A 72,089-nucleotide genomic window follows, 5' to 3' on the forward strand; every position below is an offset into this window, starting at 1 on the left:
TATACAAAGATAGGTTTAGAACAAATATAAGAACACATTATTAGTGTGTACAAATAAGACCAAGCACAAATAAGTGCTCGGTCTGCCACCATCAGCTGGCCTACTGTGCCAAGCATGTAGGCTTGCTGTCCCCTCTGGCAGCAGACTGACAATGAACCTTAGCAGTCATGGTATTCTGATCAACTATCACTCCTTCATTCATTCATGACTCACATCACTTGCAAGACACTGAAGCACATTTTGTTATGCTAACATTACAATATTTTCTTGTTTTAAAAGGACCATGAAGACGATCGATGGTGTTGAGCATCAGGAGAATCCAGAATAATGCTGACCAGACTTTCTTACTTAGACTTAGATCATCCCGCGCCGATCAGTGCATCGGGCGACAAGAGAATGCCATCGAACTTGGTCCATCGCAGCGGTTGCTGCTTCATCCCATGACAGTTCGACTGAGCATAAATCTTCAAGGAACGTAATCCCCCACATTATTTTGGGTCTTTCTCACCGTCTCTTTCCATTTCTCAGGTTCCACAGGACATGACGCAGGTGGGTCTCGGGTTCAGTAGCCGAAGGATGTGACCGGCAAATCTAAACCGACGCTTGGTGACTTGGACATGGAGCGGCTCTACTCCTCTACACGGTGATATACTTCCTTGTTGGTAACGCAATTCTGATATGTAATCTTGAGCATATTGGGCTGTTGGAAGACATTGAGATGGTGGTTGATCTTTGCAGTCGATTTCCAAGTCTCCGCTGTGTACCGTGCCGTCGGTATAACAATGGTCTTCAGGAGCCGCAACTTGGTTGGTAAGGGCAGTGCGGTGGTTGTCCATATAGGTCATAGTCGTTGAAAGGCAAATTGATTGAATTGAACTGAAAAGCTGCCCATGCTTTCCCAATTCATCACTTGACGTCATGCTCCATGTCCCCGTCACTGCTGAGAGTGCAACCCAGGTACACAAACCTGTCCATCTCTTCCAGCTGCTGCTGCTTATTCACAGTGACCGCTATGTTTGATGGTGCAGCGTAACCAACTCGCAGAATCTTCAACTTCTCACTGCTAGTGGCACTAGTGGCGCTAGTGCCGACCAGCACAAGAATATATTGACCCACATCTTAGACGATGTGGAGGAGAAAGAGCCAAGCTGGCTGGAGTGACAAGCAGGCAGGCTGTTAGACTAATGTTAGCTCAACAGTTAAGCTAGTACAGCTCACTGGGAAGTAGATCTCAGAGTGTATTTAGCTGGATTAGCAGATGTTAAGGTCAAACTTTATACAAATCAGCAGTTCTGAAGATTGGATCACAGTTGAAAATTCCAGCAGAGATGCTAGAGGGGGGACTGCAGTCCAACCTGTTAACCTGTGAATTTCTGGCTTTTCATCTGCATGTTTTTGCCATGTTAGATAGTTAATTAAGAAGGATTTTGGTTTGCATCATATTTCCACTGAATCCCCAACTGATTTCCTGTTGGGTGATTATCATTAACTCAGAGCAAGAGAATAAGTGCATCTTTGAATTCAGTTGTGGTCATCCATTCTCCAACCTTTCCTCACAACAGATAAAATCAAAATCAGCTTTTGCTCAGAGTGGGTTAGTTATAATTATAAGTATTGTTTAATTGATTTGATTATTGTTTTAATATTTGATGTTGCTTTTGCTCTTGCTAAATTGGTTTAATAAAATTTCCTGCAATTGAAGTACAAATTGTGGACATTCACTGTGTAACCTTTTGTGAATCAATAAAGGCAGAAGTCTGAATATTATTTTTTGTTAGTGCAAATAGCTCTTACATGTGTCCCTAGCAATAACATTAAAAATAATCTTTCCTTGGAGCCTGCTGTCCAGACTACTAAAATCATCCTGGAAGTAACAAGCAGTGTTGGTCAAGTTACTTGAAAAAAGTAATCAGTAACTAATTACTGATTACTTCCCCAAAAACGTAATCCCCTTACTTTAGTGATTACTTATTTTCAAAAGTAATAAGTTACTTAGTTACTTTTAAAAACACGATTTACAACCTGAAGAGGTGATAAAGTGATAGATCTTTCAGCCCAATTCTACTTTTTCTGCATAATCCATCATATAAAATGTAATCAAATGGAAAAGTCTCTTTTTAAAACTCGTTTTATCAGTTTTAATCTTTTAACTTTATGCATCAAGCAAAAATTTAATTATGTGCAACATTCTCTGACTGGAAGAAATTAGTTTAATATTTAAACCTATTTTCTGCACATTCCAGCACATAAAATAAAATATTTTGTGTGTTTACACTCACTCTTTCAAATAAATGCAAGTGAAACACAGCAGAAAATAAATAAATCAAAGACTCAGCGGTCATGTTGCTCTATTTTCACCTGTATAGCAGGTGGAGGTTTGCCCTGGTGCAGGTGTGTCGCAGCAGTCAGTGGAAGAATCCGTGAGTTTGTCTGTGAATTTCCCATTACGTGATAGCGTATTTGGTGCTTGCTCAGAAGTTTAGGGTTTTTTTCGCTGTAAAAAGAAGTTTTCTTCCCACGCACAGCGGACACTAATGTTTTTCTCACTTTTTACAAAATCAAACTCAAAGTAAGGTCAGTACTTCCACGCTTTAAACGCTACACGCTCATACTCTATCCGCACTCGATATATGATCCATTGATGATCTGCACACAGCTGTTGTCATGAACGTCGCACTCGCTTATGTCATTGTCATGAGACACTCACAAAAAAATCACGGTTTTAGTAACACAGTAACGCAGCATGCTTACGGGAAAGTAACGGTAATCTAATTACCTTTTTTACAATAGTAATCCCTTACTTTACTCGTTACTGAAAGAAGTAACCGGATTACAGTAACGCGTTACTGCCCATCTCTGGTGATGACACAGCCACTCCATCTCAAGTCACTGCTGCGCAGACTCTAGCTCCAGAAGTGCAACAACAGCACCACCTGGAGGAAGCTGGATATAAGTCCAGAATCAGCTGCAAGCAGAAGATCTTTGGTGATTTTTACTAGAGCTGTTTCTGTACTGTGACATGAACGAAAGCCGGACTGAAACTGTCCGTACAAGTTATTTCCAGTAAGATGATGATGAACCTGTGCAGCCACTATCTTTTCAAGAATTTTTGCTAGAAAAGGGAGATTTGAAATTGGCCTGAAATTATTTCGATTGAAGGGATCTGAACCATTCTTTTGCAGTATTGGGTTTATTATTGCAGTTCTAAGAGAAGATGGAACAGAACCAGATATAAGAGAGGAGTGTACGATATTAGCAATCAGTGGGGCAAGAGAGGGGAATGAGAGTTTAACAAGATTTGTCGGCAGTGGATCAAGTTTGCACGATGATGACTTTAAGTTAGTAATTATGGAAGATGGCTGAGTTATTGTGGGAAGTTCAAAATTGGATAGAGAGAATGACAGCTGAGAAGGACAAAAAATGCAGATGGAACAATTGACCACATCACAGCACGAGGGCAAGTGTTGGTAAAGATTCTCAATCTTGGTGTAAAAAAAGTCCATAAATTTGTTGCAAACTGCAGCAGAGTGTGTATGTATGGCAAAGGTATCTGGGGGTTTAACAATATTATGCAATGTAGAAAACAAAGTGCAAGTGTTTCCTTCAGCGGATTCAATAACAGAGGTGTAGTAAGCAGATTTAGCATGATGAATAGCTTCTTTATAATGTTGTATATGACTGAGATACATATCCTTGTGAATAGTAATAATAATAATAATGGATTGCATTTATATAGCACTTTTCTAGGCACCCAAAGCGCTTTACAATTCCACTATTTATTCACTCTCATATTCAAACACTGGTAGAGGCTACAGTTGTAGCCACAGCTGCCCTGGGGCAGACTGACAGAAGCAAGGCTGCCATATTTGTCTTGCCCAAAGACACAATGACAAGGACAGAGAGAGCTGGGGGATCGAACCGGCAACCTTCCGGTTACTGAGCCATGGTCGCCCCAAAGTAAGTCCTGTTTTCCTGGAGAGACATTCCAGGCGGCATCCAGTAGCTTTAAGGTGGCGAAGTTCAGATGAGTACCATGGCACAGAGCGAGATAAAGAAACAGTTCGAGTTTTTTGGGGAGCTAAGGTATCTAATAGGTTGATAAGTTCATTGTTATAGTGAGATACCAGGCCGTCTATGGAAGCTGAGGCATCAATGGAAGGTAAGTTATTAATGCCATGGGAAAGAGCTGATAGATCAATGCCCCTAATATTTCTAAAAGTAATTGAGCGGTTTTGTTTATTTTTGTATACTGGGAGACTAGCATTGAATAAAACTAATTTATGGTCTGAAAAAGGCATGTCCAATACAGCACAATTTTTAGGGGTGAAACCAATACAGCAAACAAGATCCAAAATGTGTCCTTTGGAGTGTGTGGGAATGTCCATATATTGGTGTAAGCCAAAATTTTCCAGACAGGATTTAAAATCTCTTGTGGCTGAATTTGATGTGTTGTCCATGTGGATGTTAAACTCGCCCAGCAGTAGTATATTTGGAGATAAGAGTAGGATTTCAGCAAGAAAGTTAGAAAAATCAGTTAAAAAGTCAGAGTTGATTTTAGGTCGTCGCCGGTTCGATATGAGGGGAAGGAGAGGGGTAGACAGGCTTTGACAAGGATAGTGGGGATAGGATCAAGCTGGCAGGTAGAAGGCTTTGATTTGGTGATGAGATCAGCAATATCAGTTAGAGACGGAAGTTGAAAAACAGAAAGGAAATGAGAAGGGGGGAATTAAGACGGAGGAACTACATTGAGCATTAGGGAGCAAGTCTGGGTGTATTTTATGAATTTTTTAAGTGAAGAATAGCATTAAAGAGTCGCAGAAGTTAGATGAATAGAGATGAGCGGGCAGAAAATCAGGTGGCCTGTAAAAGGGGTTGAATAGTGAGAACAGGGTCTTGGTGGAGTCCTCACTTGAACAGATAATGGTAGAGTAATAGGCAGATTTGGTTTGATTGATACATTCCTTATAAAACAAAACATGATTATTATATTTCCTTATGAATAGTAAGGCTGGTTTTCTTTTTTGTGGAGCAAGAGAATTCAAAATACTACTGAGACTATGCCTACGGTTAGGGCGACCACAGCTCAGGGGGTTGGGAAGTGCATCTGTAACCAGAAGGTTGCCGGTTCGATCCCTGGGCTCTCTGTCCTGGTTGTTGTGTCCTTGGGCAAGACACTTTACCCTACCGCCTACTGGTGTTAGTCAGAGGGGCCGATGGTGCGATATGGCAGCCTCGCTTCTGTCAATCTGTCCCAGGGCAGCTGTGGTTACAACCATAGCTGCCTCCACCAGTGTGTGAATGCGAGAGTAGCATTGTATAGCACTTTGGGTGCCTTGAAGAGCGCTATATAAATCCAATCCATTATTATAATATAATACTAGATCATCTTGAATAGATTGTTTAGAGACAAGCAGCTAGAGAGAGTAGAGACAGGCTATCAAGATTTATATTCTTGATATTCCGGAAAGAAATAACACGAGGATTGTTAATTATGGAGAAAGTCATGAGAACATTAAAGGAGAGAAATAGATGATCCGAGATTGGCAGCTCGTCAGCTGTGCAGTTGGAGGGGTTAAGTCCAGAACAACTTACGGTCTGTTATGAGATCCTGGATGAGATGTCCTTTGTTCGTAAGCAACGGATTCTAAGCAGGCCAAAGTTGACGAAAGTACTGTCAGACTGGATGAGAGTGTTAGCCGACCTAGGCAGGTTAGCCAAAACATTGTGGTCAACAGACCTGCCGGGGTTCCGTTGACAGCGACCATAGGTGGACTACTGGCTTGGAATTATGCTGATGGAAATACCGACGGGAGCCCCGATGTATGTACTTTCAGCAATGGAGGAAGGCAATGTCCGTGTGGAGATGAAGAACAGCCAGCGGTGGAGCAGCCAGGGAGAAGCGGAGCCAGAGGAGCTCATCAGCTGTATACTGATGGAGCCCAGTGCCGAGTCAGTAGATTGATGACATAAAGATCCAGACCCACACAGACTGTGCATAAATCCTGAGAGGCCACATCACGGACTAGAACAACTTGACAGAAACAGAGACACCGGTGGGCCGCAGAGACAGGAACAGGACAGGAATCCGGTAGCGACAGAGTTAGCGACAGAGTTAGCGACAGAGTTAGCGACAGAGTTAGCGGTGAGTAGCGGCAGCAAGTTGCGCCAGCGTTCACTCAACCGGAAGTATGTATTTATACTGAGATTCAGTATAAATATGTTATCTGTACATTGTTGTATGTATATGAATTTTTTTTTATCTGTTAAATTTACCAACATCAAGAAGTCACAAGGACAGGGAGACCATGCCATGGCACATGTTTAAACAAGGAAGGTTTATTGATATCCATCCATCCAGTCTCTTCCACTTATCATTATCAGCGCTGCGAGGAATTAAACAAATAGACACAACATTTTTTTAGCCCAAAAAAAAAACATATTCAAAGCACCACAATGGTAGCCCAATATCAGAAAGAATTGTGAACTCTTTAAAGTGGGGAGTCAAGCTTCTCTTCATATTTTTGGCCACCAGATGCCACCAAAGAGGACTGTGTTGAAAAGCTTCTGTCATGGACTGGGTCTTTTGACCCAGCATTTTGAGTTTGCTGCCTTTTAAAGGCATGAAACCAATTATGTTCTTGTTTAAAATACAAACAAGAACACAATAAGACAAAAAAGGTCATCTGTTGTATTTAACGCCATGTTTCCATGTTACTTGTGTCCAGATTTTTTAATGTCTAATTCTAGACATTATGATTATGCTCAGGATTTTCTATGAGTATGCTGTGGTCAGTGCTATCCTTTGTGCTGTTGCATGCTGGGGCAGCAGGTTGAGGGTTGCAGATGCCAATAGACTCAATAAACTGATCCGCAAGGACAGGAATGTTGTGGGGATGGAACTGGACTCCCTTAGGGTGGTGTCTGAGAGGCGGATGTTGTCCAAGATTGTCATAACCTGACGGTTTGCCCAGGGAAAGGACTCAAAAGCAGACTCACTGGTGAACAGCTCAGAAAAACTTTATTTAACCCGAGGAGCCACAACAAGAGCGGAAGGCTGGGATAGAAAATAGTGAGGGGCAAGATGTCGACAGGTGCGGGAAATAAAGAGGGGAACCAACAGGAACGGAGGAACCGTGGAGGGTCTGCAAGGAGACGGAGGAACAATAATTAACATGAGGGCAGGAATTATTGACTGGAGGGAATAGCTGAAGAGAGCAACTGTCCTTACTTAATAGGCCCGATACAGAGAGCTCTGAGGAGGGGCGGTCAGGGGGAGTTGAGGCAGGTAACCGGGCTGGAGAAGCATCCGAGGATCACCAGAACAGGTAGGTGAAAACACTCCAAGCGGTACAAGCCACGCCAACCTCTGTTTATAATTAATCGATTTGTATATATTAATGCTTATTTCTTAAATTTTGTAAACATCGTACATTAATATTATTTAATTAGTCTGTCACTGTTACTGTCTTGGAGAAGCTGTAGCCCCAATTCCTTAGGGATTAATAAAGTATTCTGATTGTGGTAGTTTACCCAGTTTAGGTTAGTCTTTAGTTTCATATAGGTTCGCTTTGCCCTTTGTTTTGTGCTTTTCCCACCAGCTATATTAAACTGCTCACTTTTTGTTAAAATCAAGTTACATTCCACGCTTTGTTTTCTCAACGTTTGGCTCCTCTGTGATCTGCCAGGGTAGATCATAACAGTAATGAATGCTTTTTCGATACAAGTTTCAGTGCTTTAGAAAGCTTCATTTGGCCGTGACTACCAAATATGATCTAAAATATGCATTTATGCTGAAAATGCTGTCATATGAAAAATTCTTGGCTAGGATTAATGATGATATGGAGGGTTTTGACAAATCATGGGGGTGTGTTTTTGGCTGAGATTGATTGATTTTATTTTGGCAGTGCAGTTATGTTATGTTTGTTGTGTTGTATGTTTATTTAGGCACTCAATAACGAAATTTGATTTGATTTCATTGTCCCTTTTTTGTGTGTGTTCGTATTTATATTTAGTAACTATGCAAATGTGAATTAACCATGGGATTGGAAGCTATCGTTTTTGTTTTGTTAAATCTTAAAAAGAAATAAAGACTTCAATTACAAAAAATATGCATTTAAACATAGCTAGAAAGTCAGTGGTTAACCTGAAACAATTAGAGGCAATTTGGACATTTCATAGGTTTTGTGTTAAAATAGTGAGCTAAAACATCACTTTAATGTTGAGAGAAAACACTGGCTTCTAGGTAACAAAAAGTAGCTATTATTAATGATAAATGATGTTGCAGTTCTGCTAAAGTTGGCAAGCAAGTAGCAATAGCAATTAGTTCTAATTAAAAACACATAACCCATAGCTAACAAACAACAAGCACGTTCTCATCTATTATGTCAAGCCAGCAGGTCAGGTTAAAGTTAACTGTTGGTATTTATCTTGGACTTAATTGCCAGCTCAAGATGTCTCTCCAGAGCCAGGGCAATTATAAAGGACCACCTCCATCCTAACCACGACCTCTTCAACATCCTGCCCTCTGGAAAAAAGCTCAGATCCATCAGGTGCAAAACCAACAGACTAAAGAACAGCTTCTTCCCGTGGGCTGTCAGAACTCTTAATGCAAACTAAGAGTGTGTAAAGTTCCCCAACACATCCACCCTGACACTGCTGTTGATCATCTATGTGCAACATCTCAGTCTTTCCATGTTCTGTGCAATATTTTTGGCTCATGTGCAATTATTTTGGTCCCAGTCTGTTTCAATGTTTCCTACACATACACCATGTATATAGTTCCACTCACATATGTATACATATACACTGCTTTTTATTTTATTCTATTTATTTATTATTATTATTTATTTCCACCTTCGTTGTATATTGGTTTCTCTTCTTCTTACTTTAGCAGCTTTGTGGTCCAGCTACCCAATTTCGCTGTGCAAGAAACTGCACAATGACAATAAAAAGCTCTAAGTCTAAGTCTCTAAATATGCTCAAACACAACTTTGATGTAAGAAACTGTCCACTTTATTCAGAATGATTCAATAAACTACACACACTTTTATCCTGTACACTTTTTCCATGTCCAGTTTTCTGTATTTTCATTTTGAGCACCACTCCTAGTATTCTTTAAGAGGCATTTATGCAACTTTAGGGTAATCAAAACATTGAGATGTTATGATGGCACTGTTTCAATCTTGCCCAACCTCTGTGTAGATTAACCAGAGGTTAGTTTTCCAACCCTCAGAAGTACTGCAAAGTCTGCAGATTCTTAGGATTTCAAATCTTCTCATGTGAAGAGGTTTATCTGACAAGGGCTTAAATGTAATGTTAATTTATATGTTCAAGTACTAAAACCACAGTGTGTTGAACACAGAAAGTCATGTTCCTGCTCCCCCCTCCCCCTGTGGTTGTGGCCCTTAGAAACTACACAGACTGGCCTGCAACCCAACAAAATGTCCAACTTTGCGGCCTTTTGAACAAGCAGTTTATAAGTCATCAGTTATTTGTGGTTGATATTATGTGTTTTCCACATCTAACATCTCTGGATAATCCAGTAATATAATGCACAAGGTAATTTAGAAGTGCGAATAATATCCTGCCTTTTAAAGGTTAATCCCAAACCCCTGTGTTTGTCAACGTAATAATAATAATAATAACAACAACAACAACAACAACAATAATAATAATAATAATGATAATGATAATATGTCATTAGAACTAGGGATGGGTATCGAAACCCGGTTCTTGTTGAGAACCGGTTCCCACTGTTTCAATTCCTTGGAATCGTTTGCCATTTTTGCAAACGATTCTCTTATCGACTCCAGTCGCCCCAAATGACGTCACCACGTTGCGGAGCGTCATTTACCTGGCAGGAAACATGGCGCCTAAGCGGCTCAAACGCTCAAAAGTTTGGTTATACTTTACGAGAACGGATGACAACAGGACAACTTGGAATACTTGCAAAGTAGATATTTCATTTAAGGGAGGAAACACTACGAATATGCAAAAGCATTTGCTCACAAAACACGCGATGACCTTAAATGAATGTCGTGTTTTTAATTCCGCTCGACTCGTGAATCTCAACCCAGCAGCAGCGGTAACGTTTGCACGTCCTCTCCCGTTAATGCAGCAGGTAAATAATCAACTAACAGTCCATATTATGTTAGTGCGATCTGCCTTATTACAAACCTGCCATTACTGTGCATTTAGTGACCATGATGAGACAGACAGAGTCTGGCTCAGATGCTGGCAGTTCTCGCTGCACTCTACCGGTAGCGTCTCCTTTCAGGCCAGGATAGACGAATGTCACCGAGCAGTGACTCAGTTTGTGGTCAAAGGCTTGCACCCATTTGCCACAGCAGATGTCCCCGATTTCACTTTGGTAAGTGAATGTGTTTAATTGTAGGCAGGGACATTTCTGGATATTCTTGTGTAATTGCTACAGAATAATTTATGTTATACTTTGTTATTGCTACAGAAGAATATTTATTTTATTATTTTACATTTACAATTTTTTTTCCTGGGGACCCTGTGACACCCCATTGAAGAGCTGTAGGCTGGATCTCTTAAGATCTCACTGTTGGGTTTCTAAGGCCATACTCCTAAATTACTCCTAAATTTCTATCTTGTTCAAAGAGAAGATATAAAACAAAGTTCTGAGCTAATCGACGTTAGTGTTCTCCTTTTTACAAATAAGAATCGATAAAGAATCGAATCGTTAAACAGAATCGAAAATGGAATCGGAATCGTTAAAATCTTATCAATACCCATCCCTAATTAGAACGTATGTTGCTAACTACAAACGGTCCATTGGAGTGAACGGAGCTCTGCAGCGAAGCGGCGCGTTCACAGTTTCGGCACTTCTCGGGTGTTTGCGTCACCGACTCGGGCCACAGCGCCTCCATTTTGATTTCACTTGCATGGTAGCTTGTGTGCAGTGTCGGAATAAACGGGAGAAAAACAGGAGCAAACACGGAGGCGCCGAGATTATTACAGAAATGGACGGGTAATATTAAATCAGTGAAGCTAACTACACGGCATTTCACACATATTACGGCAGCAGAGCTGTAACTATGTGATAACGTCATTTTATGAGAGAGCTACGGGGGAAATGGGAATGTTGTGTTAGCGGGTTTCCATAGCGCCGCATTTTTCTTTGCTATTTAGGAACGGCTTAATGTTAGCATGCTTTTCTAACTTAGCACCGAGTCGCTGTTTTTCTTATGAACTGTTCTAGTTGTTATTTAAAAGCCTCTCATATAAAGCGACGCTTTCAGGGAAAAATGCTTCTTTTTTTTCCTAAGTTGTACTTGACAGTAGCTTGCTACCGGCTCGGCTAATAAAGTTTAGCAAACCGTTATGCTAACTACATGCTACACTACCACTGCTCCTTTGTGTAGCACCTGACTGCGTTTAAATAACCAGTGTATGTAAAAGGTAAAGAGAGTGAAACGTGCCCTTACTTTAAATCAGTATTCCTAACTTCCGATTAAAAACATCCTATTTTGTGGAGTTTTACGGTTAAAGCATAGAAACAGTTAAGCTATGCCTCCTGTTGATATCAAACTTAAACTTGACGTATCACGTTGAGTTGAGTTACTAGTATTACAAGTGTACTACAGTGTGTCATTTATAGTATCTGTTCATTGGGGTCGAAGCGAGAATAACGTGAACGTTAATTAAAGATGTTATGAATCATAAGTGAGCTCATGGGGAGGCGGGTGGATGGAAAGGCAGTAGGTCATGTAGGCGTAGAATACACGTTTGGCAAAGCTATTTACTTATCAGCACAGAAAAGGAAATAGACTGCATGTATAAGCGGCTGTAATAACATTCATAAAGGGTCCATGTATTCAGTCCGTGCACAGTGTGGAGTTAAGAAGCAGCTTTGGTTCTATGTGTTATGGACTGGAGTGTCATGAGAATACGCTGACATCTACTCATATCTAGTGCTGTTTTGTATGTTTCTGTTTTATGTTGTTCTGATGTTTTAAATCCCTTAATTGTGAAAACAAAATTATTTCTTTCAGCATCAGTGATGTTGCAGTTGGTGTAAAGGTGAGTTTCTTTACATGTGTGCATACTTAAACATGCAGAACACTTTTCCCTTCCCGCTGTCACCAAAGCGCTTGCTCATAGAGGGTCATATGATTGTTGGGTTTCTCTCTGTGTGCATTACTGTAGGGTCTATCTTACAATATAAAGCACTTTGAGGCGACTGCTGTTGTGATTTGGTGCTGTATAGGGCTGGGCGATATGGCCTAAAATCAATATCACGATAAATTGAGCAGTTAACCTCGATAACGATAAATGGACGATAACCACCCCAAGTGCCAAAAAAACAAACGTTTTTTTTTTTTTTTTCATTTGATGGGGCTGTGGCAGGCAGCATAGTTCCTCCAGTTATTTTGATAATATTATTCCCCCTAGACCTATTCATTGCAATTATATTATTACCACTTTAAAGGACTGTAAAATGTCACTGAAAATAAATGAAGACAATAGTAGTAAGCACTTTTAGTGGTTAAGATTTATTAACTGAACAAAATAAAAAGTGTAGGATACAATATGTAACCATGCTCTCTAAAAAATGTGTATCCCTTGTAAACAAAATAGTTTAATAATAAATATGTTTCACATTGGCTATTCACAAAGTAAACAATGATTGTGCAAATGTAATGCCATCATGGACAAAGGCCTATCTCTGCTAAGGCCTTGAGGTACTATAACTTGTAAACAAATAATGTCACAAACACAAATGTCAATTGAACACAGAAAAAACTATAATAAATACTAAGCACTGCCATGTGACTAGTGAAAACTACAAACTCTTAAACAAAAACATTAAATAGTGCTGTTTGCAAAAAACTTCAATAGAACACTGATAGTTAAAATTAGGCAGGGCTTGAACATTTTTTTGTTAACAAGCGTCTCCTCTTCCTCCTCCACCAGCTCTACCTCCGTCGCTGCTGCTTCAACATTTAAATCGTCCTCCATTTGTTCACCCGTGTCTCGTCTTGTTACAGGTAGTAGAGTCTTAAAGGGACATGAACAACGCCAACCTGCACATTCTTTTTTTTTTTAAATACCGAATTTACCGACATGGGCAAAATGACGTCGATGAGAGTCATAAATTTCGGTAACGATAAATTTTTGATATATCGGCCAGCTCTAGTGCTGTATAAATAAACTGAACTGAAAACAAGTAACGCAGCACTTTACTTAATCCTCCTGGGAGTAATTAACAGGTAGAAACAGACTCCTGTTCTCTACAAGAACCGGCTCTCGGTTCCAATTCCTAGATGGGGGTATATAAAACTTGGAGACCACCAAAAATAAAGCAGGTGGTCTTTTGTTTGTTTTTGTCTGTGTGTGTGCTGCATTAGCGTAGCTCCAAGGTGTAGTGGTTAATAAGTTTGCTTGACAAGTGAAAGGTTGTTGGTTCAAACTCAGGCAGGGCATCTGGTGTTAAACTGCCCAATCAAAGAGGTGACGCTACTTGCTGTGGTGACCCCTTATGGCAAGGAAGAAGCTGCATTAGTAATGACTGTTGTATGTATACTGTTTCCTAAGAGCATGCTGTTTGAGCTTAATATTACATTTTCTTAGGAATAGAACTTTTATCCTGCAGTATTGAACTAACCACTAATCATCCACAACCTGTAGATGATGTTTAATTCAGGGAATGATGGAGTCCATTCATAAACATGAATAAGTGTTAATGTTGTTTTCTATTTAAATTCTGAATAATCATATCTGAAGCTCTAATGTGTTGCAAGAAAGAAAAATATGTGTGTGACTTATTTGCTATCGGTTAACAGATGGATTCATGTGCTTTGACTATTAAACAAGTTCCACTTGAAAACATCCGTGTTTTAATCTGACATGTGCCTCCCAGTTATTGTGTCAGTGTGTTTATTCAGACTGAGGATAAGAATGGGTGAACCTGAAACCTTATATTCCTTATATTGCTCCAGTAAATATGCATGTGGAAAAGTTACTCCACATTTCACACTTGTTTGCTCGTGAATGCGTTTAGCTGCTCCGGGCAGCTAATCTTATTTGTTGAGTGCCAGGTACATTAAGGTGTGTAAAGGCTGAACTGCCAGATTGTTCTGATAGTGTGCTCCTGGGAAATGAGTTTATCTCATCAGTATTTCAGTGTCTGAGGCAAAGACCAGTGGGCTTCCAGCTGTTAGAAGACCCATTACTCCTACCCTGTTGGCTGTGACACTTGTGTGCTCACCATTTTGGCCTTACTCGGGCTACTTTTCCCCTTTGAATTTATCTGTACCATGTTTCTGTAGCTGAGCCTGCAAGTGACAGAAGAACAAACAGTTCAAATTCGGCGACACCTCCACAAGGAGGTGGGATATGAAACTATTAGAAAGTTGTGTGTGAGATGGGTCCCTAGCTATGTTGGTTGCCACCCCATCAGTCAGGGTTTAAGAGCAGAGGGTGCCTGGCAGTGCCAGCAGGCCTTCAGAGACCTTGTATAGCTCAGGGTGAGATGACACATCCCTACATCTTACTTTTAGCAATTTAAACTGACACAGGCAGAGGAGCGAAACCATTAGTGTGATGTTTTGTCTTCAAGGGCCTGTCAGGAAAGTCTTTTTCTCAGCAGTGCCTGATGCTGTTTTCTTTTCCTTCCACAGAGAGGATCGGATGAGCTGAGTATGTACAACAATTCCAACTCTGGCATGAGCAGTAACAGTGGTGAGTTCGTTCCAACCGCCCATGAACTCTGAGGGGATTGATGGAATTTGCATGCAGCCAGTCGATACAGCAGACCTAAGGATTAGGTGAAGTAGGCTGCATGAGTTTAGGTGGAGAGAGCTGTTTGGTGGGTAACATCACGCTCCTTAGTAGGAGGGCACCTACACACCATAGCCAGTGGCTGGAACAGACATGGAGGATATCCCTCCTCTCTGTTTAAATGTTATCATTCCATGCATGAAGGTTTTTCTGATGTTCTTCCACTTCCCACACCGCCCCTGTTGACTTTGTGACACGGCCTAAGCATATCTGCCAGCTTCCTTGTGCAGTTGAACTTCCCTGTATGCCAGCTTTCGATACTCTGATGGAGTTTCCTTGTTTCACAAGGATCTATCTGGACACAAGCTCAACTGTTCTTTTCCTCGCTGTACGCAGCCACACTTTCAGTCTCTGGAACAGCTCCAGTCCTGTCTTGGAACATTTGAACTGGGAAAAAGTTATTGAACAGGCTTACTGAAATGTATTTAATGCTATTTAATACTCAAGATGGCTCCTGTATGGAGAAACTAGTTACACGAGTGATTTTGGCCCAGTCTTCCACACGGACAGTCTTAAACTGAAGGATCTGTTGGCCCCTTCTAGGAACTCTGAGCTTTAGCTTCCATAGATTTTTCAGTTGGGTCTTCTTTGAAACAGTTGTACCTGCTGATTCCTGTCGCTCTCCACACTTCCTCCTTGGTTCTTGAACAACTCGTTGGATAATCCTTTTCACTCACTGCATTGCAGTTTTGTCTCCACAATTAAATCCATCACAAAAAATTAGCGCATTGTAATCGTCACAGTGCTGTGTGGATCCTAGCATACTTGCTGATGCAGGAAATGTTCTGTTTGTTTTTTTTAAGTTTGCCTCATTGTTTCTAATTCTCGACATTTGTTGACAGTAGCAGAAAATCACGAGCTTTACCTTTAAGATCCCAGTGTGTCATTGTAGTGCACCTTTCAGTTAATCAGCATTTCTCCTGAAATCTTAGATGGGGCTCCCAATGGCAGTGATAGTAAGAAGCTAAGGGTGGAGGAGGCCCTGCCGTCTCGTGTGATCCACATTAGGAAGCTGCCAAACGAGGCCTCAGAGACTGAGGTCATTGCCCTCGGCCTCCCCTTTGGCAAAGTAACCAATATTCTCACACTGAAGGGAAAGAATCAGGTAAGTGAATCAGGCTGTTTAGCATTTGTATAATTTCATCCAAAACAGTTGTTAGGCTCAATTTGAAAGCGCAGATAAATTCACACAGGACAAGCCATTCTTAGACACCAGCCTGTAAATGCATCTGACAATTGTTCCAAACGCAGTCGAACTGCAACATGTTGAATTTCATTATTAAAATAACCAAGTAAGAGTGAGTCAACAAATTCAGCTTTTTCTTTCTTTCTTCTTTTGCCTTCTCTTCTAACGTTCAGGCGTTTTTGGAGATGGGGACAGAGGAGGCAGCTGTCACTATGGTTAACTACTACTCCAAAGTAACTCCCCTTATCCGTAACATCCAAGTGTTTATTCAGTACTCCAATCACAAAGAACTCAAAACTGATGCTGCTAATCAGGTTAGTGGAAACTAACAGACTGATATGTTAGTTGTTGCACAGCTTCATGTTTTTAAAACGTGCTTTCAACTCGTGTGCCTCATCACTGCTTGATTGCAAATGCATGCTGTTATTTGGCTGCATTAAATGCTTGGAAATATCTGGAATCATTACAAAAAAAACAACAGCCGTAGAAGGTGCCTGTTTGATATTTGCCATCTACATTAATAGCTGTGTGCTGTGCTTGTGTTCGGGTATAGCGGACCCAGGCCGTGCTGCAAGCAGTGTCAGCAGCCCAGTCACCAGGGTCCGAGGTACAGGAGGTCCTGGCTGCAGTTTCCAGTCCTGTGCTGCGCATCATTATTGATAACATGTTCTACCCTGTAACGCTGGACGTACTGCAACAGGTAGGCAGCAGTTAACAAAGAGTATTTGCTGCTTGTGGCTGAACAAGAAACCTCCAGTTTCTTTGTCTTGACAGATTTTCTCCAAGTTTGGCACAGTCATGAAGATAATCACGTTCACCAAGAACAATCAGTTCCAGGCTCTTCTGCAGTTCAGCGATCCTGTCAGTGCACAGCAGGCCAAACTGGTATGGTCATGTTTTCTTGCATGTCTAATAGGATTGTCCCAGTACTAGATTTTCAAACTCTATATGAGTCTTAGGAAAATACTCTATATCATTTTTGACACCCCCCCAATCCTGCAACAATATAAGTAAAGGTGATGAAGTCTTATCTTGAAAAACTTGGCCTGTTAATTTTCATCCAATATTCCCATTTATAAGTTATATTTAACAAAATAAGTGTTTAAGTTTCAGATTTTTTTTATTTTATCATATAAAAACCTGAGCGCTTACTGTCAAAAAGATTGTAAGTTACTGTGAAAGTAGAAAAGTTACTTTTTACTGTGTTGTCCACATCTGCTTTCAGCTTCCCTCAGTCTGCAGTTTTTCAGGCCGTCACCTCTGGTCCTCAGGCCTGAAAGCTCAGGCTGCTCTGCCTGCATTAGTTATCCATGCTCTGGACTCTGCAGAGTTCATCTAATAATCAGGCCCCATCTTATCTTAATGTCTCTCTTCCACAGCATGTCTTTATCCTGTCTTCCTTCTCTCACCCCAACCAATCACAGCAGATGGCCCCGCCCCTCCCTGAGCCTGGTTCTGCTGGAGGTTTCTTCCTGTTAAAAGGGAGTTTTTCCTTCCCACTGTTGCCAAAGTGCTTGCTCATAGGGGGTCATATGATTGTTGGGTTTTTCTCTGTATGTATTATCATAGGGTCTACTGTTGTTGTGATTATATAAATAAAATTTAATTGAATTGAATCTACAGTTCCCCCACAGCCAGCATGATCATGGATTTGTAATCTGTTCTGTCATGGCTCAGTATTCAGTCTGCTGTTCATCTTTTATCTAACCACAGTCCAGTAGCAGCTACGTTAATCATAAAATATGGCTAATGGTTAAATGGTCAATGTGCCAGACTCAGCGAAGCGGCGTCGTGCTGCTACCATCAATAATACAAATGGTGTAACGACCTTTTCAGTTCTTGAGCACAGATGTCATTTTCCTCCTCCTAGGCACTGGATGGCCAGAACATCTACAATTCCTGTTGCACACTCCGTATTGACTTCTCCAAGCTGGTCAACCTGAATGTGAAGTACAACAATGATAAGAGTCGCGACTACACCCGACCTGAGCTGCCAGCTGGTGATGGCCAGCCCAGTTTTGACCCCACAGTTGCCGTTGCTTTCAGCAAAGACTCCAGTTCTCTCCTCGGTAAGATCCCAGGTAGATCCCACTTTTATCTTTCCTCTTTTGAACTTGACGTTGTTTGTTCTCACTCTGCATTCTAAATCAGGTTGGTGTGACGGGAATTCACACGAGCATCTTCAACTTACATTTGTAAATATTACTTTTTCCCCTCCTTTTTAAAAACAAAAAAAAAAAGGTAAATTATCAGATAAACTAAGTTCAGATTGATAACCACATGAACTAATTAAACTAACAACTAAAAAAAACAACTTTCTCTTTTGCACATAATTAACATAATCTGGTCCTTAGCAGCAGGCTAATGAGCTAAATACAGTCTAGATAAGGACCGGCTCTTATTCAGTGCTTTTCTGCTAGAAATGCTTTATAGACTGATGAACGACAGTACATGACATTTATTTAACATAAAATATACATAGAAGCAGGCCTGTCAAAAACTAAGCACACCCTTACTGCTTCCATAGGAATTGAGTGGTTAAGTAGCAGCTAGGTACTGTAATACACTTGGATGCACTTGATCGCAATTGATCATAAGATCACCTCTTTAAAAGTAAGCTGTTTCTTTGTTTGTTTTTCCTTTGCTGGTCAGTAGGATTCAGGTTTTTTGAATACAGTGGCAAGAAGAAAAGATATTAGGAAGGATCTTAAAGTGCCTGTTGTTCCTGCTGCGGATAACTCTACATCCTTTCAAAAGTGGATTCAAGCACCAGAAATATTTGTCTCTCTGGAACCATTAATTTGAAAAATCCGATTAGCCACTTACATTTTTAAATTGCTCACTCACTTCCCAGTCATACTTTGGAATTAGTCCCAGTATGTTTCACAAAATAAAATGAACATGGTTGACACTGAGGTGTCCCTCTTCTCATACTGACTTTGTCATTTTCTCTGTGGAGGTTGAGCAGAGCAAGGGTGTATCTAATACACAAAATAAAAAGCTCGTCTGTTTAACCCTTTAAAGCCGGTCGGAGCGGGCACGCTCCGTTTTGCGTAACTTTTTTAAAATCCCGGTAGCTCTGCAACCACTTAAGCTAGCGCAATAATCTTTTTTGCATATGAAACCAGAGGAGTTGTACTTACATCTTATGCCATCAGCTTGTCCTCGGTCACAGTTTCCTTCCACATAAAGCTTTGCAAAAACTGCATAAAAAGCACTTGCAGCAACAAAAACATAATATTCCAGAAACACGCTTTGCCGATCCGATCAGCTGTTCATAACACTTCCTACGTTGGAATAGACGTCAGCGCGAACTTTTGCATGTCCACCATGACCTGCCCGAAACCGGAAGTGACGTCATTTTCGCGGGAATGTAGTTTTTTACCATCAGGGCCCTCATGAGCCTATGCTGGTCTTTTTAAAAGTTATGTTTGACTTTATGACTTTGTGTCATTTCTGGGATGCTGAGGACTCATATTGCACTGCTGGAAATAGTTTATTTTGATGCATATGCTACTTTTTTTTGCAAATTTGCATCATAGGATTGTTTTTTCGTTTTTCCTGCAGTATATGAAAATTGGTGTATTTCAAAAATAAAACTATGAAGACACTTAAAATAAATTTCCTGTGGTGGGAAACTAGTTTGTGCAACTTTTTTGTATTTGCAGTTTTGAGGGATGAGCCTCTTAAATTTCTCTAACTAGAAATATATGTTTAAAAAAACAAAAGACGATTTTCAAATTCTTTGTAGTTTATTGCACTTTTTTGCAATTTCTGTAGTTACTATGGACTTAATGCAGACATATTATTAGAATTTGGGCTATAATGGTTGTATTGATGTATAGCAACTTGAAATGCTCCCAAAAATGGCTCCACAACATGTAAAAATATAATATAAGCTCTGGCGGACTTGGCTCTATGGTAGGTCTTAAAGGGTTAATTTAAACCCCCAAATCTGTGTAATTGCAGAAATGTGTCTGGTCTCAAATATTGCACATGCACATTTCTGTGCAGGTAAGACCACAGATTCAGGTTTGCATCCACACGGTGTCAGCTTCTGACAGTTTCTGCAGTAGGTAAAAGCTTGGTTTTGCACCAGTCACATTTCTTGGACCGTCACCACCACAACATGAGACTTGGTACCACTGACTGACTCGGTTCCCTTATTTAGACTTAAACCAATTGATGAAGTTTCTTCGTGTGTACGTGAGTTAGTGCCCTTTCTTAAATCTTGCCGTATAGTCTAATGTACATAGCTTATCATACCATCTACATATTGTCTCTTCCTCACGTCTTGTACCAGCTGTGTGAGGTCACAATGAAGGTAGGGGAGGGGCTGATCGCATTAAGAGATTTGATTGGGTAGTACAGTGTCTAAATGAAAGAATGGGCTGCTGTCAGTGTTCGTACAGCTGGTGCAACAGCTCTTCAGGCCGGTCCATTGGCCCGTTATGCCAGATTACCAGTCCAATTCTAAATTGCCCACAGTCTGAATGGTTGTTTGGTTCTCTGTGTTAGCTCTGCGACATACTGGTGACCTGTGTAAGGTGTACCCTTCCTTTCGCCCTATGGTAACTGGGATAGACTCCTCCTCCTCTGCGGTCATGATGAGGATAAGCAAAAGAGAATAAATGGCGTAGTGGAGTTTTCACCTAGGAGAAAATCCTGAGAGTTGTTGACCCACCCTCTCATCATGGGAGTCATTAAGGTGTCATGGGTCAAGTTGTGAGTGTGTGTTGAATTACCGTAAAGGAAACTCAAAATAGAACGTTAACTACCGTAGGTAATGTTTGTAACGCTATAAGTAAGTTGTTCCATCTATTCAATATAACCTCTGTCTTGTGTCAGGGTCTAATAGAGATTGACAGACCACGTGACTTTCGCGCATTGCATGCAAATCAAATCAAATCACTTTTATTGTCACATCACATGTGCAGGCACACTGGCACAGCACATGCGAGTGAAATTCTTGTGTGCGAGCCCCACAAGCAACAGAGATGTGCAAACACAACAACACAAACGAGCAAAATACAAGAATGGCCAACCTGAAACTAATAAATATATGTACAATATATAATAGTGTATGCATTTCTGGATGTGTATACTAAATATTTTCCTGTGTGTGTGTGTGTGTGTGTGTGTGTGTGTGTACACATTTTTACAAATTAAATAGTAAAAAAATAATAATAATAATAAAATATATAAAATATACAGAGTTGAATATGTGCAAAACAAGTGGCATTTATATACAGTGTGGAGTGCATAATGTTAAAGTTCCAGTAGTGAAGCTGAGGTATCTATGACGTGTTCAGCAGTCTGATGGCCTGGTGGAAGAAGCTGTCTCTCAGTCTGCTGGTACGGGACCGGATGCTGCAGAACCTCCTTCCTGATGGAAGCAGTCTGAACAGTTTATGGCTGGGGTGACTGGAGTCCTTGATGATCCTCCCCGCTTTCCTCAGGCACCGCTTCCTGTAGATGTCTTGGAGGGAGGGAAGCTCACCTCCAATTATCCGTTCAGAGCACCGCACTACTCTCTGGAGAGCTTTGCAGTTGTAGGCGGTGCTGTTGCCATACCAGGTGGTGATGCATCCAGTGAGGATGCTCTCAATGGCACAGTGATAGAAGGTCCTGAGGATGCGGGGGCTTATGCCGAATCTTTTCAGTCTCCTGAGAAAGAAGAGGCGCTGCTGCGCCTTCTTCACTGTTTTGTTTATGTGTCCTGACCACGTAAGATCCTCAGCCAGATGTATTTAGTATTTAGTATTTATTTATTTATTGTCATTGTCAAGAACAATGAAATTGCGTTTGGGGCTTCCATACAACCCAAAAAAAAGAAGAAAATAATAAATACCCCTTAAAACCCAAGTGTACATATTTAACCCAGTGTGACTCCAATGCAATAAGACAATCCTTAGCAATAATGTTCGTAGAAATTCAGACAAAGACCTGAGAAACATGACATGTATTCCAAGGAACCGGAAGCTGCTCACTCTCTCCACAGCAGCGCCGTTGATGGTGATGGGGGTGTGTACTTCTCTGCACCTCCGGAAGTCCACTATCAACTCCTTTGTCTTTGCGACGTTGAGGGTGAGATGGTTGTCTTGACACCAGTGGGTCAGGGCGCTGACCTCCTCCCTGTAAGCCGTCTCATCACCATTGGTGATAAGACCCACCACTGTAGTGTCGTCCGCAAACTTCACAATGATGTTGGAGCTGTTAGTGGCTGTGCAGTCGTAGGTGTAGAGTGAGTACAGGAGAGGGCTCAGTACACACCCCTGTGGAGCACCAGTGTTCAGTGTGATGGGGGATGAGGTGATGCTGCCCAGTCTGACCACTTGGCGTCTGTCAGACAGGAAGCTAAGGATCCAGCTGCAGAGGGAGCTGCTCAGTCCTAGATCCTGCAGTTTCCTGTCCAGCTTCGAGGGAACGATGGTATTGAATGCTGAGCTGTAATCTACAAACAGCATCCTCACATACGTGTCTCTCTTCTCCAGGTGTGACAGGGCAGTGTGTAGTGTCAGGGCTATGGCATCATCAGTGGACCTGTTGTGGCGGTATGCGAACTGTAGAGGGTCCAGTGAGTCGGGTAGTGCAGAGCAGATGAAGTCCCTGACCAGCTTCTCGAAGCATTTGCTTACGATGGGGGTCAGGGCTACAGGTCGCCAGTCGTTCAATGAGGAGATGGTGGAGGATTTGGGTACAGGGACGATGGTGGCCATTTTGAAGCAGGCTGGGACTACAGACAGAGAGAGGGAAAGGTTGAAGATGTGCGTGAACACTCCAGCCAGCTGAGCCGCGCATGACTTGAGGACGCGGCCGGGAATCCCGTCCGGACCAGTAGCTTTGCGTGCGTTCACCTTCCTGAAGCACTTCCGCACATCCTCCTCAGACACAGTGTGCGCACTGACGTCATCCGCGGTGCGCACACTGTCCGGTCTCATGGTGTTCGCTGTGTCGAATCTAGCGTAGAATACGTTTAGATCCTCACACAGAGAGGCCGTGGTCTGCGGTGTGCTGGTTTTCCCTCTAAAGTCTGTGATCGTGTTTAGTCCCTGCCACATACTCCGAGGGTTGTCAAACTGTTGCTCCACCCTGTCTCTGTACTCACGTTTGGCTGCTTTGATCGTCTTCCGGAGTTGGTAATGTGCGTGTTTGTAGTCCGATGTGTTCGCGGAGGCAAAGGCGGTGTTCCGTGCCGCGCGAACATCTCCGTTAATCCAGGGTTTTTGATTTGGGAAGGATTTGACTGTTCTGGATGGGACGACATCTTCCACGCATTTCCTGATAAATCCACAGACTGAGTCTGTGTACTCATCAATGTCCCTAGCAGCCACGTGAAACATTTCCCAGTCCGCGTGATCAAAACAGTCCCGCAGCGCAGACTCCGATTGGTCCGTCCAACAGTGCACCGCCCTCCGGGTTGGAGCTTCCTGTTTCAGCTTCTGCCTGTAGGCGGGCAGGAGCAGGATGGAGCAGTGATCTGATTGGCCGAATGGGGCGCGGGGGAGGGCTTTGTACGCATCCCGGAAAGAGGTGTAACAGTGGTCGAGTAGCCGGTTTCCACGTGTGTTGAAAAGGATGTGTTGATGGAGTTTTGGTGAGACTTTCTTCAGGTTTCCCTTATTAAAGTCCCCGGTCGTGATAAACACCGCCTCTGGGTGTGCGGTTTCCTCACTGCTGATCGCGCTGTACAGTTCCCTGAGTGCTCGTCAGTGTCGGCTTGTGGGGGAATGTAAACAGCCGTAATAATCACTGCTGTAAATTCCCTCGGTAGCCAGAATGGCCGGCACTTAATCATCAGGTACTCCAGGTCCGGTGAGCAGAAGGATTTGACCGGGTGCACGTTCGCATAATCACACCAGCTGTTGTTGATCATGAAACACACACCACCGCCTCTGCTTTTCCCAGTAAGATCCTGTGACCTGTCCGCGCGGTGCACAGAGAACCCCGGTAGTTGTATTGCGGAGTCCGGTACTTTGTCCGATGGCCAGGTTTCTGTGAGGCAGATCACGCAGCAGTCCCGCATCTCTCGCTGGAATGAGATCCGTGCCCGAAGCTCGCACAGCTTGTTCTCCAGAGACTGCACATTAGCCAGTAATAAACTGGGTAACGGTGGTCTGTAAGTGCGCCGTCTCAGTCGAACCAGAACGCCAGATCTTCTCCCTCTGCGTCGGCGTTTGCGGCCTCCAGGGCCAGAGAACAAAGGCGTCTCAGGTGAGATGAATGGGGGGTCTGCAAACGGAGCGTCCGTGTTGCAAAACTTGAACTCCGGAAAGTTATAAGAAAGACCGTCTTTTATGTCCAGTAAGGTTTGTCGGTCGTACACAAGGAGACAAGTGCTGCTCGTGAAAAAATAAAGGAAAAGTAAAATTAAACACAGAAGAAAGCCGTTGCTTGGGGGAGCTCGCGACGAGGCTGCCATACTCGGCGCCATCTTGTCTTATTGTCTTGTCTTGCAACGCAAGCATTTGCAGCACCGCAAAACGTTCATTCTTCGGTTCCAATAAATTCTTGCTCTTTCTTTGCCCCCCAAAATGTTATGTACAAAACGTGTACAATGCCGGTCCGTACAAAGACAGACTTGATGAAAAGTCAAAGAAAAGATACGAGGATAAAAATCAAAGGAGTGAAAGTGTTAGATCCTTACGAGCACACAGAGGGACAAAAGACGTCAGCGTGCTGCCCAACTTCACCACGCTCATATTTATAATTATACGGTTCTTGGAGTGAGTGCACACACTCATGAAGTTTAGTAACTTCCGGTCACTGCAACAAGCCCAGGTACAGTTTACCGACGGATGGGTGCAGGACCTTGAAATGCACCGTGTAGAAAGTAAAGACCATCGTACATATCATAAGTTTACCAGTCTCACAAATCGTCTTCATAAATACACATTCCTTAACCGTTTATTAATAGGACCTTTGAGATCAACGGTAATTAATTAGTAGTGGAAATAATTTCTGGTAGCATCACAGAAATGTAGCAGTGACGATAATATTGTATGCTGTAATCGTACTGGGCAATTAGTGATACAAAACAACTGTTTTATCCTGTGAATAAAAGTATATGTTTTTGTCAATGTACCATAATAACAGAAGCGAAATGCAATATTGTGTCAGGACAATTCACTATTTATGCACAATAAACAAAGGAGCATAGCGCGACAATTTCTGTTCAGCGCCAGACTTGCTTGTAACCTATATCACTAATTATGTTAAGAAAAATGACGCATTAACTACAACAGCAGACTGACCTTTGTGTAAATGCTTGGAGCAGACTAACCTGTGAGCTGGAGTGTTCTGGGACGTTATATTTGGTCTTTGAATGGCTGCAATCCAGGCCACCCGTCGCCTCTTTGTTACTTCGGAAACACGACTCGAACAATTTCTCTTCAACGACGTAATCCGATAACAACCGATCTCTTCACCCGTCGGCTTCCCGTGGCTGTCATGTGACTGGCTATTGCAGTTAATAATACAACAGCTTCTTGACATTTTTGTGTTTCTTTTTATCGCTGTATAACTGATTTCAATTGAAAGCCTGCGTGCGCTAGTACCTCTTGCCACGAGTTCCCAGAATCCTTTGCGGTTTTACCCCTGAGTGACGTCACATTTTCAATCTCTATGTAGAACAACAGTCTGTGATCTGCCCTCAGTTTGATTGGCTCCAAAGCTGAACTGTGTCCCTGGTTATTGGTGCGAAATCACAGCTTCTAAACGCCACTGGTAGGAGTTGGTTGGGTGAAACAAAAACTACTATTCCTACAACTACATGTCCACATTCTTATTTTGAGATTATTTTAAGAGGGTAACACCATTCACCTCGCATGTGATAGATTCCCAGGAGGAAGAGAAACACAACCCAGTGTGTCTGGGCTGCATTACTGCATTTGTTACAGTTACTGTGATCATTTTTGGAAAACAATGATAAAGTGCATCCAGTGTATCAGACAGTAGAAAATGTCTTTGTGTATGGTACAAAGAAACAGTTTTGTGTGGTCAGACATGCAGGGTTTGAGAGGGTTGTACTGTGTTCTTCCCATGATGTATTGTCACCATCATCAACATCGTTAATGATTTTCCACTCCGTGATTGTCTGCTTCCCGTCAGGAGCTCTGAACCCTCTGAGTGCGGCGGCAGCTGCTGCTGCTGCAGCGGGCAGGGTGGCCCTCGCTGGGCAGACAGGCTCCAGTGGGGTCCTGCTGGTTAGCAACCTCAATGAAGAGGTTAGTAATACTGACACCAGTAACACCAGTAAAATGGAAAGTCTACAATTAAAACTCCACCGCTCCTACACACCACCTCCATTCATCTGTTCCTGTTTTTTCTGTTGCTCGCTGTGGGTCAGTTTTTCTATTTCCAGATTTGTTTTCTTGTGCTTGTCATTAAAGATGTGTATAAAAAAACTCATGTTTGACACTTGAATCTGTTAATCTTGATAATTTACTTTGCTTTTGTGTGAGACACACACAGACTGAACACACAGTTTGCTTTTCATGAACTTTCTAGTCTTAGAACTGCAGGAAAAACAAGGCTTCCTTTATGTAAGCTGTAGTTTCCCAAAGGTTCCTTTGATTGTATAATATTTGTTCGCATTCAGATAGCCTGTTGCCTATATGTGTTACCTCCTAACCAGCGTGTGTAGACATCATTTTCATTGTAATCACTGAGCTGTGTGGAGCAGTTGATGTTCTACATCTGGGCTCCTGTTGTAGGTCTAGTTTTATAAGATACTTTTCCTATGAACATTTCTTTACTGTAATTTTGTGTTGTTCTTAAAAGCAAGAACTTATTCTCCCCCCCTGTTTTTCCTTTTTTGGTCCACTTGGTGACTGCAGGATTTGACGTTTATTTCATAGGCACCCGAACCCTCTCCCCTCTTTCCTGTTCTGATAATCAAACCTTCCCTTTTCTTGTCAAACTGCATCTAACTCTGCTAACTGTCTGTCTTCTCTTTTTCTCTCTAAGCTCTCCTCACCTCTCCTCAGCTCATATGAAAGCTCATATGAAATCATTCTGTGGTCTCCTAACTGTGTCTAAGCCCTGGGAACAAACACCTGCTGCTTGCTCTTTTATCCCTTTTCTTCTGTTTTTGGTTTGTGTGTTTAAACTGATTTGGCATCTGACTTGTCTGCTCTGCTCATCTCTGTGAATGGTTGTGTTATTCTGCCTTTGGACAGTATCTACACCACTTAAAGCCCTGATGCTAAGATACTGTGCTCATGCTTTCTTTTAGCTTTGTGGATTTGTGTGAATGCCATGTTATACTGAAGTGGCCTTCACATCAACTCTTTCATGCAAGATTTTGTTGCCTTTTATACTGCATGCTATCTAATCTCCTTGTGAACTCGTGTCACACCATTGCTGAAAGACATTCAGTTTTCTCACAGCTGCTGCATGTTCTATTTGTCCCATTGTTGTGAATGAGTTTGAATATTATTATGATTTGAGATGAATGTACCTTTATCCCATGCTTGTCTAGGATGAAAGCCAGTTTTTTTTTTAAACTTTGCTCTATTTTCTCCAAAGACAACATTGATCCAAGCCATTATCTCTGACCAAACTACTTGCATTATTCCAGTGTACTGACCTGTATTTTATTTTTTTTGTCCCTCCCCATTCCTCATTTTTTAAATCTCCTTACCCAAATTTGCATTTGCCTCCCTGATTTCTCTCTCTCTCTCGCTCGCTCTCTCTCCCTCTCGCTCTCTTTCTCGCTCTCCCCCCCCCCCCCCCCCCCCTCTCTCTCTCTCTCTCTACCCTGCTCCACCTTCACTCCGTGTGCTGGTGGGGATTTTATAAATTTATAACCTTCAATCACCCTTTCTTCCTCCCATATTAACCAACCCTTCTTCCCCTCCATGACCCCTCATCCACCGCTTGCTCCCCTCCTCCATGACCCACCACCTCCATCACTCTCCGGGGAAAAACAAAAACCACCATTCCTCCTACCTACCTCCGTTCTGGATCGATCTGTCCATCTCTACCTCCGCTCCGCTCCGACTCTTCTACCTCTCTACCTGTCTCACGCTGCTTGTTGCTCTTCTCTCCCTCTAAAGATGGTTACGCCCCAAAGTCTGTTTACCCTCTTCGGTATGTTATCGTTAGCTCTCTCTCTCTTCTTTCTTTAGCTCTACTTTTCTTTCTTGTATCTACTCTTTCTATTCTACTTTCATTCTGACTTTTTGTTGTTGTTGTTACTATTATTATTGTTGTTGTTATTATTATTATTATTATTATTATTATTATTATTATTATTATCATAGTTATTATCATAGTTATTATTAATATTGTCATTGTTAGCATTACAAGCTTCTCTATATTTGTTTGCTGATTGTAGATTTGGTCATTTTGAATCCTCATTGACCGCCTGTTAATTGGTTTGGGTTATGTCATGTCATTACTTTGCCCTAAAATTTACTACTTAGTAAGAAGTTAATGCATGTCTAAGCCATTGGTTTTTGCATGCTGTTTTTATTTTTAGCCATCTCACATAGCTTGATAACGTTTCTGCTTAGAGGGTGCTTCTTCTTTATCCTTTATCTGTTTTTTCACACACTTTCATACACCTCACACTCTACAGTCTAAAATAAACCTGTGTTTCTATGCTGTCGTCTCTGCTGTACCTTGTTTTTAAATATCCTTGTCTCCTGTGAAACCTTGAGATTTTTCTAACTGCCTGCTTTTTTTCGTCCCAACCTCTTCTCCTATTGCCGGCTTCTGGGTCTGTCACAGGAGTGTATGGTGATGTCCAGAGGGTGAAAATTCTTTACAACAAGAAGGACAGTGCTCTCATACAGATGTCTGAGTCCAATCAGGCCCAGCTAGGTAAGTGGATATCTCTGTTATATGGATGTCTGACTCGTCTGTAGTGCAAGTCCCATAGTATGCTGTGTAATAAATATTTTGGTCCTGTGTTGATCATTACACTTTTCTTAAATATAATGCAGCACAGTCATTACTTGCCAGAGAAAGTAATTCTGTTACTTTTTTACTCAGTAAAATGAGCTGAAACGCAGGCTTGTATAATTGGCAGCTAACAATATAAACATTAGAATACAGTCCCACACACCAGCACAAATGCATATCGTGAGGACACATACACACTGTCTTTTAGTTTTTACATAAGAACTCAAAGCAAAGATGGCAACCAGTGATGTCACTGTAGAAATGGTAAATGTCTGTATTTATAATGAGGCGATCGTGGCTCAAGAGTTGGGAGTTCGCCTTGTAATCAGAAGGTTCGAGCCCCGGCTTGGACAGTCTCGGTCGTTGTGTCCTTGGGCAAGACACTTCACCCGTTGCCTACTGGTAGTGGTCAGAGGGCCCGGTGGCGCCAGTGTCCGGCAGCCTCGCCTCTGTCAGTGCGCCCCAGGGTGGCTGTGGCTACAATGTAGCTGCCATCACCAGTGTGTGAATGTGTGTGTGAATGGGTGGATGACTGGATATGTAAAGCGCTATACAAATACAGGCCATTTACCATATATAGCGCTTTACTAGTCCCTAAGGACCAGTGTGTTACTAGTCCCTAAGGACTAGTAAAGCGCTTTACATATCCAGTCATCCACCCATTCACACACACCAGTAGGCAACGGGTGAAGTGTCTTGCCCAAGGACACAACGGCCGAGACTGTCCAAGCCGGGGCTCGAACCGGCAACCTTCCGATTAAAAGATGAACTCCCAACTCTTGAGCCACGATCGCCCGATAGAAACACACGTATAGGTAGAAATAGAGGCTACAGTGCTCAAGCCTGACTTCCTCATCCTTTTGTTACACATGGTTCTGGGTCAGCATGCACTCAGCTTTTTCATTGGCTAGCTCTGTGTCTGCATGTTTTCTGCAGGTACTTGCGCCCCAGTACCAGGGTGGCTGTGGCTACATTGTAGCTTGCCATCACCAGTGTGTGAATGTGTGTGTGAATGGGTGGATGACAGGTTGTGTAAAGCGCTTTGGGGTCCTTAGGGACTAGAAAAGCGCTATACAAATACAGGCCATTTACAGGCCATTTACTTTAAAAGAGATGAAGTTAGCATTGTAACATGGTTATTTGTCCTGGATGCAGTTTGCAATTTACCAGCAAACTGTTATCCATTTATGCAAAAACAAAAAAAAATAAAAAAAATAAAGAGTCCTTCTGTGTGTCATCATACAGGACACTTAAGCCTCTTTTCAATTAGTACCTATTCAGGTTGGCTCGTCACAGTTTTCAGGGTTTGCCATTAGGTCATAGTACCAGGTAACAGGTCCTTTTTTTAGCACCTACTTGGCCATGGTTCCAAATGATCCCAAAATGTGACGTCAACAGACTGCATGCCACCAGTTGGCTAGTCAGTGGCGTCACGAGAGTGTCTCATTCATGAAAATCAAAACCGCCGTTTTTAAAACCTGGCAACAAAGGAAATGGCTAGAAAAAACAATGCCATGGTCCACAGACTGAGCAGCAGGCATATCGTCGCCTCGATGTCCACTTTGTAGCGTGCGCGTCACATACTAATTACGTCATGGGACGCTCAGCTGTGTTGCTATAACGATGGACACGCGCAGTTCTTCCATTTCTAAGACTTCCTGTTGCCAACAAATCTGTGAGAAGGCAAGGTAAGGAAGACAGAGCCCCTGCAGGACTACAGCCAGGGACATGCTCTGTGATCCACATGGGGTTGACATCAACTGCATCACTGACTACATACATTTCTGTGAAGATACCTAAAGCGCCTTGAGGCGACTGTTGTTGGGATTTGGCGCTGTATAAATAAAATTGAATTGAATTGAATCCCAGCCAGGACTGTATGCTGTTTTTCCAACAATAAGTCCTGGATCAACATTGACAAGAAGGCCCTGCTGAATGAGTTGAATGTGGGGCTAATAAGGTGTAGATGCATACAGACCAAAGTCCATCTGAATAACACCAAAGAGGTGTGGAGAGATGCAGCTGATGCCCTCAATCAGATAAATTGGCAGTAGCCTGCACACAGCACGAACAATGAACTGACTCTCTATCTTAACAGGGTCAGTACTGGGTCCCCTGCTGCCAGTCCTCATACCGGACTGTGATAGTAGGGATGGGTATTGTTTAGGTTTTATCCGATACCGGTGCCAAACTGGTACTTTTGAAACGGTGCCGGTGCTTAAAGAATGGAGAACACAAACTTTGTCCATAAACCTCTTAGCAGTCTCTTTTTTTTCTGCAAAATGATAACCAAGTTAGCCTTTTCTGTTGATACAACATACCTCCTTTGGTTGGAACCGGTGCTTAAACAATGGAAAACACAAACTTTGTCCTAAAACCTCTCATGTTTAGCTGTGTTTGGTTTTTTTTTTTGTAAAAGGATAACAATGTTAGCCTTTTCTGCAGCTATCACCTTAAAGCACTTGTTGCAGGCTGCTGAGTTTGCATCTCTTGCTGTGTACAGCCAGACTTTTGACCGCTTTGACCATTTTTAATCTGTAGCTCTGCTCTAAAAGAACATACGTACCGTACCGCCTACTATCCTTGGAAAGGTAAAATGATTGGCTAGAATCCAAAGTGTATGACATCTCAAGAAAAAAAAAAAAGCACTGAAATGTGCGCTGCTTTTCGGTCTGGTTACTACCGGTTATGTCAGAACCGGTGCCATAATGGCACCAGATACCGCTACCCATCCCTAGTGATTGGTGTCCAGCTAAGAGCGTAAGTGTAGGGACTACACCAAAGCAAAGCTATAGACCCTGGTCGCATCAGGTCTGAATGACTTCAGACCAGTTACCTTGACGTTAACATGTCATCAAGGTGCTGGAGAGACTGGTTCTTGCCCGACTTAGCTTCCAGGTGAAACATGCTCTCAACACTCTTCGGTTCACTTACCAGCCTCTTGTGGGGGTGGATGATGCTGTTATCTGCCTGTTGCAACATGCTCGCTTTCACATGCGTGGAACTGGTAGCATTGTGAGAATCATATTACTTGTCTTTCCAAGGAAAAACAATTCAAGTGAGAAGTTGCTCGGGGTGGGTATCACCACTTCTCCTGTCTCCTGGATTGCCGACCACGTCTTTAAGGTTGGGCAGGAGTGGTGAGGAACTATGTGGAGAAGTCTGGAAGAAGAGCAAGCATCTTTTATTGTTATTATATGTTCACACATAACGAAGTTTTGTTTTGGTACCTCGGCACACATCAGACACAAGTTGTTGTTTTTTTTGTGTGTTTGTTTTTTAAAAAATACGTGTTTACAGAAACCTATTCCAATTACAGTTATATAACCGATATGGACAATGTGTAGACTTTCAGCTTCCATTTGAGGGTATCCACATTGAAATTGGGTGAAGGGTTTAAGAGTTTTTGCTCCTTAACACGTGCCAAAAGTAATTAGCTAATTGACTCAAAGTCGATTCCATGGCCAGGTGTGGGCAATTCCTTCATTATGTCATTGTCAGTTTAGCAAATAAAAGGCATGGAGTTGATTTGAGGTGCACTATAAAACAGTTGAATGGACACTATGTGTGCAGGAAGTCACAAATAGAATTTAGATGTATTTCACAGATCTGGGGGAAAAGCTCTCCCTCAGTCTGGTGGTGCATGTTTGTATGTTTCTATACTGCTTACCAGATGGAAGCATTTTAAACAGTCCATTGCCAGGGTGGGTGGGGTCTGCAGTGATACGTCAGTGCCGGAGATGGCAGTAGGATCAATAAAGTAATCCGCAAAGCTGGAAGCATCATAAATCAGAACTTGGAGGCATTTGAGTCATTGAGAGACGGGACTGTGCTCCACCATGGATAACCCATCGCACCTGCTCTACTCCACACTTCTAAGGCAGATTTATAGTCTACATTTTATTTATTAAATGCAACTTACACTTCTCTCTTACACAACGCCAGTCTTACATTTACTTTTTTTTAACCAACTTTTACTTTACTATTTAAACCATTTTTACTTTTCATTGTTTTTTGTCACTGTTGTATACTGCAGGAATTATATCTCATAATATAAGGCCCTTATTGGACACCTGTGACACTCTTATTTTAACTGTGTTGTTTATTGTTGTGTATTGTAGACTCTACTATTTTTACTTTATCATGCTGTTGTGACACAAAAAAATTCCCTTATGGGCTCAATAAAGTATCCATCTATTTAACATAACAAAATCCTTTTAGTGCTTTGTTCGAGATCGAATGCATTCCCCTCTCGCCCCTTTAGGCGGTCTTTATCCTCCAAGCTCTGGTCCTCTACCAGAGGCCTGGGAGCTTGAGGGTCCTGCGCAGTATCTTAGCTGTTCCTAGGACTGCACTCTTCTGGACAGAGATCTCCGATGTTGTTCCTGGGATCTGCTGGAGCCACTCGCCTAATTTGGAAGTCACTGCAATAAGTGCTCTGATTACCACTGGGGCCACTGCTACCTTCACCCTCCACATCTTCTTGAGCTCTTCTCTGAGCACTTGGTAATTTTCCAGCTTGGTTAGCCACCACCATTTTGTCTGTCTGTATCTGGAAGTCCCACAGGATCTTAGCTCGGCCATTCTCCACCATTCTTGGGGGCGTCTCCCATTTTGACCTTGGGACTTCCAGGCCATACATGGCACAGATGTTCCTGTATGCTATGCTGGCCACTTGGTTATGGCGTTCAATGTATGCCCTGCCTGCTAGCTTCTTACACCCTGCACTTCTGTGCTGGATTGTCTCAGGGGCATCTTTACACAGCCTGCACCTGGGGTCTTGCCTGGTGTGATAGACCCCAGCCGCTATGGATCTTGTGCTCAGAGCTTGTTCCTGTGCTGCTATGATTAGTGCCTCTGTGCTGTTTATTCATAAGGTTAGTTAGTAGAGTTGCCAACCGTCCCGTAAAAAACGGAATCGTCACGTATTCAGAGAAAATATTACGTTTTGTATTGAGCTGAAAAGGAACACAGTTTGTCCCGTACTTCAGCTAGAATAGAAAAAGACACAAAGCTGGAGTTATTCTGTGTATTTACGCTGCATAACTGGCTCTTCTTCTCTCATTCTCTCTCCTGTTTCTACTTCAATCATGAAACTGATCAATGATCAGCTGATCGGCTTTTCTCTCGTGTTTGTTTATCGCCCACTTTGCGCCAGAAAGAAGAAACCAGCGCATGTCGCGTTAAACAACAGCAGCACGTTTAAGCTTGATCAGCTGTTGTTAGAATTTATTTAATATTAATTTCTAGTATCAGCTGATGTTTGCTGGAGCCACAGCTGTAAAAAAGCTGCTGGTCATGATATGGTTTGGTTATCTGGTGAGAGGTAAACATGAAGCTGAAAGCAGGAGATGTCCTTACTGGATCATCAGAGCTGAACAGGTGATGGAGAAACAGGTTTACCTTTTAGGTGACATGAGTGAGTTGAAGGGAAGTTATGAACTGTTTCTGAGAGACAAATAACACCAGGATCCTTTTCTAAGTAGCTGACAGCTGGTAACTGTGCAGGGGCGGGTCTAGCAAAGTTTTGCCAGGGGCCAGGTAGGGCATTAACAGGGAGAGGGGGGCACAAAGAAATACTTTTCTTTGTTATTCTCACTTAAAATGTCTCACTTTTATTAAATAATTATCTGAATCTTACAACCAAAGTTTTTATCAGATGTAAAATGTATAGAAATCATACATATACCAACAAGACTGTACATCACTGTCACAACAGCGTTTGTTTTCATTCAAAGGCTTTATGGCTTTTCCTATAATACTTGGTGGGCCAGTCTCTAGTCAAAATGCCCAGGCTGATTTTTTTGTCCCAGCACAGCCCTGGGCACGTCACGCAGTGAGTTAATCTGAGCAGGTGCATTAAAAAAATAAAAGGCTGGGCCAGCGGTGCATATCACAAATTAGCTCGCATAGACACATTAGTTGTGCTGCTTCTTAATGACGGTAACCCCAACTACCAGATTCAACCTGTAATTGGCTAAAAATAACTTAGCCAACTGGTGAGAGGGACGTTGCTAGCTGGCAGTTTTTTCAAGCGATGTTGAAATTTCCACATTCCAACACTTCAAATTCTTCAGGAGCTGTCTGCTCAGCGCTGCATCGGCACCATGGAAATATACAGATACATCCGTAGACTCGAGACAGAATTCACAGGCGTATGGACCAATGTTTTCTTTTCTGATCAAACCAGAAAGCTTTAATGAGCAGCTGGGTTTGTCTTGCCTTAATTTCCTGGACACAGAGGACATCGAAATGCAGCTGATTGAACTGAAAAGCTCGACTCTATGGGAGTCTTTGCAGAACTACGAATGCAGCTGGAATCCACAGCTGTGTGCGTTCATGGAGCTTGCATTTTCAATTCAATTTTATTTATATAGCGCCAAATCACAACAAAAGTCGCCTCAAGGCGCTTCATAGGTAAAGAGAAAAACCCAACAATCATATGACCCCCTATGAGCAAGCAGTTTGGCGACAGTGGGAAGGAAAAACTCCCTTTTAACAGGAAGAAAGCTCCAGCAGAACCAGACTCAGGGAGGGGCGGGGCCATCTGCTGCGACTGGTTGGGGTGAGAGACGGAAGACAGGATAAAGACATGCTGTGGAAGAGAGACAGAGGTTAATAACAGATATGATTCAATGCAGAGAGGTCTATTAACACATACTGAGTGAGAAAGGTGACTGGAAAGGAAAAACTCAATGCATCATGGGAATCCCCCGGCAGCCTACGTCTATTGCAGCATACCTAAGGGAGGATTCAGGGTCACTTGGTCCAGCCCTAACTATATGCTAAAAAAAAAATCAACTGGCATGGTGTCCAATTGTGTGCCAAAATTGGACATTTTTGTACAACGTCTGGATATTCATGTATTGACAGGGCTGTAGTTTTTCATTGTTTCACTTTAGAAACATAAATCTTTGCACAGATGATGTTTATATGTTGGTTACTGAATTTCTGGAACCAAATGTGATCTGAGGCATATTTTTCAATGGGTTATATGCTAAAAATTAAAAAGAAATAATTAGGTGAGGATAAAATCTACTTACTTTTTCTGTGTTCCAGTCTCAGTAACTTTGACACAGTAATATCTGCTTCAATATTTACACCACTGATGAAATTTCCCAAGTGTTAGCTTTATTTTGATACCAATATTGTAAGGACAGAGTTTGTAACTGCAGAGAAATAATAAATTAAATTTGGGCGTTACATTTTCGAGCAGGAAGCTCAGAAACTCCCTTGGGGCTTAAGAGGTTAAGATAAGATGGGGCCTGATTATTTAGGACCTTGTATGCGAGGAGCAGGATTTTGAATTCAATTCTGGATTTAACAGGAAGCCAATGAAGGGAAGCCAATACAGGAGAAATCTGCTCTCTTTCTAGTCCCTGTCAGGACTCTTGCTGCAGCATTTTGGATTAACTGAAGGCTTTTCAGGGAGTTTTTAGGACTTCCTGATAATAATGAATTACAGTCGTCCAGCCTGGAAGTAATAAATGCATGAACTAGTTTTTCAGCGTCACTCTGAGACAGGATATTTCTAATTTTAGAGATGTTGCACAAATGGAAGAACGCAGTCTTACATATTTGTTTAATATGTGCGTTGAAGGACATGTCCTGGTCAAAAATGACTCCAAGGTTCCTCACAGCGTTACTGGAGGCCAAGGTAATGCCATCCAGAGTAAGAATCTGGTTAGATACCATATTTCTAAGATTTTCAGGGCCGAGTACAATAACTTCAGTTTGATCTGAATTAAGAAGCAGAAAGTTAGCGGCCATCCAGGTCTTTATGTCTTTAAGACATTCCTGCAGTTTAACTAATTGGTGTGTGTTACCTGGCTTCATGGATAGAAAGAGCTGGGTGTCATCTGCATAGCAGTGAAAATGTATGCTAGTGTAAACAGAATTGGTCCTAGCACTGAACCCTGTGGAACACCATGACTGACCTTAATGTGTGAAGAGGGCTCTCCATTTACATGTACCAATTGGAATCTATTAGATAGATATGATACAAACCTGCTGGGTCTATAGATGGCTTTTTGAGTAAAGGTTTAACTACAGCCACCTTAAAAGCCTGTGGTACATAGCCGATTAGAGATGGGTTGATCATATTTAAGATGGAAGAATTAATTAATGGCAGTAGCTGGTATTTTGCGCCTCTGGTATTCTTTCCAAATCCTTTCTGTGCCATATACTGACCCATGTACCTGTTCATCTTAGCCGCTATGATGCCTGACACAGGCTTACATGTGGTACTCAGGCAGATTATTGGTTGTTAGATGGAAGGGACCGGTCCCTTCTGGGGGTCCGTGGGGATCAGGACTGTCTGGCCTTCAATTAGCCATTCCATGTGTCTCTAATCAACTAGCAGCTCGTTCACTTGTACTGCCACACACTCAGGGAGTAAGTAAAATTTTATTTATATAACACATTTCTAGATAAAAGATCACAAATGGTAAATGGTAAATGGCCTGTATTTATATAGCGCCTTACTAGTCCCTAAGGACCCCAAAGCGCTTTACATATCCAGTCATCCACCCAGTCACACACACATTCACACACTGGTGATGGCAAGCTACATTGTAGCCACAGCCACCCTGGGGCACACTGACAGAGGCGAGGCTGCCGGACACTGGCGCCACCGGGCCCTCTGACCACCACCAGTAGGCAACGGGTGAAGTGTCTTGCCCAAGTACACAACGACCGAGACTGTCCAAGCCGGGGCTCGAACCGGCAACCTTCCGATTACAAGGCGATCTCCCAACTCTTGAGCCACGATCGCCCCAAAGTGCTTCACAAGGTATAAAACAAAAAGAGACAAAAGTTAACAAAATGCACTTCTAAAAAGATGTGTTTTTAGTTGTTTTTTTAAAAGTGACCACTGAGTCTGCAGATCTTGAGAGGAAGAGAGTTCCACAGTCTGGCGGCCACAGTGGCAAAAGCTCCATCACCCTTGGTTTTCAGCCTTGTATGCTGTAAATAACAAGTAGGCCCTGATCACAAGACCTCAGGGACCTACTAGGGACATAGGGCTGTAAAAGTTCAATGATGTAGGCTGGTGCTTGTCCTTGAAGAGCTATAAATGTCAGAACCAGTATCTTAAAATGGACTCTGAATTCAACAGGGAGCCAGTGCATCTGTATAAGCAACGGTGTCACATGGGAGTACTTAGATGTTTTTGTCAGAAGCCTTGCTGCAGCACAGTCACCTTTTCCGCCAGTAGACTTGAGCCATGTCAGAGCCTGGTGCTGTCCAACTCTTCGTACTGGAGGCCATTTCTTGGATGTCTGCCGCTGTTCAGGGAGGTCGCAGATGCCAACAGACTTAATAAACTGATCCGTAAGGCCAGCAATGTTGTGGGGATGGAGCTGGACTCCCTCAAGGTGGTGTCGGAGAGGCGGATGCTGTCCAAGATAAAGACAATGTTGGATAACACCTCCCACCCGTAGTGGTTAAACTACACGCCTTTGGAACAGAGGATCGCAAGTTCGATTCCTGCCTGGGGCGTCTGTATCCAGTAAGGGTCCTAAGGCTAGACCCCCTATGCTAAGCAAGCCTACCGCAGACATGAGCGAGACAGATAAATATGAAGGCATGCCGGCTCGGACGTCGCCCGGATCAACAAGGTCCGCGTCAGGTGTTGAGGAACCAGGGCACCCTGACGAAAAGTGGGCTACTGGAACAAGAAGGCATCGGTGGGCAAGGGACGAAAACAGGGCGTTGTTGGAATGCTACTACGCAAGTAACCCCGGCGGAAGGGGCTACATGAATAGGATGAGGGACCTATGGATTCTTCGATACCCAACATCCACAATGACGGCGAAACAACTAGTAGCTCAGTGTTCCAACATTCGAAAGAAGGGACTGCTCTCACAGCTAGAGATTGACGAGGTACAACACAAATGCTACGGCAAGGAGGAGTCAGGACGCCAGGTCAGGGGGGAGATATCATCACCCCCACCCGAGATTGGGTACATAGCCCCAAGTGCGATAGGAGAAGGATCGTTGAGTGCGAGAGGAACTGACCTGAAAAATAGGATCATGGCCAAGCTTGAAACCTGGATCCCCCGTAGCCGGTTACCAAGATTACGTGAAGTACCCTCAGAAGGTCTGCTAGATGATGTTAATGCAGCACTACGGGCAATACCTACAACCACGATTACCGACACTAACAAGCTGATCTACAATACGGCAGCAGTGATCAGTGAGATGCTTGGCTACAAGTTGAACAGCCACAAGGGGCAGTACCCTCCATGGAGAAGGAGGCTAGAGGGCAAGATCAAAGTAGCACGGAGGGAGGTTAGCCAACTAACAGAGTTGCAGAAAGGTGCGACAAATAAGGTGCCTAAGAAATACAGCAAGCTGTCCATACCTGAGGCCTTGGAAACTGCCAAGCAAAGACTCACAGCCTTGGCCAGCCGCTTGAGGAGGTACACCAGAGAGATAGAAGGCAGGAGAATAAACCAGCTGTTCTCCACAGAACCAGCAAAGGTGTACTCTCAGTGGCAAGGGAACAATAAGAGAACAGCACCACCAAGGCTGGAGACGGAGCAATACTGGAAGAGCATATGGGAGAAGGATGCAACCCATAACGGCAATGCTCAGTGGCTAGTGGATCTGAGGGCAGACCACAGCGACCTCCCTGAACAGGGTCCAGTAACCATCACAGTGGCAGATATCCAAGAAAGGGTCTCCAGTATGAAGAGTTGGACAGCACCAGGGCCCGACATGGTTCACGCCTACTGGCTGAAGAAGCTGACTGCACTCCACGAGCGTCTGGCAGCACAAATGAACCAGCTGCTAGTTAACGAGAGACACCCGGAATGGCTAACTGAAGGCCGGACGGTCCTGATCCCCAAGGACCCCAAGAAGGGACCGGTCCCCTCCAACTACCGACCAATAACCTGCCTCAGTACTACATGGAAGCTCCTGTCAGGCATCATATCGGCTAAGATGAACAGGCACATGGGTCAATACATGAGCGGGACACAGAAAGGAATTGGCAAGAATACCAGAGGTGCAAAACACCAGCTACTGGTAGACAGAACAATCAGCCGAGACTGCAAGACCAGACTGACCAACCTGTGCACTGCCTGGATTGATTACAAGAAGGCCTATGACTCAATGCCCCACAGCTGGATACTGGAATGCCTAGAATTGTACAAGATCAATGGGACCCTAAGAGCCTTCATCAGGAACTCAATGGGGATGTGGCGTACAACACTAGAGGCCAACTCCAAGCCCATAGCACAAGTTACCATCAAGTGCGGGATCTACCAAGGAGATGCTCTGTCCCCACTGCTGTTCTGCATAGGCCTGAACCCCCTCAGTGAGATCATTAACAAGACTGGCTACGGATACCGACTATGGAACGGAGCAGTTGTCAGCCACCTCCTGTACATGGATGACATCAAGCTGTATGCCAAGAGTGAACGAGACATCGATTCACTGATCCACACTACCAAGCTATACAGCAATGACATTGGAATGTCGTTCGGACTGGAGAAGTGTAGTCGGATGGTAACAAAGAGAGGGAAGGTAGTCAGAACTGAGGGGATTGAACTACCAGAAGGCAACATTGCAGACATAGAGGACAGTTACAAGTACCTGGGGATCCCGCAGGCAAATGGGAACCATGAAGAGGCCGCTAGAAAGGCTGCAACCACCAAGTACCTGCAGAGGGTCAGGCAAGTCCTGAGGAGTCAGCTGAATGGTAAGAACAAGATCTGGGCCATCAACACATACGCCCTGCCCGTGATCAGGTACCCTGCTGGGGTAATAGGCTGGCCAAAGGAGGAGATAGAAGCCACTGACATAAAGACAAGAAAGCTCCTGACCATGCATGGAGGGTTTCACCCCAAGTCCAGCACCCTGAGGCTGTACGCTAAGCGGAAGGAAGGGGGCCGGGGACTGGTGAGTGTCAGCACCACAGTCCAGGATGAGACAAGGAACATCCAAGAATACATTGGGAAGATGGCCCCAACTGACCGAGTGCTCAGTGAATACCTCAGGCAGCAGAAACCCAAGAAAGAGGAGGGAGACGAGGAACCATCATGGAAGGACAGGCCCCTGCACGGTATGTACCACTGGCAGATAGAGGAGGTGGCTGATATCCAGAAATCCTACCAGTGGCTGGACAAAGCTGGACTGAAAGACAGCACAGAGGCACTAATCATGGCAGCACAAGAACAAGCTCTGAGTACAAGATCCATAGAGGCTGGGGTCTATCACACCAGGCAAGACCCCAGGTGCAGGCTGTGTAAAGATGCCCCTGAGACAATCCAGCACATAACAGCAGGGTGCAAGATGCTAGCAGGCAAGGCATACATGGAACGCCATAACCAAGTGGCCGGCATAGTGTACAGGAACATCTGTGCCGAGTATAACCTGGAAGTCCCGAGGTCAAAATGGGAGATGCCCCCAAGGGTGGTGGAGAATGACCGAGCTAAGATCCTGTGGGACTTCCAGATACAGACGGACAAAATGGTGGTGGCTAACCAACCGGACATAGTGGTGGTAGACAAACAGAAGAAGACGGCCGTAGTGATCGATGTAGCGGTTCCGAATGACAGCAATATCAGGAAGAAGGAACACGAGAAGCTGGAGAAATACCAAGGGCTCAGAGAAGAGCTCGAGAGGATGTGGAGGGTGAAGGTAACGGTGGTCCCCGTGGTAATCGGAGCACTAGGTGCGGTGACTCCCAAGCTAGGCGAGTGGCTCCAGCAGATCCCGGGAATAACATCGGAGATCTCTGTCCAGAAGAGCGCAGTCCTGGGAACAGCTAAGATACTGCGCAGGACCCTCAAACTCCCAGGCCTCTGGTAGAGGACCCGAGCTTGAAGGATAAACCGCCCGCAGGGGCGTGCTGGGTGTTTTTTTTTTTTTTTTTTTTTTTTTAATATATATGTATATATATGTATATATATATATATATATATATATGTGTGTGTATATATATATATGTGTGTGTATATATATATATGTGTGTGTATATATATATGTGTGTATATATATATATATGTGTGTGTATATATATATGTGTGTGTATATATATATATGTGTGTATATATATATATGTGTGTGTATATATATATGTGTGTGTATATATATGTATGTATATATATGTGTATATATATGTGTATATATATATGTATATGTATATATATATGTATATGTATATATGTATGTGTATATATGTGTATATATGTATGTGTATATATGTGTATATATGTATGTGTATATATGTGTGTATATATGTATGTGTATATATGTGTATATATGTATGTGTATATATGTGTATATATGTATGTGTATATATGTGTATATATGTATGTGTATATATGTGTATGTATGTATATATGTGTATGTATGTATATATGTATGTATGTGTATATATATATATATGTGTATATATATATATGTGTATATATATATGTGTATATATATATGTGTATGTATATATATATATATGTATGTATATATATGTGTATATGTATATATGTATGTATATATATGTGTATATGTATGTATGTATGTATATATATGTATATATGTATGTATATATATATTAGGGGTGCAACGATACACAAAATTCACGGTTCGGTTCGATACTTTGGTGTCACGGTTCGATATTTTTTCGATACAAAAAATGTTCATGCCTTTTTAATTTGTCATTTATTAAAATTATAAATATATATTTTAACTCAAAAGTACAGTTTTTAAATTTAACCCTAACCCTTGTGCGCGTTTTTTATTTTGACAGCGAATGCACACCTGCGGACCACTTATGTGCAGCCCTGGTTATTTAGCTCATCATATTGCAGCAACAGAAATTCTTTTGTCCATGAAACCATAAAGCTGCACTTTCTTTTTGCCTTATAGTCTGATTTGTCATAACTTCTCCGTTTTGTGGTAAGCTTTTCTTTGGCTGTCACTTCTTCACCCCGACCTGTCTTATTTGGCTCAGCAGAACTAAAATATATATACTGCTACTTTTACACACGGACTCACATAAGCTCAGCGATTCTCTGCGCGATCAACCTCTCACATGTTTAAGCTTGCTGCGGGAGATTTCACTTGTCATGTTTGCATAGTAAGCTAACGATTAATAAGACGATGTCAGAGGAATTGGTGCACAAATTATCATCACTCACAGATCAGTGCTGTCATTGCAAAGTGAAAGCAAAAAAACAAGCGCAAATTCAAATGCGATTTCAATATGTCACATATTGACAGTGGCTCACCGATGCCAATGACATAATTACCCAGCTACATTTCTGAAAGAATGCAAAAGCATTGACATATATTTTTCCTACAATAGCCCGACGGGCAGAGCAGAGAGATTTTTGTAGCCCGACTGGAAAGATCGCTAGCTCCGGGACGTCGGGCTAGCGATTTTGCAAGCCCTGTATCTGATTGAGGAATCACTCATCTTTGGAAAAGAGAGTTTATTACAGAGAAATGTCTCTTTCCAAAATAAAAGCTATACTATCCGCTTCTTCTGGGCTATATTCTCAGCAGCATAAGGAGAATCACGTGCTAACAGCTGTCTAAATGACTCGGCTAAAGTTAGTAGCATGCTTGTTGTTTTTGTCTTTGCACTAGGATGATGTCGGCGTAAATGTGCAGTCATATTCGTTGTGTTCCCACTAGTGCTTTCAGGTTAATCTCGTTGAAATGACCTTAACGCCACAACACGGCAAATCTCCGTTAACGAGCTACCGCGGATAGCCCCGTGCATGGGGCTAGACGGCCAACACGTTAACGAGCTAACTGCGCTAACACACTAGTTCACACCAATGTAATTAAGCATTGCATGGCACATCCAACATACTGTTTTACTTTAGTCCATGACTCGCTTACCTTCAGGGTCATACGTCACATGAAAACCAAAATAATTCCAAACGCCAGATCTGAATGAGGGTGGGGGAGGTCCATCTTGCAAGGAGAGCTTAACTTCTGTCTCGCTAGCTTGCCCTGCGCTCTTCCTCCTGACTATGCTGTCTGTGTTAAGCGCTCAGTGGATCTGCGCTCGACAGTGCAGCCTAGGCGGAGTAGTCGAACGCAGATTCACTGAGCGCTCAACACAGACAGCATCGTCAGAAGGAAAGTTGATAAAATAAATTACAAATGTTGTATTGTTCGATACATATGCGTACCGAACCGAAAGCACTGTATCGAACGGTTCAATATCGATACGAATATCGTTGCACCCCTAATATATATATATATATATATATATATATATATATATATATATATATATATATATATATATATATATATATATATATACACAGACAATATAAACATATTTAAAATTAAAGGAATTTGAAATGTACATTGTGCCTGGGTTTAGAGTGTCTGGAAGAGAGTCCTGTCTCAGTCAATTATAGATGATGTGAGAGGGCAGGTGTGTGTGTTTAGGGGGGTCCTTCACACAGCTGTTCCCAAACCACGATGTCATGTTCTGTGTGAGGATGCTCTCCACAGCGCCTGTATAGAAAATCCTGAGAATCTTTGGAGAGACCCTGAACTTCCTCAGTTGTCGTAGGTGGTACAGGCGCTGCATAGCCTTTTTGGTCTGGACCTGAATGTGGGCAGCCCATGTCAGGTCTGAGGAGATGTGGACACACATCGCGATAGAATATGGTTAAAACACGCATGCGCAGTGCATTTGTTTTCATATGCACATGGCGGCAACGGAGAATGAGAAGGGGGAAAGCGGATCGTTGAGTGAAACGGATGAACCAGAATTAGTTTGTAAAAATGGTGCAACTTCAGTGATGTGGAACTGGTTTGGTGTTTGTCCGTCAGATACCCACCAAAGCACTTTTTTTTTTTGTAGAACATGCAAGCGGGCCGTCGTTATTACTGTATTTGTCGGACTAAGGTGCTCGTAAATCTGGGAGTAATCTGGGTCCTAAACTCCATCAAGTCAAACGAACACTGCGACACACTGAGAGTTAAAAACTGTCTAAATTCTTTCATCTTTAATAAAATGATCAGTGTTGCTGTTTTATCATGTGTAACAATTAAGTTTAACATCCAGGCATCCATGAAAACAGAATTTATTACATTTAACAGACTTAGAAGTTAGCAGGAAGTTAGCTTGCTAGTTTCCACCTAAACATGATATAGCATGTTCTGACTGAGAGATTTCTGAAAAAATTCAAATGTACAGCTCTGCTATCACTTCCAACATAAATGAAGACAAAACTAAACAGCAGTGACGTTTGTAGGGTTACTGAAGTTGGGCTAGCTGGTATATCATGTGCTATGTGATCGCTAGCGACACAGCTATGTTAGCATAACATAAACACAGTGAAGCTGGAGGATGAACGCTAACACTTTTCCACTCGATAAAAGTTAACATGAGGGTTCCCGATGGTTAGAGACAAATGCAGTCACATAGCAGGATGCTGTAAACGGACCAAACTTCAGTCAGGAGAACAACTGAGATAATCCATCCACAATACGAGGTTAGTCATTAATATACTGCAACAACATGGGAATAGAGCAGCTGTGATAGAATACAGCATTAATGAATCAATGGTACAGAAGTGGAGGAAGCAAGAAGAATGAGTTGAATAAAGTTTGATTTATCTGACTGCTTTGTTTCGCTTAATGTGCCTTATAATCCCGTGCACCTTATGGTCCGAAAAATACGTATTTGACTTTTTTATTTGGCACACTGCAGTTTAATGTTGCAAAGCACCTCTTTTTAACTTTAGTGGATATCATACATGGTTATGCTGAGGATGTGTCAGCCCATTTCTACTGGAAATGCCCTTTGGTTAAACATTCAGCAAGGAATTTGCATTTGCACTGTTACATTTTTATATAGCTTTAATGCACATAAAAAACAGCTGCTTGTTTAAGTGAAAATGAATGGATGGGTTTTTTGCGCTAGTAAAGTTGTGGAGTTGTATTTTGTATTTTGTCTCGCATCAATTATATCGTCAGTTATATCGTTATCGCAAATTTTCAAATGTATATCATGATGAATATTTTTGGCCAGATCACCCTGCTCTTGTTGCAAGCAAGCATTGTAGTTCAAACAACGTACTTTGCCCTGATTTTTAGTAAGGTCTCTTGGCTGCAAGTTTTACAGCCAGAATGTTGGATTTGCAAAACAAACAAAACTTCCACTCTCACCTGTCCCCAGACGAGCCGCTGCGTCCATGCACACCGCCATCTTACATTACATCTGAGTGGATGTGTTGAAAGATTTCACTGTGTTAAAATGGCATAGGAATGTAAAAACTTTGGGATCTGTTGATACATAGCATTCATCCAACTGATATTTCTTTTACCCCCACTAAAGCTATGAGCCACCTGAATGGACAAAAGATGTACGGGAAGATCATCCGGGTGACACTGTCCAAGCACCAGACGGTGGCATTGCCTCGGGACGGCCTGGATGATCAAGGTCTGACCAAGGATTTTGCCAACTCCCCACTTCATCGTTTCAAGAAACCAGGTTCCAAGAACTTCCAGAACATCTTTCCACCCTCTGCCACTCTTCACCTTTCCAATATCCCGTAAGTACTGGTATGGTCAGTTGGCATCACACAGAGGACATGCCACCGAAGGATTTCTGAAATACTCCTACTAACTAGCACAGCTGTTAATGCAAGAGATTAACTGTGTTCTTGGTGTGGTGGCTAATGAACAGATCTCATTGTTAACAGTTTATATTAAAACTGCTAAATGATTAGACTTGGAGAAAAGAGCTGATGCTAAAATCATGTATGATTAGAGTCTGTGTCTTTCACTTTGGCAGACAAGATGTGACAGAAGATGACCTGCGGCTGCTCTTCTCCAACACTGGAGGCACTGTGAAAGCATTCAAATTTTTCCAGTATGTACAGCTGTCCTACCTACTGGACAAGTCCAGGCTAACATTTGTTAAAGATTCCCATAAACCTCCATCCTGCCACTTCCATCCATCTAGTTAATCTGTGGCATTTGTCTCTGCTTCGTGTTTTCAAGAGATCGCAAGATGGCTCTGATCCAGATGTCAACAGTGGAGGAAGCCATCCAGGCACTGATCGACCTTCACAACTATAACATGGGAGGCAACCAGCACCTGAGAGTCTCGTTCTCCAAGTCCACCATTTAAGAATGTGACCCACAGGCTCCGGACACTATGACTGTGATGGTTGAACTATTTCAAGCTCCTAGATTGTCTGAACACCAGGGGGACCACATAGATTGAATCAGTTATCTTGATTGTATCATTCCTTGATATCCTTTTATTTTCTTTAAAAAGAACAACATTGGATCTCCCCAGCTCTTTCTGAAGTGTCTCTCCATATTTTTTTGTCAAGCAGAACCTTGAAATGGTTGGTTGTCCCCCTGTACGTTAGTTGGATGTAAATCGGTGAATCATTTTTAAATGAAAAGATACAGTACTCGTGTGCCTTACTCAACTATCTTTTCCTACAGTTGGATATGTTAATTTATCAAACTCCTACCGAGGCACATTAGTATTAATGAGTTGATGAGAATGCAAGATGTTTTCTATTCATCTAGACAGAACAGTCTAGAAGCTGTGCCTCTGACTAGGCATAGCCGTGTTTCTTCTCCAATTTTAGATGACATTTTCCTTTTTAGTTTAGCAGCAGGAGAGCTGAATATTCCTGAGGTAAAATGTTTTTGGTAGCCTATGACATGCAGTTTAACTGGAACGCCTTTATTCCAAAGGGATGTTCAGTGGAAGATTGTTCTAGCACAATCCATGCATAAGAAACTATGACAATGTAGTAAAGTATTTTGTTATGTGATTTTGAAGCCTTCCTTGCTTTTCTTTTCTATAGCAGTGAGGTTTAATAGTTGGTGACAGTGTTCTTTAAAGCATGCATGATGATAGGCTCTCACATAAGTGTTGCATGCTGTGGAAGCAGTAAAAAGATGAGTCCACTGTGATTGCATTGTCATGTGACACTGTACTTGAGAGGGCTACTCAGTTGGACCAAAGTTTCGGTGCCTTTAGTGTTAAATCATATAAACAAAAAAGAGCATTTTAATTGTTGTGTATATGGGGAAGATGTCCACGATTCAAAGTGTTCACTGAATTCTTTTATTTTTAAATCACAAACCTGATTTCATAGGCATTTGTTCTGAACTAATCCTGGTGTATATACATTTTTTTTTTTTTTTTTTTTTTAATCGTCAAAGCTATGTTTTTGTTTTTTTAATGTAGTTCAGAATGTAAGGATTTGGACTCAAGCTGGTGCAATTAAAGGATAAAAATTTTTCTAACAACGGAGGTTCAACTTGGTTTTCTGTTTTTTGAGTTTCCCCTCTCACGGTGTCTCTTATGTGTTCCGCATTACCTCTGTAGCATGTCTAATAAAACTCTTCTGTAGCTCTGCATTCACTTCCTCTGTCTCACTCCTCTATTTTATGTCTGCTCACTTCGGAAACCATCTTCAGTCCTAGGTGGGAGAAGACCAAAATCAAGTTGGAGACACTTGAAAGCAAGCTCTAATAAACCAGATTGAACCCTGTGAAGTTTCTAGATTATAGGACACTTTCTCGATATGTTTCCCACTCTGCCAGCTTACTCAATCTGTTCCTTTAATATCTCGCTCTTCTCTCCTCTGGTATTTCCCCATTTTCTGATTAGCCTAAGGACCACTGCTGTCCTGACCATCTGTTTGGGAGAGCTTGACACAACCACAGGCATCAGTAACAGGCACTTTTTAGTCTTTGCACACAGCTTTAGCCTGTAGAAATGTGAGGGGTTTTGATTTAGCCAGCACTTGGGTCTACAATAGAAATAAAACTCAGCTGACAGGGAACATATAAACCACACAGAAGGCCTGCAGCTAAACTGGGGGTTTAAACTGGGAAACTATCTGTGCACTGACAGATCCCATTACATTGTATAGAATAATAATAATAATGGATTGGATTTATATAGCGCTTTTCAAGGCACCCAAAGCGCTTTACAATGCCACTATTCATTCACTCTCGCATTCATACACTGGTGGAGGCAGCTACGGTTGTAGCCACAGCTGCCCTGGGGCAGACTGACAGAAGCGAGGCTGCCATTTCGCGCCATCAGCCCCTCTGGCCAGCACCAGTAGGCGGTAGGGTAAAGTGTCTTGCCCAAGGACACAACGACCAGGACAGAGAGCCCAGGGATCGAACCGGCGACCTTCCGGTTACAGATACGCTTCCCAACCCCCTGAGCCACGGTCGCCCATGCCATTCACCCAGAATGGCATGAAATGTAATGGACACAGCATTTAAATGTGCAGAAAGTGAATTTCAATCTGTAAATAAAGCACTATTAATCTACTTTCTATTAACCGGAAGGTTTCGTTCGTGGTTCGTTCCCCGGCTGCTCTAGTCTACATGCCAAATATCCTATGGCTTCAAGTTGCTCTCCGATGCAGCTGGATGGATAGAAAGCACTAATCTAGAAAAGCATAGACAAATGTGCTTGGCTGGATAAGACAAAACACTTGGCTTTGCTCATGCAGTCCATTTACTATTTACTCCCTGAGCTAGAAATGACTGAAACACTGGGAGAAGTGCTAGTACTCACACTACACCACAGTTTTCTTATTAATTTAAAGAAATCAGTGCATCTAGTGGCATAGTTCTAGTGATTAACAAAAGTGGAAAAATGTGATTGTCAGTCCGTGATTGTGAGGAACACTAAGTTTGAACAGTGTGGTATCTTAGACTAGAATAGAATAGCCCTTTGTTGTCACCGTACATGTACAACAAAGTTGTGGGTGCTTCACACAAACTCTAATGTTCTCCATGTGGTAAGTGTCCATGTGCTCATTGATCCTGGTCCCTCCTGTTTAGGTCTAGAGGTAACTTAAAAAGGAGCCAAAATCAGGCAGTGCTCCTGAAAACAAACACAAATGGCCTCCCACTGGTGTTTTTTGTGTCCTGTCTCCTCCTTCATGCTAGAGTCAACACACTACTTCCATTTACTGATCACAATCATTTTCATAAGGTGACAGTGCTACCTGTAATATTAATATTCCCTTTTTTCCCTTTAGAAGCTAACTTTCTTCTGTCATATTCATCAGACTCTGCTGATGAAAAAGTGAAAAGTAAAATAAGCCCACATGCACACACCCACGGTGTTGTCTTTTACTTGTGTTTTTTGTATTTATTTCTGATTTTTTATTATTTACTAAATAAAGGAAAAGTAAGAAAAATGTATTTATAAAGGGCAATAAGCAGCTGCACAGCATTATAGAACAAAACGGTAAGATAAAAAAGGAATATTAGTGAAAGTGAAGTAATTATGTAGTTTAAAAGCCTAGTTAAACAAAACTGCTACTTTCTACGAGTCCAGATGGTCTGCTAACCAAAGATGTACTGGGAGACTGTGCGAAAGTCTTGGTGTCACAGACTTAACTAGTACACACCATACAACACCTCACCTGGTGTTGGGTCTCTCTGCAGTAGACTATCACTTCCTGTTCCTGTTACAAGTGACAGTGGTTTTATCTGCGTAACCCATGTAATTAAAAAACCTTTAGATAATAATTAATTAGTGAAGGTTACAAATAATCTTCTTATGGCCTCTGACGGGGGACTCATCTCCCTGCTTGTCCTGCCAGTGCAGTTCTCCACAATATTGACTGTAATATTATCTTACCGCTATTACAGCATGTTGTAGGTAGTAAATATACTGCATTGTATCAATAGACTGCAGTTTGTTCCTGTAAATGGGGACTCCATTACAAAGAATGACTCCTAGCATGTATAACCTGACAATAATGAACTTGTGTATGTAAAGAACAGTGGAACATTTAAAAGGATGAAAATAATAAAGTTGCTGTCGCTGTGTTGATGTAAACAGGCTTCGTTCCATCAGGGACCGGGTACATCCACATGACTTTGTGATGATGGACGCCCCTGTCAGGATTGTTTGAAGAAGATTGCACTCCACAGTCCAGTCCTGGGCCTGTGCAGATGGCCTGATCCATCATCATGCAGACATTTGCAGCTCACTATTAGTGCCATGGGTTTTTATTTTGTGAGCGTTCAGTGGGAGTGCTTGTGTCCTGGATTGGGCTCTGAAAACAAAGATGACATGATGTATCAATGCAAACCAGAGGAGCTAATCAATACCTAGTCTTTGCAATGCATCACTAGGGCTGGACACTGTGATCCTGCTCTCTGTCACCCAGATTATAGATGACAGGACAAAGTCTCATGGATGCTGTTAGCTCATGGGTTTCTGCACTCCTGACTATAAAAACACATTGGAACTACGAGTTTGAAAGTAGGAAATTCTCATTCATTTTCTATCTGAAATAATAATAATAACTTTGTTTGTATAGCACAACACAGGGTTACAAAGTGCTTCACAGTTTGAATAAAACCCACACACTGAAGTATACAAGTTAAAACATGCAGACACAATCAACCACACAGTCAGACATTCATTTCAACAGACTCACATATACACAACCAGTTCCAAACTATGGCCGAAAATAAAGGCGCAAAGATTAAGGGAAAGCTAACCTGTAAAAATTTGTTTACAGTAGTCGTTTAAAACAGTTAGTAGAGTCAGCCGACCTAATTGACTCAGGAAGGCTGTTCCGAAGTTTGGGTGCAACAACCTCCAAAGCACGATTACCTCTAGTTTTGAAATCAGAGCAAGCGACAGGTAGGAAACCTTGGTTAGAGGATCGGAGAGGCTGATTGCTCTGTAGCTCTGCTACAGATACAGCCACTTAAAATGACCTAACTAGTATAATTGCAATAGTATAATTAATTGCAAGCTAGCATTTAATGCAATACAAATAGCCAGACATAAAGCACTCAGATTGCACAATAATATGTATGTACATGGGTACTTCTGTTGGAAATATGTGGTGCTTTGTTCTAAACATTTCCTGTGATTAATAAAGTCAGTGAAAAGCTGCTGCACTAGAGGGACCCAAAGCTTTGGCACTGTGCTTAAAAACTATTGGTAATCCTTGCCATTTACCCATTCCAAACAAATTAACAGATATAGCTGTAACGATCACAGTCACGCCAGCTTTCTTGATGGATGGTATTACTCAAGTTGTCTGCCGCTAATCTTAGTACTTTCATCTTTGTGATTTATTTTAATACTCTGGTTAAAAAATGTTGAGCTGTGAAAGGGACACTCAGAGTGCAACAACAGGCACATGTCCCATAAATAAATGTTCAACATAATACTGCAGTATTCATTCATTCCTAGTTAGGTACTTAATGGTGCAAAAACTTCATGTACTGACAGGTAGGAGAGAAATAATATTAGCATATACCCCAGCCTGAATGAGTGACCATGCAAATAGTGCTCTTAGCCTTCATAGATGGCGATCTTTTCAACTATGCAATCAAGACATTGTCTATTTTATATGTTTTCTATATCGTTTCTTGTGTGTAATCACATTGCCCGCTGTGAACCACCAGTACCACATCCATCGAGTTAACACTGATGTAACACTGTGTTTGACAAAGTCTCTAGTGCGGAGACTGCCGGCTATCGGTTGATTAATCTGAAGCAGGGTAGGCGAAGCATGACTGACTTTTCTGTTGATTTCTGAACCCTAGCTGCACAGACCAAGTGGGGACCTGAAGCTCTGAAGACCACCCTGTTACATAATATCCGTGAAGAGCTCAAGGATGAGCCTCTCTAAATGCCTTAAAGTTCCTTTGTATTCAGGTGGATGATCGCCCGCGGGCGCGCCGGAGCTCACGAAGACAGCCGTTTCGAGAGCCTCCGGCTTCTCTGGACCTCCAGCCCGACGCACGGGAGGCTAGAGCTTTCAAATTCAAATTTCAAATTCAAATTTTATTTGTCACACACACACACAACCATACACAGTATGAGATGGGGGTGAAATGCTTGTAGCTGTACAATGCCCGACCATTAAATGACAGAAGAAAAGTTTTACAATATTTACAATTTACAGTTTACTACAAAAATTTACAAATTAACTTAGGAATTTACAGTAAAGAATGTGCAAATAGCAGAAGAGATTATAAAGATAAGGATTATAAATTATAGGAATTATAGGATTATAGGAAATGTGTGGTGGTGCGTGTGGTGACGTGTGTGAGAGTCCAGTCTTATAGTGACGTGTTTGGGAGAGTCCAGTCCTACACCTGGTTCAGGCCCCGAATAGCCTGGGGGAAGAAGCTCCTCCTCATTCTCTCTGTTTTGGCCTTGAGGGAGCGGAAGCGCTTCCCAGACCTCAACAGTGAGACGAGTCCATTGTTGGGATGGGAGAGATCCATCATAATCTTCCTAGCTTTGGACTTGCACCGCTTGGTGTATATGGACAGCAGGTCAGGGAGCTCTGATTGAATGATGCGTTCTGCCGAGCGCACCACCCTTTGCAGATCTCGTCTGTCCTGCTTGGTGCTGTTCCCAAACCAGGTGCAGATGTTTGCCGTCAGGACGCTCTCGATGGTGCAGGAGTAGAAGTTCTTGAGCACCTTCAGTGGCAGATGGAAGTCTCTAAGTCTTCTGAGGAAGAAGAGACGCTGACGGGCTTTCTTAACCAGGGTGTTGATGTGACAGGACCATGACAGGTCCTGAGTGATGTGGACACCCAGGTATCGGAAACTGTCCACTCTCTCCACTGGCGTGCCACTGATGATGAGGGGTTTGTAATTCCTCGCCTGCTTTGTAGTGAAGTCCATGATCAGCTCCTTAGTCTTGCTGATGTTTAGGAGGAGTTTATTCTCCTGGCACCAGGTCTCCAGGTTCCTAATCTCCTCCAGGTAGGCCGTCTCGATGTTGTCGGAGATCAGGCCCACAACAGCAGTGTCGTCAGCAAACTTGACAATGGAGGTGGTGTCTGATGTGGCTACACAGTCATAAGTGTACAGTGAGTACAGCAGGGGGCTTAAAACACAGCCCTGAGGCACTCCAGTGCTGAGTGAGATGGAGGGGGAGACTTGTTTTCCCACCCTCACTGATTGGGGTCTGTCTGTGAGGAAGTTGAGGATCCACTGACACAGTGCTGAGCTGAGTCCTAGATCCGTCAACTTGGTGAAAAGCTTAGAGGGAATTATTGTGTTGAATGCTGAACTGTAGTCCACAAACAGCATCCTAACATAATTCCCTCTGCCAGTGTCCAGGTGACTCAGGGATGTGTGGAGCAGGCGAGATATGGCATCGTCTGTGGAACGATTAGTCCGGTAAGCAAACTGAAGTGAGTCGATGGTGGCAGGAAGTGAAGAAGTGATGTGATCTCTCATCAGTCTTTCAAAACACTTCATCACAATTGAAGTCAGTGCTACTGGACGGTAGTCATTGTGGCAAGCGGGCTGTTGTTTCTTTGGAACAGGGACAATAATGGACTGTTTGAAGCACGTGGGAACCACAGCTTGGGCCAGGGAGAGGTTGAAGATCTCCGTGAACACCGGTGCTAGTTGATCAGCGCAGGCTCTCAGGACCCGGCCAGGGATTGCATCTGGTCCTGCTGCCTTCCTGGTGTTCACCCTCCTGAAGGTGTTCCTCACGGCATGCTCTGTGATGACGAATGCATTTTCTTCACTGGTGCACTCCGAGCGCGCACAGCCGTTTGTTGGTTTAATTGCTGCGGCGTCGAAGCGAGCATAAAACGTGTTCAGCTCATCAGCCAGTGAAGCATCTGCATTCATCATTGAAGAAGCTGGTCGTTTATAGTCCGTTATAGTCCGCAGTCCTTTCCACAGGCTCCTAGAGTCGCACTGTCGTAGCTGTGACTCTAGTTTTTCCCCGTAGCTCCGCTTTGCCTTTCGGACCGCGCTGCGCACGTTGTAGGACGCAGCCTTGTATAGGTCCATATTACCGGAGACAAGCCCTTCATTGTAGGCAGCGGTGCGTGATCTCAGAGCGTCGCGGATGTTTTTATCCACCCACGGCTTCTGGTTGGGAAACGTTCGGATGATAGTTCTTTCTGCTGTGTCGTCCGCTAGTTTCCCGATAAATCCCACAATTGCTTCCGTAAACATGTTGATGTCATCAGAGCTGCGCCGAAACATGTCCCAGTCTGCGTCATCCAGTGCGTCCTGCAGCGCGGCCACCGATTGGTCCGTCCAGCGAGCGACCTCCCTCCTGATTGGTGGTCGCTGCTTTAGCCTTTGTTTGTAGGCAGGCATGAGGAAGATGGCGGAATGGTCCGATTTTCCAAATGCCAGCAGGGGCTGAGCCTTGTAACAGTTCTTGAACGGGGTGTAGCAGTGGTCTAATGTCCTCGTGCCCCGGGTGGGGCAGTTGATGTGCTGGTGAAGGTTGTGAAATGTCAGTTTGAGATTCACTCTGTTAAAATCTCCCATAACAATGAGTGCGGCATCTTGGTGAAGTGTTTGTTGATGTGTGAGAGCCTCATGTAGCTCACATAAGGCAGTGTCCGAGTCCGCGTGAGGCGGAATGTAAACAGTGCAGGCAATGACCGCAGTGAATTCCCGAGGGAGATAGAAAGGGCGACACTTAACGATCAAAAGCTCCAGATTGGGCGAGCAAGAGCGTGTGAGTGGGGAGATGTTTGTGCTGTTGCACCATCTGTTGTTCACCATCAAACATACTCCACCACCTCTTTTCTTCCCCGACTCCATTGTCCTGTCCATGCGGTAAACCGAAAAGAACCCAGTCGGCTGCACGGCGTGGTCTGGTATCGCTGGGTTCAGCCAAGTCTCGGTGAAGCAGAGGAGGTTGCAGTCCCGAATGTCTCTCTGGAACTTGATTCTGGCTCTGAGGTCATCAAGCTTGTTCTCGATGGATTGAACATTGGCTATCAGGATACTGGGCATGGGAAGTTAGGGCAGAGCATCCAGCACGGCAGCCGACCTCACCGGCGCCATTTTACAAAGAACTGAGGAAGAGGTACCCATGCAGCTGGGGCGTTCGCGACTCACTCCGGCGGAGCGTCAACGCCGGTTCTCCATGGGTGAGTGCTTGTATTGCGGCTGCAGAGGGCATTTCATCTCTGCCTGCCTGGCACTGGCAAAAGGGGCGCCCGCCAGTAATCGAGAGGGTACTGGTTTGCGATCTGTCTGGCAAAAACCCTCTTCCCCGTCTCTTGCTGTCCGCAAAACTCACCCTCCGGTCGACGTCACATTCCCTCTCTGTGTTAATTAACTCTGGTGCAGAACAGAATTTCATTGATGTGTCTCTAGTCTCCAAGTTTAGCATTAGCACCCGGCCACTGCCTCATCCCCTCCGCGTGTTCGCCCTGTCCGGTCACCGTTTGCCAGACATAACGCACATCACCTTGCCTGTCACACTCACCCTCTCCGGTAACCACGTTGAGAACATTTGTCTCTGTGTGTTTAAGGCTCCAGTGACCCCGCTCATACTAGGTTATCCATGGCTTTCACAGCACAACCCACACATTGACTGGAAGAAAGAGCAAATAATGGGGTGGAGTACGGACTGCCACATGAACTACCTTCGGGCCGCCACTCCATCTGTCCCTTCACCCCTCCCTGGGAAGCCTTCAAAAGCGCCAGAGTTATCTTCAGTTCCTCCTGTCTATCATGACCTTGCGGCAGTTTTTAGTAAGGATGAGGCGAGTTCTCTCCCACCACATCGGCCCTATGACTGTGCCATCGATCTCCCTGGGGCGCCTCTGCCCTCTGGCCGCCTCTACTGCCTCACCCAGCCCGAAAGGGAAACCATGGAGAAATAAATCAATGACTCTCTGGCAGCTGGAATAATTTGTCCGTCATCTTCCCCGGTGGGGGCAGGTTTCTTCTTTGTTGACAAAAAAGACAAAACACTCCGGCAGTGTATAGATTACTACGGCCTCAACAAGATCACTGTAAAGAACAAGTACCCTCTTCCCCTCCTGAATTCCGCTTTCGAACTACTCCAGGGGGCCACAGTGTTCAGCAAACTAGACCTGCGAAACGCATACCACCTGGTGAGAATTCGAGAAGGAGATGAGTGGAAGACCACGTTCAACACACAGATTGGACACTTCGAGTATCTCGTCATGCCCTTTGAATTAACCAACGCGCCCGCGGTCTTCCAGGCTCTGGTTAACGATGTTTTGAGGGATTTTATTAATCGATGTGCTTTTGTGTACCTTGATGACATTCTCATTTTCTCTAAGTCCCAGGCTGAGCACGAGAGACACATGAGGCAGGTCCTGCAGCGCCTCCTGGAGAACAGGCTATTCGTGAAAGGGGAAAAGTGTGAATTTCACGTTGACACGGTGGCCTTCCTAGGCTACGTGATCTCTCATGGAGATCTCGAACCTGACCCAGAGAAGGTCTGGGCCGTGGTGGACTGGCCCCAACCACCGAACCGCCAGCAAGTCCAACAGTTCCTAGGATTCGCCAACTTCTACCGACGCTTCATAAAGAACTACAGTAAGATTGCTTCACCACTTACCAGACTAACCTCCCCCAAAGTTCCATTTCAGTGGGATCTCTCTGCTCAGGAGGCCATTTCCCTGCTAAAGGAGAAGTTTGCTACTGCCCCCATCCTCCGTCAGCCCAATCTTAGGCAACCGTTCGTGGTGGAGGTGGATGCTTCAGACACCGGAGTGGGAGCTGTTCTGTCACAGCGATTCGAAGGTACACTCCATCCCTGTGCGTTCTTTTCTCATCGTCTCTCCCCTGCAGAACAAAACTACGGCATCGGCGATCTGGAGTTGTTAGCGGTCAAACTGGCTCTGGAGGAGTGGAGGCACTGGCTTGAAGGCTCGGAACACCCTTTCATTGTGTGGACCAATCATAAAAACCTGGAGTACAGCCGGTCCGCCAAACGCCTTAATTCCCCGCAAGCCAGGTGGGCCCTCTTCTTCACAAGATTCAATTTCTCTATCACTTAAAAACCTGGGTCCCGCAACATGAAGCCCGATGCGCTCTCCCATCAGTTCACCAGTACGGAGGGAGACTCTGATCCTGAACCAATTCTACCAGCTGCCTGTGTTGTTGGAGCTGTTACGTGGGAGGTCGAAGCTCTCGTACGAGAGGCCCAGGATACTGACCCCGACCCGGGCCCCCCTGCTGCCGTCCGTGCCCAGGTGCTCCACTGGGGCCACACTGCCCGATTCACCTGTCATCCAGGCGTCCACCGCACCATCACCTTCCTCCGGCGATTTTTCTGGTGGCCCTCCTTGGACAAGGACGCCAGGGAGTACGTTTTGGCTTGTGCCTCGTGTGCCCGGAACAAGCGTTCCAACCAACCACCCTCCGGGCTTCTTCAACCGCTCTCCACGCCAGGGCAGCCCTTATCCCACATAGCCCTGGACTTCATTACGGGGCTCCCACCGTCGTCAGGTAACACCACTATTCTAACTATCGTTGATCGCTTTTCTAAAGCAGCTCATTACATCGCCCTCCCGAAGCTCCCTCCGGCCTTGGAGACCGCCCAGCTGCTCACCGCCCATGTCTTCAGGCTTCATGGCATTCCGGAAGACATCGTCTCTGATCGAGGACCCCAATTCACCTCTTGGGCTGGGAAGGAATTCTGCATGCAGATCGGTGCCAAAGTTAGTCTCTCTTCTGGCTTCCACCCTCAGAGCAATGGACAGACTGAGCGGACTAACCAGGAGCTCAAAGCAGCACTCCGCTGCGTTGTCTCGCACAACCAGACCACTTGGAGCGAGCAGCTTCCCTGGATTGAGTACGCCCACAACTGCCTGACCTCATCGGCCACTGGACTGTCGCCACTCGAAGCCTCCCTGGGCTACCAACCGCCCCTGTTCCCAGCCGTAGAGGGTGAGCATACTGTCCCTCCTGTACAACATAATTTCTGCAGGTGCCGCCGGGCCTGGCGGGCCACCCAAGCCGCTCTGCTACGGACAGCAGAGTGCAACAAGGCGCTCGCCGACCGCCACCGGATCCCTGCTCCTGACTATACAGTTGGGCAAAAGGTATGGCTCTCCTCACGCTTCATTCCCATTCGTGCTAAGTCAAAGAAACTGTCCCCGGTGTTCATCGGCCCGTTTGAGATTGAGGCCCTGATTAACCCGGTGTCTTTCTGTCTGAAGCTGCCTCGCAACATACGTATCCATAATATCTTCCATGTCTCCCAGGTCAAGTCCGTGCTCTCCTGCCCGTTCATTTCCAATTAACGTAGGATGCAGTGGCAAGGCTGCAAACCAAAATTAGCTGCCAGTCAAATGTCACAGCTATTCTTGCAACCCTTCCATGGGTTCCAGTGAAATTCAGAATCAACTTCTGTTACTAACATATAAAGCATGGACAGGCTCCTGATTGTATACAGATATAACCATTCTCAGCATGCTGACATACTAGCCTTTAATGAGAAGATTGTTGTCTACTCTTAGAACTTTGCCTGGAAAATGATAAATTCTTGAATTCCCTGAGGTGCTCTGGCTGTGGTGGAATAGCTGTGATTTATAGGGATTATCTAAACTGTGTGCTATTTAATCCTGTTTTTTCTTATATTGTTTCCAATTTCAGATTTCTGCTCTTCAAAATTCAGTGTCAATATCCAGTTTGCACAATGCACATGCATCTTTACATAATAAAGTTGATATTCTTCAGGTAAATGTCAGTTGTTATTGTTATTGTATATTGATATTGATATTGTTATTATAAAAAGCACTGTGACTTAGCTGGAAATCAGTGATATTGGAGAACCACTGATGTTTGATAAAGTCCCATCTGTAACTGGCAAAGCTATGGATGGGGTTGGTGTTATAAATAGGGGTGGGTTTAAAAACTTGATTTCCCGATTCAAATCATTTTTTTTTTACTGATTCATTAAATCCTGTTCTCACACCTTGGCTCGTGTGATTAGGTAGATCATCAATAGGGGGTCCACTACCCTCTTGGGGGCACTCCCAGAGGCTTAAAATCATCTGGGACTGTCACAGGCTGGGTCTCTGACCCAGCGCTCTGAGTTCATGTTTGTATTTGTCTCATTTTGTTATGTGATTAGTTTTGTGTCATTTCCTATCTGTCTTTAGTTTGGGCAGTTATTGTTTATTGTTCCTCTGGTTTTCTATGTTTTGGGGTTTTGTATTTATTCATCATGTATTAGGTCTGTTAAGTTGTGTTGTCATGTTTAGTTTTAGTATGTCCTGTTTTATTCTGACAGTGTCATGTGTTCTTTGTTCATTGTATTTAGCTTTAAGTTTAAGTTTTAGATTTTCAGATTTAAGTTTTGTGATTAAATCTGACATCACAAAAGTATTTTGGAATTTGAATAATGTATTTTGTAACTGCAGTACACATAATACTGATTTTGAAAAATTTTGTCCAGGTTCCTTGTCACCGCGGACTCCTTCAGCACCAAGCGTTCAGTTACAGAGTCGGTGTGTCAGATCACCCCCCAGGCAGCGACGGCCAGCTGGGACTGTCTAGTGGATGACTTCATGGCTGTGCCTTCACCTGGAGACTGGCGGTCCATCACAGAGGGATTTCCAGGAGCGCTGGAACTTCCCTCTGTGCTGTGCAGCTCTGGATGGGAAGCACGTCCAGACAAAGGCACCCCATATATCATATAGGAGACACACACATTGATATACACTAAATATTTATTTCATTTCTTTTTTTGTGGTGCCCAAATTTATGCACCTGCTTGATTTTGTTTAAATAATTATTGCACACTTTCTGTAAATCCAGTAAACTTCTTTTCACTTCTCAAGTATCACTGTGTGTCTCCTGTATGATATTTAACTGACATTTTTTATTGTAACAACCAACGATTTATACAGGAAAATGATGTCTATTAACAAGGTTGCCCAAACTTTTGCATCCCACTGTATTAGTATATTTTGTCATTAGTATAATATGAAATAAATTCTACATGTGTCAAGTCGTGTGCCAACATTTGCTGTGTAGTAGAACTGAGACATTAGTCATTATAAAAATTTATTTGAAATAATATTAAAATTCTCACACAGAAATACATTAAACATAAATATATAAAATATAAGTATTTACAGAGAGACAGGAATAAAAAGGACCAGCTGCTCTCCAGAGCAGGAACAAGGCTGAGGAGGAAATGCTCCATTGGAGACTGGTGTGGCTCCAGCTCCACCGCCGATGGACCGTCCTGGGACCCGTCCCTCATCTGCCTCGGAGCCGTCCTCCCCTGTGGGCCTGTAAAACAGCACAAAACACAAAGAAATAAGAAGGCTGCTACTAGATTTTAATTTCAACATTGAGAAAAAAACCAAAAACAGGATATAATCAGATTGGTTGTAGATATTTAGTAAAGGTGATCACAAGGGAACCCACCGACTAAAAAGGTATCAGTGCTTGCTGTACATACCTGTGGGTGCAGCAGCAGGAGCTCAGGGACTGGGGAGCCAGGAGAAGCAACTGCGGATGCTCTGCTTCAGAATCAGTTGGTTCTATCAATACAGTATTAAATGTTAACAGGTTGAATATAATAATCGTAGAGTAGACAGTGGTCCCTCATTTATTGCAGCAGGGGTTCTCAGAATAACTAGCCCCTGGCCACGCACTTTATACACTTTTTTCCACACACACACATGAACATTGGTCACAGTTCTCACAATTGATTCTCAAAGTGCAAACCTTTGTAGATTGCAAAACGTAAAAGTATTATTATGCCGCGGTTTGTCTTCATCTGCCTGCCACTTTCGTGCGCCTTTTTCCCTCGCGGTGCAGGTGTCTATTTCCGAATGAGGCTCATAGTTATGGGTGTTTTTGTGCGGTTTTTTTTTCTATTGGACGTGATGGTTATCAAAACTAAACATGATAAATTTGGCAAGCGCAGGAGACACGACACGGAGCAGATTTGTCAATCAGGCTGCAGAATGCAATGCTGTACGGTGCAATAAAAAGAAAAAGAAAATCAAAAAAAAAGAGGCAGTGACGGATGAACAGCCGGACCACTGTGTGCTGTTTATTAATAAACAATAAAATATATTCTTAAATGACAACATGCCTAAAAGCAGAACGGTATTTGTACGTCAGTGGGAAAATAGCGGTGGCTTGCTAGCTTTTGTGCGGCTTCCCCGGGTCAGTGAAAACTTTAGAGAAAACTTAAGAAAAATGAATGAACTTACCAGGTTGCCCGATCTCTTTACATATCTTCCTCCAAGCTCAGTTCTTTATATTCCTGTCTCGGTCCAGAAAGCAGCTGGTGTCGTACGGCTCCAGGTTGTTTGCTACGGCATTGATTGGCCTTCCTTCTATTGAAGAATAAAGGGCTTTGGCTGGATCTGCCCCTTTGAACTAGGTAACAGCCACGTCACCAGGCTCCTGATTGGTTGTCGCAGCGCGATTTGACGCTGGAGTTCAGATTTTTCCAACTCGAGCGGGGGACGCGAAACGCGTGTATGCACAAAATGCAACACATAAACTCACGCGCGTGGTTTTTTTCGCGAGTCAAACGCCTGAAACGCGCTACACTCACGCGCGTTTCAGGCGTTTTCGCGACGCAAATCTGCTTCCGAATTTTCGCGGGAGCCGCAATCGCGGGTCATTGCGCCTTTCCATTGACTTTACATGTAAGCCTGACGCTCTGCCTGCCTCTATCGCGTTCGGTGTGAACACACCGTTAGTCTTTGTTAGTTTTCCTCACCCTCAGTCATAGTTATGGTTTTCGTCTGTCAGTTCTACATTAGTCTTAGTCATAGTCTTTGCCTGTTATTTTCCACCACAGTTATAGTTATAGTTTTTGGTCTTAGTACCTTTAGTGTTTTGTTTCTTAGTGTTTTGCCAGTTTGTTTTGGTTTCCTGGTTTTCCCTTGCCGTTATCATTAAAGGATCACTTTTCTGTTCAAACTTACTACTCCTCGTCCTCATCTGCTTTTGGGTCCTGTTTCCATTACACACCGGCGCACCCCGCCGTGACAGGGACTCTCCTCAATTGCTCTTAGAAATGAAGAATCTTATCGGATGAAACGTCTTCAAGAAACTTAAAGAAGTCCAGACGCTTTTAAAACAGAAGGTGTGAGCAGAAAATCCTGTCTGCTCTGTGGCATTTTAAGCACCACTGATGTCACTGAGCATTAATGCACTAATAAAAGCTGGCTCTGTAAACAACAGGATTGAGATTCAGTCACTGTGGAGGGAGACACAGCTAGGAAAGATTCACACATATTCAGACAATAATATGCACACCTGTTGTAGAGAGACTTCAGTAGTCTTAAAATTGCATTGAAAAGCTATCTTTAAATGGCTCAGTGATCAACAGAACAACTTCTTTATGCATGTATGTATTCTGTTGTTTGAGTAATCTTTGGGTGGCAGCACGGTGGCATGGTGGTTAGCACTGTTGCCTCAGCAAGAAGGTCCTGAGTTCAATTCCACCAGCAGTGTGTGGAGTTTGTATGTTCTCCCCATTTTTGCGTGGGTTCCCTCCGGGTACTTCGGCTTCCTCCCACAGTCCAAAGACATGCAGTTAGTGGGGATAGGTTAATTGGTTAATCCAAATTGCCCATAGGTGTGAATGTGAGTGCGAATGGTTGTCTGTCCCTGTGTGTTAGCCCTGCGACACACTGGCAACCTGTCCAGGGTGTACCCTGCCTCTCGCCCTATGACAGCTGGGATAGGCTCCAGCGACTCTGAAAAAGAGAAGCGAATGGATGGAGTATTCTTTGGAGGCTCAGGTCCAGTTAATGGACCAGGAAGACAGATTTACTTCAGTAACCAACCACTTTACCGCGTCCGGGTACACACCGGCTCACTCCTTGGCGGCCGCTTGTCGGGGCCTGGGGCCTGGGGCTCGCTCGGGCCCCTTTGGAGGTGGGGTGCCCCCGGCCTCTCGGCCTGGGGCTCGGTCACTCAGGCACAGCTGGGGGCCGGCGGAGCTCACGGGCGCGTCACTGCAACTCCCCCTGACTTCTGCTCCGCGGCTGCTGGGCGAGCCCTCATCTGGGACTCTCCTCAGCTCTTACTGGAACAGTGGCGCGGCTGCCCCTCTGTTGGTCTTCCATGGTCTCTTGTGTTCTGGGGGCCTCTGGATGTCTGGAGTTTTGATCTCCTCCATACCCGCTTCACACCCTGGAGGACGGGGCTGTGGCCCCCCCACACTCCCTAGCAGATCATTACATGGAGAAACCTTTGGAATGCAAGCATGCTGATCCACACAGGTATGCACACATGGGTATTCACAGACGCGGACTAAAGCTTTCTTGGCTGCTGCCTCAAAGCACACTGTGCGCTGTCTATCTTGCGTGCTGCACAATATCGTTTATTACTTAGTAAATACTGATATCTATGACTAGCTAGTTTATTGTGATGGTGCTTTGTTTTCTCTATTATTATGTTGCTCTTTGTTGTTTGCTGTCTCCTCTGTTTGTTTTTGTTTGTTTGTTTGTTTGTTTTTTTTCTCCATACAGGTGACCCAGGAGTTTTTTTTTTTTTTTTTTGTCTCTCTTCCCCCCCCTTCTCACCGTCTCTTCTCCCCTTTGGTTTTCTTTCTTTCTCTCCCCCTCTCTCTCTCATTCATTCCCCCTGTCCTATTTATTAAAAAAAAAAAAAAAAAATGACAAAGGATGAACTGAAGCTCTGCCATCACGTAATGTCGCATACTGCTGTTTCTGATGTCATTTAAAAAAAAAAAAAAAAAAAAAAAAAAAAAAAAAAGTAACCAACCACTTTCTACTTTTATTATGAGTTCACAGCAGATGGGAGGTTTTCCTTCCCACAGTCGCCAAGCGCTTCGAGTTTCTTTAAGACATAGCCTCTTCAATTTTAAGAGCAACTGGTGGAGAGTCCCAGATTTTAAGCCCTATGGGAGTGTCCCCCCAAGAGGGTTGTGGACCTCCTATTGATCCTCTATCTAATGACACGAGCCAAGATTTGAAAACAGGTGTAGGTCACAATCAACCCAGGTATTGGGTGAACCCACTGTGATACCTAGGCCCACCCTATCATGTGATTTCCTGAGGACAGATGGCCCAGGATGTGAGTGAGCGTTAATGGGTCTGGGAAGGGTCTCAAAACTGGATTATAAATGGCAGAGAGTTGGTGTGGTAAACCACCGCCTCTGTTCAAAGATGGTCGCTCACAGTGGACATAGATGGCTTCTGTTACTCCTCTTTCAAACCATCTGTCTTCTCTGTCCAAATTGTGACACTGTCCATTGGTACTGTCCATTTAAAAGAGCCTTTCTTTCCACTTCCTCCATGTAAAGGTTGGCTACAGTAGGTGACACTGGGGAGCCCATGGCACATCCATGTTTGTGTCTGTAAAAACCCTCATTGTATTTAAAATATGTGGTGGTAAGGCAGAGGTCTAACAGTGTGCAAATCTGATTCGGGTGAAGCCGGTTCCATTTTCCAAGGCGCTGTCTTCTTATAGTCAATCAATCTATCAATCAAAGCTTTATTCGTCACATGCAGGTTGCCCTGCAGTGAAATGGGACCCCCCCCCCCCCCCCGACCTTACACATATAGCACAAACATTACATGGGGATACAGGTCGGAGATTGGTAGAATCAGAGAAAAAAAACATTGAAATGTACACTACAATGGGGAAAGTACAAGAGGAAAAAAAGAGACCCCTACTCATGCTGTGCTTCCATGGTAGGACAGCATGAGAACAGGAAACAAAAAAAACTCCTCTGCACACAAAAGCACATAAATGTCCACAGCACAACATTGTGAAGACATGACAAGCCACAGGGGTGGGTGGGGGGTGAGGAGTAATCCGAAGCGAACACAGCAGCCGCCCTGCACAGCGCTACCATTCCAGCGCGACACACAGCCCACCGTGTTCCCTCGCAGGAAACAAGCATCGAAGGCGTTGGAAAGGGAGGGGGGACGAGTGAGTGTCTATCAGTGTAAGTGTGTGTGTGTGCGTGTCCATAGTTCAGCTGACACAGTGTCCTTCGGCCTATCAGGCTAAGTAAACAGTCCTCCAGCCAATCCAGGTGTCCTTGCATGGGATGGGAAGAATAGCCGTAACACAGTCGTTATCAGGGAGTGATTGTTCGGCTCCAGCCTTGGGCCTGCAGCTGGCGCCGTGATGGGGATCCGCAATGTTCATGTTGATTTTGTTCATTTCCATGCAAGCAGCCCAGGAGAATTTTCAGGCTGCTCTTTAACACTCCGACACTGGTCTCTCAATCTCCCGTTGGAGAGTCGCAAGCCTCCCCATGATGGTATCAAACTTCTGTTCCATGGTGTTATCATTCTTTTGATTCTGAGACCTCACAACTGCAGTGATCCGTTCCGCGATGTATTCCAACTGTCGCTCAAGGGTCTCATTTTGAGCAGGCCTCTCTCTGATGTATCCCCCCATACGCTCAATGGTGTTGTTTTGAGCCTTCACAGCAGCTGCAAGCGTCTCCAAGGTGTTGACCATATTACGTTTGTTGTGAGAGGTTGTGCCTCGTTCCATTGCGATTCCAGCGGGCAGCCTTGGGGGGGTTTGAACAGCCGGTTCCACTCTCTTATTTCTCCGATAAACCAGGGCTAAGCCAACTCCGATCAGCATGAACCCTGTTATCATGGTTCCGAATAGATAGATATCTTCAGCGTCCTCGATCGACAGTCCCGCCAGGCACATGATCCTGCAGTTCTGCCACCCGTCCATCGTGTATCCGGCAGGGAACGTCCCTCCAGGGCACTCAGGCTCTTCCGAGCCCAGACTTCTCGTTGAGAAAAGGGTGTCAGTAGCATTCAGAGACCAGTTGATCAAATCCATAATTCTCGTTTAGGTTTTAGAGAACGACAGTGGGAGGCTATTCCAGGGAAAGTAATGCACACAAGACAAGACAAGGACATAGAGGTTAAGCAGGGAAGATAAGGGTTTTCTGACAGCCTCCACTGTCTCAGTTCTAGGAATACAAGTGAAGAGAGAGACAGCATCAAAGGACACCATGGTTCATCTGGATTAAGTGTAAGTTTCTGGACCATCGGTAGAGTTTTTAATGTAATGGGGGGTGTTCCAAAAAGGGGCGCTAGGATGGTGGCAAGGTGTTTGGAAATGTTGTAGGTGGCTGAGTTTATGCTGCTAATAATGGGTCTGAGTGGGACCCCTTCTTTGTGAGGGTATGGCCTCCCTTGCCTATAGACAATGATATGTAGGGCGGTCCTTTTCAAGTTCTTGTAGGTAACTGATAACTTTCTTTTTGTAGTCGCTTGTGGATTCTTGTCTTAAAGCTTAAGGCTAGGTGTTGTTGTCACTGAGGAGTGTAGTCATATTTGTGTGATAATCCACTGTGTTTAGAACAACAGTGCACCTTCCCTTGTTGTCTGGTAATATGGTGATACCATAACATCACCAATCCAGGGAACTCCTCAGCTCTTTTCTAGGTCCCCCACCCAGGTCCGGATCTCCTCCATACCTGTTTCATGTCCTGGGGGGCAGGGCTATGGCTGCCAAACATAAATACAAACATCTTGTGTGCTTGTGTTAGCTGGTGCCTCCAAACATATCATGCATTATTAATACAGTCTGCTGCTCAGTAACATTCAATGTTTATTATTTACTGTTACTTATGCTTATGTTGGTTGTTGCTGTGGTTTCCCTACTGTGTTGTTCTCTTTTTACTAGTTTTTTTTTTCAGCAGGTGATCTAGCGGATTTTCAATGTCTTTTCTCTCTGTCCCTCTTCTCTATTTTTCTTTCCCTCTTCTTCTCATCTTCTCTTTTCTTTATCTTTATCTTTCCCGCCCCTGGTCCTGTCCATTCTGATTGTAATAACTTAAAACTAAAAAATACATAAATAATAAAGATCAAATAAACTATGACAATCAAGTGGACCAGTTTAGCAAAAGCTGTAATGAGACTTGAGAAAATAAATCTTTTGGGCATATTTCTTGGCCTTTAGACGATAATACTGATTGCTACAGTGCTGTTGCCGTATGAAAATCTACAAGCCTAAAAATATTTCAATTCCTAACAAACTCAAAGCGACATCAACAGTAAGTGTGTGTGCGACAGTGTGGGAAGTCACACATGCAGAGGTTGTGTAAAACATTGACAGTGTCTATTTATTCTATTATAAAGTTATCACAGATAACATTTTTGCTTAAAACACTTATAATAGTCATGTAATAAGGACTAAAGCATCAGTTTTCCTTTTCTGTTTTACAACAAGGAAACATTTTGAGATGAAACCTTGTAAAAGGCACTTTTCTTTAGCCACGTCTCAGCACACTACAGTGCTGATGTTAGCTGAGCTAAAGCAAGTGAAAAGGGTTAATTTTACATTAGTGAGCGTACCTCTGTCACTTCACTGAAGAATTGTGAATATCATAATTATTATTTATATGTCCCACTGGACTCGTCTCTTACACCTCCCATGTCCAATTTTGTCTTTCTAAGATGAATCTCTGCAGTTCATCACGTCACTCGGTGCTTCAGTTCACATGACACCTGCTATAAAGATCATGTATATTTATTTTAAAAAGACATGGTTTGTTCATCTCAGATGTCGCAGCAGGATGTACAAATAAAAAGAGGAATCTTCATTCTCCATCTTCCAAAGCCACAATGATCCATTTGTTATAATCTGTATTTTATTAGCATTTTTCACCCTTGAGGTGCGGAGCCATGAAAACCCCAGCCTCCTGGTTTTATGTGTTTTGCTTCACCGGTGATCTAGGAAATTTAGCTCTTCTTTTATGTCACTGTGGTTTTTATGACTTACATTGATCATCAATGTGTACAACCACTATTGCACAAAGTATGTTATGGGCAGGACTCTTCTCTGTTCCCCTCATTGTCACAGAAGATGGATAACATCTGTGCTTCACTCTGCTGCCTTGAGCTTAAAATCTGTGATAAAGGAGGACGTCATACAGAAGTCCTGTAGAGAGAAAAGAAAGAGACAAAACAGACCCATTGTAAGCGCCATTTATAGTTACTTAATTTTTCAATTTGAGGTAACTTGTTTGATGCATATTCTGAAATTTGATGTGTGACAATAATGTATATTGTCATCATTTCAGTTTATTTTCAAAACTCTCAAGGGATATTGAGCTTTATTTGAAAAGTTTATGTGGAAAATAAACAGGCGGATGGCAGAGCCACATGATGAACCGACGCGCAAAAACAGTCGCCTGTCTGTCCATAGAGTGGTTATTTTAAATATAAGAGAAACAGAGAAATCTAAGAAATTAATATAGCCACTCCTCCCATATAACTTCCACAAGTTCTTTTTCTTAAAAATGACACATGCTTTCTGGAATTCTTTATGAGTTTTATTTAATTACTGAGTAAGTAAGTCAGTTAAGTAATTTTGTGCACATGTGTCATGGTCCCCGTGCCTCGCCGGTGTTAAAACCTCCCAATTCTTACAACCTTTGGGCTGAAGGAAGGACAATACTCTGTGTATAAATGCTCAGTCAACAATCCTTTATTCCATACAATTCAACACTTTAAGAGCACAAACCATCCAGATGGGAAGACATGCATGAAGAGGGTCACAGCAAAATCTCAAACTGGTGATTGGTCTGTTTTGAGAAGGCAGAACTGATGTTTCAGAACACTTGATCCATACAGGCACTAAAAGTTTTCCCAGATAGATTCGACAGAAATCATTTTAAAACAACACCAGTAATCCCAGACAAGTCCTTCAGCCTATTTATCATGATGCTGTGATCAATAGTATCAAAAGCAGAGGTGAGATCCAACATAACGAGAACGGTGTACTTTCCAGAGACTGTTGCCATCAAAATGTCGCAGTTTCAGTGAACCGCAGTTTGCGGAAACCAGACTGGAAAATGTCCATAAAATTGTTTTTCTCCAAAAAAGTTAAGTTGTTCTGCAACTGTTTCTTTTTTCCCCAAGATCTTTGACACAAGTGATAATTTTGATATTGGCCGGTAACTGTTTGGAGGAGATGGTGTGTGTTTGCATGTGTATGTGTGTGTTTGAGATACTGCAGATAAGTGCTTGGTAATGACATGTATGAAGGTGTCAGTCCAGTCACTGAGTGTTCAGGAGTCTGACGGCCTGGGGAAAGAAACTGTTTTGCAGTGTTTTTCACGTCTTTCTGTTTCCATGATCATCCCCTGCTGCTCCTCCCGTTTTGAAGGCTTTCCCTTCAAGTACACCTGTGACACTCAGTGCTGGTAGCTTTGTGGATGGAACAGGTGTGCTGCAAGAGTCTTTGATGGAGGGAAGAGAGGCTCCAATGATCTTCTTAGCTGCTCTCACTATCCGTTGTAGGGTATTTCGATCAGATACAGTGCAGTTATCAGACACCGATGCAGCTGCTCAGGATGCTCTTGATAGTCCCTCTGTAGAACATGGTGAGAATGGATGGATGGAGCTTTTCTCAGCTTCTGCAGGAAGTAGAGACATTGTTGTGCCTTCTTAGTTATGGAGCTGGTGTTGAGGGACCAGGTTCTCCGTCAGGTGAACACAGAGGAGTTTGGTGCTCTTAACGACCTCCATAGAGGGTCCATTGATGTTCAGTCAGAAAGTAAAGGAGGTTGCTGTTCCCAGGGCTGCCTTGTTGTTGAGTCTCGAGTCTTTAGCAGCTCACGCACTTCTGCAGTCCTCCACAGTTTCTGGTTGGAGCGTGTTATGATAGTCTTGGAGTCAGTGACATCATCGATGCACTTGCTGATGTAGCTGGTCACAGATGATGTGTTCTCCTCCAAGTTGGCGCAGTCACCATTTGTTACAGCCTCCCTGAACATGTCCCAGTCAGTGCGCTCAAAACAGTCCTGAAGAGCAGAGAGCTCCTGCAGGCCAACTTCTCACCTTTCTCAGAACCAGTTTACAGCATCTGACGAGTGGTCTGTATGCCGGAATTAGCATAACAAGTGGTCTGAGTGTCCGAGGGGGGGACGGGGCTTCACTCTGAAGGAAGGTGGCTTCATGGCTCAGGCAGAGCCGTGAAGAACCTTTGAACAGGTAATAAAGTCTGTTCAAATACAAGCCTGGAAATACAAAGACAGTCTTAGAACACAGGTGAGGCACAGTAAGAAGAACTCAAAGACTAGTAAAATAACTAACAATAACTGAATAACTCAAAGAATATAAATAAACACCAAACACTGGGTGACAGGGCCAGGACAGCAGGGTCAGAGCTGTTTTGGAGAGGCAGTGGTGATGGACAATATATTAGGCATGTGGTTTTACTGCTGTAAAACCAAATGTATGTATATTATGCACAATAATATACATACATTTATTTTTTGTGGACATTAACATTACCCATGTGCACATTGGAAAACATTTTATTATGTACCTCAAGCTGTTCATGTTTATATTTTCACTCTTTTCACTGACATCTACCAGTGCACCAAATGACCCATCTGGACCTTGGTTTGGGACATTGAATAGAACAGTCATGTTTTGGAAAAAGGCCCGTGAGTGAAATTTTTATTTACTGCCACTACCATCCACAGTTGCTTTAGAAATGCCACAAGGGACTTTCATTATTTTTGAGTAAATATAATTTATTGTAGATGGGTAAATGTGCTCAGCTAGAGCAGGAAAGCGCTATAAAAGTACCAGTTCATTTACCATGTAAGCATCTAATGTCTAGTGTTTTTGAGTTCTTAGTAAATTCACCTCTTGCTCATCACATCCAATTATTAGACACCCCCTGCAATTTAAAGTGTTTGTCAAAATTTTCCCCAAGTGCTTTTTTTTTTTTTAAACACATCAAGGGATTTTTAACATAACATTTTGAAAGAGAATATTTTTTGTTTGGAAACCATAAATTATTTCTGCTTGCACACATAACAGAATTATTTCATTAAAAAAAAACCAGACTACTAGCATCAATATTATTACCCACAGAGATCCGGCCATTTATAAAGCCATAGCAGAGTCCCAAAAAACAAATGAAAAATATGTGAAAAAATGATTTTAAACTCATTCTCATTCTAACCTGCATAGTTTTCAGTCATTATGCAGGATTCAGCTAAACTTAAAATCACAGCTTTTGTTAATGCTTACAAACCAGGAAGACATCAAAAGCATAGCAGTGACTGAGTGGACTGAGAACCACTGACAAAATGCAGAACTGATGGACTGACTGACAGCCAGAGGCTGGTCACGCAGTGAGGGAGGACATGACAAAGAACAGAGCGACATGCAGACAATACATACACAGGAGGGTGATTAAGTGAAGTGGAGATGCATGGGTACACAGCTGAAAACAATCATAGCTGACGAGACAGAAGCAAAACTGAACATCACACACACGAGACAGAAGACCTTTAAAATAAAACAAGAAGTAATGCACACACAGACACACACACACTGAGACTCAGACTAAGATGTGAACTTGATACTGGAACTAGGAATAAACACAAAAACAAGACAGCCTGGGGAGCCAATGGGAGGAAAGATCAAGGGATGGATAATGAAAG

At 43.3% G+C, this 72,089-nt stretch overlaps 1 protein-coding gene across 7 annotated transcripts; it reads left to right on the forward strand.

The window, feature by feature from the left end:
* Nucleotides 1-10,843: 10,843 nt before the first annotated feature.
* On the forward strand, nt 10,844-48,275 carry LOC146566583 (polypyrimidine tract-binding protein 2-like). 7 transcript variants are annotated; one of them, XM_085286145.1, is made up of 15 exons: nt 10,857-10,993; nt 12,018-12,045; nt 12,940-13,013; nt 14,646-14,706; nt 15,738-15,910; nt 16,165-16,305; nt 16,545-16,691; nt 16,766-16,876; nt 17,862-18,072; nt 26,102-26,217; nt 28,051-28,084; nt 28,727-28,819; nt 46,218-46,434; nt 46,677-46,754; nt 46,886-48,275. In XM_085286145.1, the coding sequence occupies exons 4-15, from the start codon at nt 14,667-14,669 to the stop codon at nt 47,013-47,015; spliced, it is 1,491 nt and encodes a 496-aa protein (XP_085142271.1). In that variant the 5' UTR covers nt 10,857-10,993; nt 12,018-12,045; nt 12,940-13,013; nt 14,646-14,666; the 3' UTR covers nt 47,016-48,275. The 7 variants fall into 7 exon arrangements, 6 of the variants coding, with proteins under 6 accessions (XP_085142266.1, XP_085142267.1, XP_085142268.1 ...); XM_085286140.1 differs by lacking the exon at nt 12,940-13,013 and having other exon boundaries at nt 10,855-10,993; XM_085286141.1 differs by lacking the exon at nt 12,940-13,013 and having other exon boundaries at nt 10,856-10,993; nt 17,862-18,060.
* The last annotated feature ends 23,814 nt before the right edge of the window (nt 48,276-72,089 follow it).

This window comes from Mchenga conophoros, linkage group LG9 (genome assembly GCF_057382185.1).
Source record: "Mchenga conophoros isolate Kocher_MC1m ecotype Shallow Benthic linkage group LG9, M_conophoros_male_GT1.1, whole genome shotgun sequence".
Lineage (NCBI taxonomy): Eukaryota > Metazoa > Chordata > Actinopteri > Cichliformes > Cichlidae > Mchenga > Mchenga conophoros.

Excerpts from the sequence above, each read along its gene's own strand:
- LOC146566583 (XM_085286140.1), top strand. The coding sequence starts at position 10,908 with ATGGTAGCTTGTGTGCAGTGTCGGAATAAACGGGAGAAAAACAGGAGC. Across the intron at positions 10,994-12,017 it reads ATTATTACAGAAATGGACGG|CATCAGTGATGTTGCAGTTG; the intron begins GTAATATTAAAT and ends TATTTCTTTCAG. Across the intron at positions 46,755-46,885 it reads AAAGCATTCAAATTTTTCCA|AGATCGCAAGATGGCTCTGA; the intron begins GTATGTACAGCT and ends CGTGTTTTCAAG.